Source organism: Coptis chinensis, chromosome 6 (assembly GCF_015680905.1).
Source record: "Coptis chinensis isolate HL-2020 chromosome 6, ASM1568090v1, whole genome shotgun sequence".
In the NCBI taxonomy this organism is placed as follows: Eukaryota; Viridiplantae; Streptophyta; class Magnoliopsida; order Ranunculales; family Ranunculaceae; genus Coptis; species Coptis chinensis.
Window position 1 is genome coordinate 92,754,528 of NC_141461.1, and position 70,972 is coordinate 92,825,499.

General features: G+C 40.6%; 5 protein-coding genes, 2 long non-coding RNA genes, 1 other non-coding gene and 3 pseudogenes across 10 annotated transcripts; 7 read left to right on the forward strand and 4 right to left on the reverse strand.

The window, feature by feature from the left end:
• Positions 1–2,587: 2,587 nt before the first annotated feature.
• Positions 2,588–3,510, forward strand: LOC147495497 (uncharacterized). Its single transcript, XR_015200409.1, has 3 exons — positions 2,588–3,172; positions 3,262–3,338; positions 3,455–3,510. It is a non-coding gene; the product is annotated as an uncharacterized LOC147495497 (long non-coding RNA).
• Positions 3,511–4,463: 953 nt separating this feature from the next.
• Positions 4,464–7,472, reverse strand: LOC147495498 (nudix hydrolase 8-like; annotated as a pseudogene). Its single transcript, XR_015199160.1, has 9 exons — positions 7,235–7,472; positions 6,287–6,564; positions 6,133–6,198; positions 5,780–5,917; positions 5,606–5,683; positions 5,445–5,494; positions 5,312–5,346; positions 4,928–5,036; positions 4,464–4,781 (listed from the first exon to the last, which is right to left on the reverse strand). The product of XR_015199160.1 is annotated as a nudix hydrolase 8-like (transcript).
• A 1,622-nt stretch (positions 7,473–9,094) lies between these two features.
• On the forward strand, positions 9,095–9,167 carry TRNAR-ACG (transfer RNA arginine (anticodon ACG)). Its single transcript has one exon. It is a non-coding gene; the product is annotated as a tRNA-Arg (tRNA).
• Positions 9,168–13,040: 3,873 nt separating this feature from the next.
• LOC147495500 (mitochondrial-processing peptidase subunit alpha-like) lies at positions 13,041–13,959 on the forward strand. The gene is made up of 4 exons (XM_086568386.1): positions 13,041–13,070; positions 13,216–13,443; positions 13,553–13,833; positions 13,947–13,959. The coding sequence occupies exons 1-4, from the start codon at positions 13,041–13,043 to the stop codon at positions 13,957–13,959; spliced, it is 552 nt and encodes a 183-aa protein (XP_086424512.1).
• Positions 13,553–17,496, forward strand: LOC147495501 (mitochondrial-processing peptidase subunit alpha-like). Its single transcript, XM_086564152.1, has 11 exons — positions 13,553–13,849; positions 13,947–14,114; positions 14,204–14,371; positions 14,483–14,563; positions 14,675–14,741; positions 14,871–14,968; positions 16,111–16,183; positions 16,274–16,344; positions 16,459–16,508; positions 16,898–17,010; positions 17,116–17,496. The coding sequence occupies exons 2-11, from the start codon at positions 14,004–14,006 to the stop codon at positions 17,166–17,168; spliced, it is 885 nt and encodes a 294-aa protein (XP_086420278.1). The 5' UTR covers positions 13,553–13,849; positions 13,947–14,003; the 3' UTR covers positions 17,169–17,496.
• Positions 17,497–18,820: 1,324 nt separating this feature from the next.
• Positions 18,821–19,215, reverse strand: LOC147495502 (65-kDa microtubule-associated protein 7 pseudogene; annotated as a pseudogene).
• Positions 19,216–20,052: 837 nt separating this feature from the next.
• Positions 20,053–22,117, reverse strand: LOC147495503 (uncharacterized). The gene is made up of 3 exons (XR_015197531.1): positions 21,884–22,117; positions 21,429–21,775; positions 20,053–21,041 (listed from the first exon to the last, which is right to left on the reverse strand). It is a non-coding gene; the product is annotated as an uncharacterized LOC147495503 (long non-coding RNA).
• A 505-nt stretch (positions 22,118–22,622) lies between these two features.
• Positions 22,623–25,534, reverse strand: LOC147495504 (uncharacterized; annotated as a pseudogene). Its single transcript, XR_015197532.1, has 2 exons — positions 25,136–25,534; positions 22,623–24,892 (listed from the first exon to the last, which is right to left on the reverse strand). The product of XR_015197532.1 is annotated as an uncharacterized LOC147495504 (transcript).
• LOC147495505 (putative phosphoribosylformylglycinamidine synthase, chloroplastic/mitochondrial) lies at positions 25,294–30,564 on the forward strand (the record flags this gene model as incomplete). The annotated part of the gene is given in 11 exon segments (XM_086568387.1): positions 25,294–25,404; positions 25,556–25,698; positions 25,700–26,508; positions 26,511–26,701; positions 26,703–26,940; positions 26,943–27,242; positions 27,245–27,982; positions 27,985–28,167; positions 28,412–29,691; positions 29,797–29,845; positions 30,140–30,564. Coding segments are annotated over 9 exon segments (3,981 nt in total), but the record flags the coding sequence as incomplete, so codon positions are not given.
• Positions 30,565–52,440: 21,876 nt separating this feature from the next.
• Positions 52,441–53,241, forward strand: LOC147495506 (uncharacterized). Its single transcript, XM_086568388.1, has one exon. The coding sequence runs from the start codon at positions 52,441–52,443 to the stop codon at positions 53,239–53,241; it is 801 nt and encodes a 266-aa protein (XP_086424514.1).
• A 1,975-nt stretch (positions 53,242–55,216) lies between these two features.
• On the forward strand, positions 55,217–56,155 carry LOC147495507 (uncharacterized). Its single transcript, XM_086568389.1, has one exon. It carries the CDS (start codon positions 55,217–55,219, stop codon positions 56,153–56,155), a length of 939 nt encoding a protein of 312 aa, XP_086424515.1.
• Positions 56,156–70,972: the final 14,817 nt, after the last annotated feature.

Here is a 70,972-nt window from a genome sequence, read left to right on the forward strand (position 1 = left end):
ACTCTACATCCTACCCCAAAATGGTAGTTGGTGTAGAGTTTAGTTAGAAATCAAGCAATGAGCTTAGAGATAAGTCATTGTTTGGTTTCACTTGCTAGCATGTATGAGCTCTTTAGTGAGCCATGCATGCTTCTGGATCAAATCTATTTTTCCGTTAGGGACTTGGTCTATGAGTCTAGGAAGAATCAAAACCTATTTCAAATCAACACTAATGATAGTTTCACATGAGGGAGGATTAACTCTCCAACTTCTCTTTCAAATTTCTATTTGGTTATTAAGTGCATGTTTTCATTTTAATGTTTTTATTAATGTTTGTGTAGAAAGGAAAAATCTAGCATTAATAATTACTCCTTACTCTTTAGTTCCCTTATTGTAAATTCCAATTTGTAGTTGTTCTAAGCTTTAGTTTAGTTCGAATATTTATTCCAACTCTACGAAACGAAGATCGTGAGTAAGGAACCTTGATTGCTTTTGCACCAATTTAGAGAGTTCAAAACTCTAAGTAGTGTTCTCCAAGCATATATCAGCCTCACTTGATTATGTCTCTGAAAGTGAGGGATTGAAGATACCCAAGTTAAATTGCATGTCCATTACAGATGGTGTTCATGTAGGTTCTTTCCATTTTTCATATATTTCCATGTCTTCTCTAATGGTGAATAATTTAACAAAGGTTCACCACATTATTAGGGATGTAGGGGTGTCTCTTTTTGCCGAATTTCCGATTTTTCCGAAAGCTTTATTTTTTTAAATGTCAGAACTACTTTTTAGTTTGTTTACCTGATAAATAAATAATCAAAACTAGTTTTCTTAATAAGCTAATAATACAACAATGTATAGCTCTAGTTTCTAGCTATTGTGAGGCCATGGGCCATGAGATGGACTCAAATCACCAACCAACCAATAGAATTGATTTCAACTATAATTATTAGTTCTATATAGTTCGAATAAGTACAATGATGTATCTTATGTTAGTTAACAATGATGTTCGGTGTTTGTTATAGAAGACATTGAATAAATTAAATGTTTAATTGTTTGAAATAATATATGCTTGTGTAGGTACATATGTCAGCCATGGGTGAGAACGATACTCCCGTAGCTAGTAGTGATGAAGTTATAAGTCAAAAGAAGCAAAACTCAGGTCCAGTAGCTAGTATTCCTAGTAGTGGAGTTATAAGTCGAGAAAAGCTGAAGAAGAGCGTCCAAAGTCTGGGTTAGTTGGACACCATGGACCTTCTGCTGTATGGAATCACTTTGCTAAGCAGCTATCAGAGGGAACCAACAAATATAGTGGCACAGGTATGTGCAACTATTGTCATAAACCGGTTATTGCACCTTCATCTCATGGAACCAACAAATTATGGAATCATCTTAAGAAATGTAGAGAGTTTCCTGGTTATGAAGGAGACAAAACTCAAACAACACTTACTTTTAAACAAGGTCAGCCTTCTAATTGGAGGTTTGACCAAGAAAAGTGTCATAAAGCCCTTGCGTAATGGTAATTGTCGATGAATTCCGTTTAGTTTTGTAGAAAATGAAGGTTTTAGGTTGTTTTGTGAAGAAGCTCACCTAAGTTTCATGTGGTTGGTAGAACAACCATAACTAAGGATTGCTTAAAAGTTGTTTTATGAAGAAGGAATTAAGTTGAAAGAGTGTATGAAGTTGGTGCCTTCTAGGGTATGCATCACAAATGATTTGTGGACTTCAATCCAAAATCTGGGGTATATGGTCTTAACCGCTCACTTTATCGACAAGGAGTGGAAGCTTCACAAAAGGATTATCAATTTCCGAGTGCTTCCACACCCACACACTGGTGAAGCCATTGCCAAGGCTATAGATGGGTGTCTATTAGAGTGGGGTATAAAAAATTTAATGACCATCACACTTGATAATGCAAAAATAATGATTCATGTGTTGAGGACTTGAAAAGAAGATTGAGCAGAGAAATGGGTTCTTTGTTTGGTGGTGAGTTCTTTAGGTGTGAGATGTTTTGCGCATGTTATTAATCTTGTTGTTGGTGATGGAATTGCGGAGGTTCAAGATACAATCATACGCCTTCGTCGAAGTGTCAAGTATGTGAGGAGTAGCCCTTCACACTTGCAAGTGTTTAAACAGTGTTGTGTGGAGGAGATGGTTACTTCTAAGAAGTCATTGTGTTTAGATGTCAAAACAAGATGGAATTCAACCTATTTAATGATAAATGCATAATGGATTTTGAGAAGGTCTTCGATAAGTTTGATGAGTGTGATCCAAATTATAGGTTTGATTGTAATGTAAATAAGCAGGGTGTAATGGGGGATATTGATTGGATGAAACTAAAGGCTTTGCATGCCTTCTTAGAAGAATTTTATGATCTAACGAAATGTATTTCCGGTTCCAAATATATTATTTCTAACACGTATTTTGATGAGTTAACACAAGTTAAAGATCTGATCATGGATCATTTAGCTAGTGATGATGTGTTTTTTTGTGATATGCCTAGGAAAATGAATTTAAAGTTTGATAAGTATTGCAAGTTTGAAACTTTAAATCAGATTTTGATTGTTGCAATAGTTTTGGATCCACGGTATAAAATGCAATGTGGAGTTTTGGTATGACACTTATTTAGTAAGAATTGGTCATGATGATGATGATGCAAGGAAGAAATTGGTGGAGACATTCCGTGATGAGTTAAAAGCTTTGATGGCTCGTTTTTATAACCATTATAAACTAGAATATGTTTCCAATGAAGAAATTGAATCATCTAGCATTTTAAATGATGAGGGGAGTAATCTGATTGGGAAGGTGAATAAGCGTCTCTTGTCTAAAGACGTGTTTAAGGGCAATTTGAAGAAGAAGGATGCTAATGTAGGTTTAAATGATTTGGATAAGTTCTTGGATGATAGTGTTGTAGAAGGGGATGAAAATGTTTTTAATGTATTAGTTTGGTGGAAATAGATGGTTCCAACTTATCATGCACTTGCTATGTTGGCACGTGATATTTTAACCATTCCTATAACATCGGTTGCTTCCGAATGTGTTTTTAGCACTGCCGGCCGAATTCTAGATCCATTTCGAAGCTTTTTGACTCCAAAAGTTGTGGAAAGTTTGGTGTGTGCTCAAGATTGGCTAAGAACCTCATTGTCATCAATTGAGGTTGAAGAAAATCTTACTGCACTTGAACAAATTGAGGAAGGTATATTGTGCTCAACCTGATTTTAGTTTTTGTTCTTGTTATATTATTGTTTACTAAAACTTATTATGTGTTTTGCTTTGTCATTATAGTTGTTTTGCATGAATTGGGATCTTTGTCAATTGGATCAACTACTTGATTATATTTTGGAAGGGCAGTAATCCTAATTGTAAGTTTTATAACTCGTTTCTTTAATCTCTATATTTACTTTGTATAGTTTTTTATTTTAAGTTCAACATCCAGATTTGTTTGGTTTGTAGATTCTTAAACAAATTGTGTGTTCAGGACTTCAGGTGCTACACTAATAGGAGTAATAGCTATGGAGGTCATTGGTGCTGCACCTGCAATGCTTGATAAATAGGAAGAGTAAATGAATTGGAGTATCATATATTGGCTAATGAAACATTGTAATTTTGTGATGGTTTCTTGGCCGTTGCATTGGCTTAATAGGTTTTAAATTTTTGTACAATATCATACTGCCATAGTAGATATTAAACTGATCCAAAATTGTTCAGGTGGATTTTGATATTGCTTTTGGTATTTTGAAGTTATGTAAAGGCTAGCATTTCTGAATGGGTTTTTTCTCTGAATGGTTAACTTCAACTTTAGGTGTAGCTCAAGACTAGGGGGTCTCTTATTATGAATTCTACACAGGACCCTTTATACTATATGCCCCTTTGTGTTTTTTCTCTTATTATGAATTATACACAACCATTTATACTATATGCCCCATTGTGTTTTTTCTATAGTTGGGCTTCTAGATCGAATTTGTCTTCAAAAAAGTGTTCTTGATTCCTTTTCTGGGGTAAGTTTGGATATTTTGTAACTATTTGCTGAGTGCCCACTTTGAGTATACATCATTTTGTTGTTTCTGGATTGAGAGCTGCAGTGACTCTTTGAAGACTTTATTATATGTCCCAAAAACGAATAGCACCATCACACCCACCACGTCTGTCATAACAACAATGATTCGAAAATTTATCAAGTATTCTGAAATTTCCGAGTTATTCTGAAATTTCTGAAAGTTTTGAAATTGGAAATATATTTTGAATCCGAAAAAAAATTGGATCGGATTTGGCTAGTATATTAGGTTCCGAAAAAAATTCGGAAAAATTCCGAAAGAGGTTAATCCGATCCGATCCGATCCGAAGTCACCCCTATAGGGATGTATAGACAATGGTGTGGTTGCACTGGTATCCTTAGAATTGAACTCCTTTCTAAGTAATGTGGGCAAAGCCTGGAGTCAAAGCATTTGAGCCTTTTGTTCTACTTTACACTATAAGCAAACCACACAGGAAGGATATGATTATGCATTCCTTGAATTGACTGAGATTCTGTAAAGCAGAATTACATTGAAATTCATTAAGAAACATTTTAGGCTTCTGTAACGGCTTTGATTTTAGTTGACTAGAGAGGAACTGCTGCCTTAAAATTTGATCCAATCATTGTAGTATAGACGAGAAAGTTGTCCATCAAGTTTCGAGATCAGTTGATTAGCATGAAATCCATGGTAATGGTTTTCGTATGTTGCTACAGAAATGTCAATTACCCTCTTCAACATATGGTCTTCTTGAAAGAACGGTTGGGTGACAAATTCTTTCAAAGGCATCCACTGAAGGCAAAAGAGATGGAAACAAGAACAACAGAGAATGGCTCATTATCAAATATCTTTCTGCAGCGGTGAGAAATCAACTACATCTGATTGATCTGCTAAACATATATATAAGGTGTATAAAATTCTTGAGCCACAAGGCTTACCTTTGCTGCTTGAATCTCCTTCTCGTCAATCTTAATGTCAGAAGACGAGGGCTTAAGCATGCACAGAAATAACAGATCGGATTTTTCAAAGGCCATACGATGTGCGTGCCTAAGAACAGCAGATCCATATTTGAGTAGTTTTCAAAATTTGAGAATATATACTATGTAGATCCATGGTCATTTTTTTTTCCAATATAGGCCGGTAAATGCCATGAATACATGATTAGTTGTTTGATTGCACACTGTGCATACATGCTATGCTAGATACCCTTATTGTCTTATGACTTGCAGGGAAAATTTTCATTGACATGTTTGTTTGGCTAATTGGATAGAAGTAACACTATATGTTCCAAGGCTGACTAGTTACGGAGACAATGCTGTTACCTGAACGCAATTACTTCTAGGAAGGCCGTGTCAATCTGTAAAATAAGAAGAAAACAATCATTCAAAATGATTAAAATGGCCGACACCTTTCTAATTAATGTAAGGAAAAAATGAGATATGAATTTCATCTTACACCAGTTTCTTCTTTCACTTCTCTTACAGCACCGAGAAAAGTTCTTCAGACTGAGAGGGAATAAAATGGTAGAATCAACTTTAACTATCTGAACTAATATATTTTTATCAGCAAGTTCATAGATGCTAATATTGTTGGAGTTCTCAGTAAAAGATCAACACCTTATTAATATAACCCGTTGGTAATTTCCATAAGCCGGCACAGTGACAGGGACACTGCTTTTCTTTAACAACTAGGACCTACACAATACATTGCAAGAACGAATGCATTACAGGACTATCTTTTGTAGAGTAAATGGATCTCATGTCTTTAATTCACGCGATTAAAGGTCATACCTCTCTGTTTTCATTAATAACAAACGCCCCGACACCAATGTGATGTGAAGGACTATCCGGGAGCAGGCAGGGCTCGTCAGGGATCCAGTATGTCAGCATAACATATCCAGGTTCTGCATGGTGGTAACTGAAACCTTCCTAAAGAATATGGAAAACAAATTACTTAATGGATACCTCAACATACTGATTAAAGCACATGAAAAGTTTATCTGTATATATACTGTCTACAATATGATCTTCTGTTACATGTTTGTGTTGCTGTTCTTAAACTCTTAGATATGTATTTTGTGACTGTCATATATTCTTCCAATCTCCAAGTACTAAAAAAGAAGGCAATTTAAAAACCAAATTACCTTAATTGCAATTGGAACAAGATCAGCTTGTTCAGTTAGTATCCTGAGCCACACTCCCTTCTTTCCCTGCAGTACACATCAAACAGAACACGTAATTTCTATTTAACCATATTTTTCTAATAAAAATTGTTTTCATAGTGAATGTTTAACTAACTTTTAGCCTCCACTCAAACAGTGAAGCCTGAAGTAGGGATGCAAATGCATTGGCACTTGACGGCAAGCACACTGGATCGATGATAACGCCCTCATATTCATCATCATAAGCATCAAGAAGTTCGAGTTTTGTGTGTGGTGATGAGATATTAGGAGAGACAACTAAAGCTTTTCCTCCCTTGCAAAGCTGTCGATCTTGAAACAATGACTTTGAGTTATTGAAGGACGAGTTCTGTCTACCAACTGAGATTGCTGACAGAAGTTGTTTACCTAGAACACCTGAAAAAAAAACATATATGAACTCTTGAGTTCAACCGGAGAATGATTCCCGGTGTTGTAGTTAATACAAAAAATTGAACAAAACTAGGCTGCCTGTATTCTATAAACATTTTGGCCATGGTCAACCATATGGAGCACTCCTTTAGTATTAAACCAGCCCTTGAAAGTTGAAATGGTTCTCTACACCAATCACCCTGCGAAGTAAATTGGCAATAGATACAGAGAGAGGCTGACTAATAATACTTGACCATGTGATCTTAAACGTTAGGTAGAACTCAACTTCCACACCACTCAGGCTACCTTTTCAGGTATAGACATGCATAAACTGTCAAATTGGTCAATGTGTCGTGCGCAAAGTGCCTAAGATCCATAACAATTTGTGTATAAGAACCTATAAGGAATTAGCCATTGCAATCCTCAATGTAGCTCAAATTCAATTTGAAAATGAATGTACTTATGGTACAGATTGTTTACCATTACAAAAGTGTCTGTCAATACCTGCTCAAAAGTTCAATGTAACGGTTTCAAAGGACTTGGTTACTAATGTCTGCTCTTAGTAACCACCTCTACGTAATTGACACATAATATAATTCCGCCAACAAAATAACACTGTTTAAAGTAAACTCTATAGTCAGAAAGTTAGAACACGCAGATCTCATGGAGAACTCACCCCTCTTCGGAACACTGAGATTTAGTGTCCTGGTCGAATAAGGGATAGGATATGATGACCAGCGGACGCTGTACGGACCTGGAAATAGTGACCCTTCATTCACAGTACTCATCGTCATATTGATTGTTAGTATGGTCACCATAAACTGAAATGGGATTGAGCATTACTACTCGATATATAACTATCGGAATGAGACGCATACGGGTCTGCAATTGGTGAGAAGCATAGATATGGAATCATGTTGGAGGACAAGTAGGATACAAGATGCAAATTCAGTTCAATTAGTGTTAGTGGGGCAATCCCTTTAATCTACATTATCCACATAAAACTGACAACTATAGTCTACGTCTCACGTCTGGTTCACGTAAAATATTTTTTTGTAGCAGTACGTAAGTCAGCATCAATCGTGTGTCACAGTGTCAGCAATAACAATAACATATTCCTTTCTTAATGCTAATGGATGAGAATGTTCTCTACACTTCATTGTTTAGATTTAAATGATTCGCATCCACCATTATTTATGTGGCTTACTTTGTTACTTACTTAGGCATGTCCTTTTGGGTTCCAGTTATTAGATGAGGCCATAGAAGATCGATAGATGATCAGCTGCGCAGTCGGGCATTTTATTGCAAAAGGAACTAGATTATTTTAGACAGCAGGCTCGTTCTGACAAAATCAAAAGATCAAGGGGCAGTGATGCGTTTGTTAATTCACAGTAGCGTTATACATGATTGAGGGTGGGAATCCAAGAATGTCTTTTAAATAATATGCCTCAGCTCGGCATAATTCCTATTCCCAAGTTGAGGCTGATCAGGAGTGAAGTTTGCTTTGAGGCACTTTTATGATTCTTAATACGAGTCTCCTGATACGTTCATTATCAAGCTCCCTATTATTTTATCTTGTGTCACTTATCCAAGACGAGTCCTTCTTTGTGGATATAATATTCCGACCTGATGTTTCTTAAAATGCTTATATATATTCTGCTCCAGACTCCAGTGAGATATATAGTTTCTAACATGACTTTTGATCTACACATCTTATCGTCAGCTGTCCCCGCTACAGACTAGACCACTCCATAAACAGGCCCAAATTGCAATATAAATACTTAATCGATCACTAGGTAAAACATCCCGAAAAGTGAGTCTGTACCATGGTGAGAAATGTTGGAATCTCTAATGAGTATTTCAAAATACTTGTGTGTTGTTTAGTGCCACATTGGTGAACCACCACTAGCAAGTGAGGTATATGAGGTGATCCTCTAGCATAAGGGCGTGCCTTTAGGGTACAAAGGTTTTTGTGTGCGGCGTGTTGGGCTTGGGCTTGGGCTGATTGTCTAGTGGGGTAGTGGATTACCAATTGCTGCCTAAACTTGGACTCTATCTCATAGCTGTTTTGGGAGACCACTTAAACGCATTAATCGCTCACCATTGGAGAAAGGGGCTTAAATCTTTCCTTAGGAACTGACCCTAATCCGCTTTGGTTATTACGCTATTCGTCCTTGTCTTATTGTTTTTCTTTTATCTGCATACAACAAGAAATTCCACTTATCGGTGGAAGCAACAACTTAAACATCACACTTCATGTATACGAAGGCTGGCAGTTTTGGTACTATCTCTGCAATTACCCTTCTACTGCATTACCCATTTAGAGCCATTTACTAAAGGCACATTCAGGCTAGAAGAAACTTTTAGGAACATATACTCATTTTACATTCAAATCATCACCTTCAAGATGACAAGGGAATGTGACCATATGCTGATATGCTTCAGTAGTTCAGTGGATGGATGCTTTATTTACGGTGTATTTTGCAATTTCTAAAAGAGGTGAATAAATGTTTACGTCTAATACTGACATGAAAAGGACTCCATGGCCCAATGGATAAGGCGCTGGTCTACGAAACCAGAGATTCTGGGTTCGATCCCCAGTGGAGTCGTAAATCGTAACGCATAATCAATTCGCATTTCTCTTTTTTCGGCCCATTACTCTTCAAGAAGGGCAAATTCATGTCATATCCCCAAGCCCATACGCCATCAGAAGCCAGTTTTTTTTCTTCAGAACAAACACATGCCAACTGAAGAGGCCAATACAGAACTTGTCTGAAAAAGTCAATTATTATACACATTTTCGTTGATGTGGTTGGTGCAAAGCAGGAACCAATACCAACTAATTAACTAGTTGGCAGTAGTGCTTTCCCGTGAGTATAATCTAAGGAATATGAAGAACAAAAGTGTCCAGTTAGCGGGTATTTTCATAGGCATATTGTGCGTGTAACGTGTGCCACAATTTTAGATGCATTTTCCACATCCTCAAACCTATAAGTATAGAGTTTATCGAAAAAAGAAAAAAACTATTAGTATAGAGGAGGAAATCATATCATTTCTTCCTACGCAATTATTTTAGCAATAAATAGTTCTTTTCTCAATTTTGTATTTCTTTATGTTGTTGTTTGTGTGTAAGTTTTAGGTCTGCCTTGGAGTGTTAAATAGTGGATTCGTGCCAAATATAGATGTTGCATCTTTTGATGGGAATTTGGGCAATAGAGTTTTTTTATTGGTTTATTGAGATCTTGGTTGAAATAAGTTTATTTGCGATGGATATATACTGATTTATGAAGACTTTTATTTGATTATCTAGATGTGAATGAGAGGTTTAATTTAAGGATTAAATCCCACTCTCTCCCCCCAATACACACAAAAAAAAAACACGGTCAACCCAATTGGTCGAAATAAAATTATTTAATATTATTTTTTGTGTGTATTGGGGATAATTTCTCATCTAGTGGGGAAATCCTAATTGGCTAATCTAGTGGGGGTAATACTAGTTCACCCTTAATTTAAACCATGAAGAAGATGAAAACAAACTTTGTATCCAACCTATCTTATTTAGGTTGAAATAACCATTTTTAAGTGCGGAGGGAGATTCATTAACTGCTGGTGAATATGTTACCAGTGTTTCTAGAAAAAAGCTAAAAATGTCACTTATTCCATATTATAATATTGTTATAGTGAAACTTGAAGATTTTTTTTATAAAATGAAAGAATTTACTTTAGGTGTTTTATTAGAATGAGAAAATGGCAAGAATTTTTTGGGTCCGGCTATTGTCAAGGGCTTTATTGCTTTTGCCAATGTTAAAATATCATGTTTGACCCATAGTTAGTAAGTTTGTAACCTAATTTATTTGGGACGTGAATTAATCGGGTATAATTCGGTTTCAATTTTAAAAAATTAGGGAAAAATTCAGTCAAACATTTGCAATATGAGAAACATTCGTCGATACGATAGTTCGTGAATAATTTCATATTCTATAATAAAAATCCAGTAAAAGATTCGTATATATAAATCACTTCTATCTCACAAAATATCAATCAAAACAATATAAAATCACTTATATTAAGTGTTTTCACTAAAATAAAACATCTTAACAATGAAATAAGTTTAAATTTATTTTGAACCACAAATCTCCTCCTCACAAATAGGAAATTTATTAAAAAAAAAATATTTATTTTTATTTTGAAAATATCCAATTTTTTGGGCCGAATTGTTCCCAATCCGAACTTTACTCGTTTAGAGGCCCAATCCGAACTTTACCCGTTTAGAACGTTTCATACCCAAACTATTGCCATTTTATTCGATTTCAATTATATTTTAAAAATTAATGTTTAAAATGTGAATTATTCACAAATTTACTAACAAGAGTCTGACCATATCACCCTTAAAGCTTAACAATGTAATTTCATTTATTTATGTTTTTGTGAAGCTCATACTTTAATCATATATCTATCATATATTGTCGGTCAGATTAATAAAGGCTTAGAGAACTCCATACATAATACAACATGAAGATTACTTTGATGCACCCAAAGTTTAACTTGTAACTACATTTGATAAACCAGTCCTAAAAACTATTGATTTGGAAGTGTTGGTATCTGCCGTGTTGTGAGTATCAAAAATGAAGATAAGAAATTCAAAATAAAATGAATTAAGAGAGGTTAGGGACATATATTACAAAAACACATAAACAAATTCATGGTTGTTACATCATTTCTAATTAGTTTTAGATGTGTCAATTTTTGTTTGTACATATGATCTTCCAACTGCTTTATACATTGTCACAAAAAAATTATTCTTGTTTATCGGGAAAAAAAAACAAAAATAAATAAATAAATTATTCAAATCCGAAACGTTTAACCCCATAAAATATAGTCGACAAATTAAGAAATTTGGCTAATTGTGGAACGTTTATTTTCACGATTTTTGATACTATATTTGGCAAGTTTATAAATTTTTTATTATTTTTAACAATGTTTAGAATAGGTAAGAGATCTTATTTACAAAAAATCAACCTAATCTAAAACACAAAAATGCCATAACAATTTTGAGTTTGTTTACGGTTTTTTTTTATAACATATGTCTCTAGAACCCCTCCCAAGTAATAATTAATTTAGATGAGAGATAGGAGGATTTGCATTGGGTATGAGTAGGGGTTCTTGAATAACTTGATCTTTATTCATTAATAAGTTTTCCAAAAAAAATTGAAGAGACAACAATTAAATATGGTAAATATGAGGGATGAGGTAGCATGGTAGTTCAAGGAGACCTATTTGAAAATTCAACAACAAATGATACTGGTTTAATTATCGTTGATATTTTGCATTTTGCGGGTTTTTGACATTTTTCCGTAAGTTTTTTGTAGTCATTTTTATTTGCATTGGACAACCCATGGTAGCGGGCTCATTTTTGTTGCAAGTTTGTTTTTGCCCTAATCATTAGATGCTACATGTACACAAACAAAACAAAAAACTAATGCAAAAATGTGTTATGTTATCAACTACTATTCTTCCTATTTTGCCCCTCCTTCTACCTCTACCTCTTTCTCTTTCTCTTCAATTATCAATCCAACCACCCATTCCCTAAACCTCTAACTTCGCTTACTATTGCTAAAATTCAAATGAGTTATTCACAATTTGACCGAGTACGTGGTGCAAATGAGGTTGCTTTGTTTAACTTGATAATTTGATTGATTGATAAACATAGATAACGAGAGATGAAGAATAAGAAGAATAGGAGGTGGTGATGGACTGGTGGGTCGCAGTTGAGGTGGAAGGAGAAGGCAAAATGAGGAGAAAATTAATACAAAACAATATCAGTTTTTATTTTAGTTTTTGTTTTGTTGGTGGTACATGTGACATTTATTGATTGGGCCGGAAGCAAATTAGGCATTACAAAAATTGCAGCAAAAATGAATTCTATGGTAGCTTACACCAAATAAGGGCAACTTATCCCAAGTGACGCCTATGTGGAGGTAACAAAAGTACCTTTGCATTGGGAATCTAAGAGCAAGTCCAATAGAGGGCTGCTAAAAAGAGTTGCTAAACCTTTATCACATAAGATTTTTAGGATTTTTATCTTTTGTTTTGAAGTGCTAAATGGATACAAACGACATAGTTTATGTTGAGAGATGGTAGAAACTGTGCGGTTTGTCTCCCAAAATTTATTATGACAACTGCTAGACAATGCCACAAGTTTATCACACAAGCCAAATACAGGAGCCTCATTGAAATCACATTTTGCTATATGGCTTTTAGCAGCCCATTATAACAGCCCTCCATTGGACTTGCTGTAAAGGCATCCCCAAATCTCCAAAGGCAGTGTCCTAATTAATCGACGGCCGAGAGAGATCTACTTACTACTACAAACAAACGGTTCTGATTGGGTCGTACACTGTTAAAAAACCTTAATAAAACCCGGGCCATTTCTAGGGTTCACTCTCATTTCGATCACTCAATCATTCAATAATCCATCAATCATGTACAGAACTGCAGCTTCACGACTCAAGGTTCGTTCCTTTCCTTTTAATCTGTCACTAATCTTATTATTAAACCATTAAACGTGTGTACATTTTTATTAGATCTAAGTTGTATCATAGTTACATTGTTTATGTCTCAAATCAATAAGTTTCAGCAAAAGTTATGTTTTTTTAGGGTCGAGCGGGTTGTAGGTATGCCACCTCAGCGGCTGCGTTGAAGCCAGCTAGTTCTGGGGGCTTCTTCAGTTGGCTAACTGGAGAACGTTCTACGGCCCCACCTCCATTGGAATATCCCATGCCAGGTGTACCCACTGCACCCGTGTTACCTGATTTTATCGAGCCTGGAAAAACTCAGATTACTAGGTTGCCCAATGGCATTACCATCGCTTCCGAACCATCAACGGTATATATATATATATATATATATATATATATATTTGCATTTTTTATAGTTCTTTTTGTAGTTATGGTGCTGGTGAATGAATGTTTTGTTTTGTGTGATGATTGGGCAGAATCCGGCTTCATCGATTGGTTTGTATGTTAATTGTGGTTCTATTTATGAGACACCAATTACATCTGGAGCTACTCATTTATTGGAGAGAATGGCATTTAAGAGTACGGCAAACAGGAGTCATTTGCGTACTGTGCGAGAGGTTGAAGCTATTGGAGGAAATGTTACTGCATCTGCTTCTAGGGAACAAATGGGGTACACATATGATGCTTTGAAGACTTACTTACCTCAGGTGTTAGAAGTGCTTATTGATAGTGTTAGAAACCCTGTTTTCTTAGATTGGTAAGTTAATGAACAGGTAATTTAAAGCTTACATTTGGGAATTCTCTTTCTTCTTAATACTTGAAATACTTGTTTTTTTGTTATGACTTGGTAATTTACATATTCTGATGCAGCTCGAGAAGGTGAAAGCGGAGATTGCAGAAATTAAGAACAACCCTCAGGGCTTGCTTATGGAGGCGCTTCACTCTGCTGGTTATTCTGGAGCATTGGCTAATCCACTTTTGGCCCCAGAATCTGCCTTGGGCGTACTAAATGGTTCTATCCTGGAGGAGGTTGTTGCAGTGAGACAAATAAGCTTTATGCTCACTTTTGCACAAGTCATACCTTAGTTGCTATGTAAACTCAGACTGACTGTCTTTGAAAATTATAGGAAAACTATACTGCTCCACGCATTGTACTTGCGGCTTCAGGGGTTGACCATGAGGAGTTTTTGGCTCTCGCAGAGCCTCTTCTGTCCGACATGCCTGCGGTTCCTAGGCCACAGGAGCCAGCTTCTGAATATGTTGGAGGTGATTTTCGTTATCCGTCTGATTCACCGGTACGTATTTATATTAATTTTCTTATGAACGTCTCTCATGCTACTTACCAGAATTGATCACGTTCAGTTTATTTGCTTCCTTCTTAAAGTTTGTCTTCCTATTAATGGCAGAGTACGCATGTTGCCCTGGCTTTTGAAGTCCCTGGTGGCTGGCACTCAGAGAAGGATGCCATGACATCGACTGTACTTCAGGTACTGCATATAATTTTTTTTCCAGAAATTTCATTGCTTATGAATGTGTTCCCATTCTATAAATTTCTTGCTATTCTGCTTGTCGTTTATACTCTGTTAATATTCCTTCAGATGCTCATGGGAGGAGGTGGCTCTTTCTCGGCTGGTGGGCCTGGTAAAGGGATGTACTCTCGTCTATGTAAGTTTCATCCTGTAGTGTAGGTGTCAATCACACTTTTTTTTTCCCCTTAATTACCGATCTTTTCTTTAATTTCGTTCATATCATTGAAATTCTGATGTTTCTTTCACTGATTGCTAATATGAACAGATATTCGAATCCTCAACCAGCATCAAGAAATTCAGTCATTTTCCGCATTCAACAACATGTACAATAACACTGGTCTTTTTGGGATTCATGCAACCACGGTAATCTTGTGGTCTCATTGTCCCTTTAACACGGCCACACATCTTTTCAAATAATCTGCCACTATTCCAGTTGGAGTAGAAAAGGAAAAGTTGCAATGGAAAAAAATATTATTTTTAAACACTATGTCGAGACTTGCACTTTGTTTGCAACTTATGCACATTATGGTATTCTGCTAAGAAGTTTCAGTTTAATATTGTTGGTACTTTTTTCTCGCCTCTGTGTGCCCCTGATTACTTTCTTCCACCAAAATATATAGCAGCATCTGTACCCAATATGGTCACATTATTTTATCGCTGTATGATACAATATAGTATGATATGATGAGGACACGTAACTATGCCATTTTTTTATTGATTACTATTTAAGTATTTATTATATATTTATATTAGACCTCCTCTTGTGTAAGATTTGTTTATACTTAATTATGACTAGAATGTGTTTTTTGCAATGGATGTCTGTGTAATGAAGAAAGGTTAAATTATAGCACAGAAATTTGGTTATCATGAAGTTCCTCAAGATTCTCATAATGAAATTATAATTTATTCTTATATATTGGTAAAATGGATATCTTTTGCTGTATCACTCTATGGTGAGATTTTTGGGGTCAGGATATGACGTCGCTAAAACTCGATGAGATTCCTGGTTGTTTCTTTAGTTGTAGTAGCTTAAGAATGTTGAAGTTGTGCTATTTCAAATACTCAAAATATAGGTTATCATGTCAAATACTCAAATTTAGGTTATGAGAGGTTGCTAGATTACCCAACCTCAGTTTATTCTTTTGCTCATAGATGTATGTCGAGGCACTGAATATATACTATGGAGCATCTTATTTGTAGATTGGAAGTGTTTTACTATTTTCTTGTACTAATCTCTATTCATTGTTTTCCCAGTTCTTTTAGACCTTACCAGTTGGAGGTCTCAACGTTCCACTCTAGGCTGGATATATTCAATAAACTATATGTACCAATAAAAAAGAAAGCCAGTATATTGCAACACGAAAGTTAATAATGTGTACCACAAAATTGTATATCGTTATTGTTTTCCTTAAATATGAGTAAATAATATCTTCCAGTCAATTAGTTCAGTCAGACAAATGCTTATGGTCATCGTAAGATGAAGATACTAATCTTTATTGCATTAGGGCTCTGATTATGTGGCAAAAGCTGTTGATTTGGCAGCTATCGAACTTCTTGAGGTTGCCACTCCTGGGAAAGGTTTGCTACTGCCGTTTTACTATATTGCTGGAATTCTCGTTTAAGATGCATATTACAACCACTAAATGTCTGTATTCTGTCTTCCTACAGTAACACAGCTAGAGCTAAACCGTGCAAAGGAAGCGACAAAATCTGCAGTTCTGATGAACCTGGAATCAAGAGTATGTAACCATTTATGTTGTAATTGGTCTTGGCTGTGACCTGTGAGTCTTGGTTCGCATCAAACACACTAAATTATTATTATTCTTATTTTTTGGTTGTTGTTGGTTATGCAGATGGTTGTTTCAGAAGATATAGGACGGCAAATTTTGACTTATAACGATAGGTATGTCCTTCTGGGTACCTTTTGTATAGCTTCTAGCATCATGGATTCAATTTAACTGTATCGGTTAAGAGTGCACTTTGTAGCAAGTTGAGGAAAAGAGACTTTTGTGTAACCTGCTTAATGAATCTTGCTTTAAGGTTGATCACCATGTGTTCTTTGTTTCAAGTATCAGCTCCCATGTCTTTTACTTTTCACTTGAATGACTCAAGTCACAGAACCTTCTGGTTAAGGTTCCAAAGTCTTAGGGATAGACTGCAGACTTTGATTACAATCATCGCAACGTGCATTTGACTTGGGGGTTATTACTGTTTTTACCTTCTTTACGCTATAGTCTCCCCTCGTCTCCCCGTTTGAAGGATTAACTGTGGATGAGTTTCTTTAATTTGCAGGAAACCTGTGGAGCACTTTCTAAGGGCAGTTGAAAGCATTACTCTGGAGGATTTAACCTCCATTGCCCATAAGATTGTGTGTTCTCCCCTCACCATGGCATCGTGGGGAGATGGTACGTTTTTCAGGACACTATTTTGATAATTTTATTTGCGTTTAAAAGGATTATTGATATGCTTAAATTTCTAAGCCATTCATTTGTTTGTGCTCCTTTTTACAGTTGTAAATGTTCCTAGTTACAAATCTGTCAGCAGCATGTTCCCTGCAAAATAAGGTGGTTATTGTGTTGCATGCTGGGCAAAGACTACTTACTTGCGGTCTTTTTCCTGCAATTTTCCTTTGTGATCCCCAGCTTGATTTTCAAGATACCTTATTTATCCATGACCTGAAGATTTTGAAAATAATAGAAAGAGCACATCGAAATTCGTAAGAATTGCTGATCATGTAAGGTGTCTTTTGGCACTCCATACTCGGCTTTCAATTTGCATAAAATATGCCCCCACATTTCTGGGTCGGTCCTTTAGTGGGATTTTTATGATCATGTTCACTGTGTAACTCCTATTAGGAATTTATTGATTGTTGAAATTTTCCTTCTTCCCAACGGCTGAAGCTCTCCTTGCAATAAGGGTTGTTAACTTTGCAACAGGGTAATTATTCCAGTATCAAGTGTAAGCCATCTTTTAATTGCCATTCAAACCAAATCTCAAAGCTATCTTAGATTTTGATACCTGAAATTCTTTTCAGGCGTGATTGTGTGACTTGAAAGATAGCTTTGAGATTTGGTTTGAATGGCAATTAAAAGATGGGAACAGGAAGATTATCAAACCAAATTCTTCCTGATACCAAATCTCAAGTGTAAGCCATCTTTTAATTGCCATTGCAAGTTAATACTTGAGCGAACAAAACATACTGTCTTCTCAATTTTGTTCTTTTGCTAGTTAGCCTTCTCACCTTTTTCTGTATCACTCCTTGAAGAATTTCCAATCTAAAAAGCGTAAATGTTTTAACCCTCATTTGTACTGTATCCACATAATGATACCTTGTAACTGCTTCAGCAAAAATCTTAACCACCATGGCACCATGATCTCTACCGGACTCGTAAAGATCATCAGTAAGATCACTAAAACCATAGATCATCAGTAAGATAACCTCAGCACAGCTTTAACACTATCTTAAAAACCAGAGATTAGTACATACTAAACTCCCCCAGAGGCAAAAGCTTAGCTCACCTTGAGCTACTCTAGTGAGATACATATACCTAGAGCCACAAATTCAATGATCTTATCTTCTAGCTAATTACATGTGTCATCTCCTCCAGACATGGACAAAATTACAGCATTGGACAAAATTATAGCATTCTTAAAATTTAAATAATATCCAAATAAAGTTTTATAAGAATCTACCCACTTACCTAGCATTTGAATAACGATATAATTTAGAAAAAAAATAGACAGCACAACTGAAAAGTGTGCTCATATAGGTTCTACTATAGGCACAATTTGGTTTGCCTACAAATGAAGCAACAAAATAACTAACAATTTAACAAAGTCAAATAATTACAACACCGTCGAATTGCATCATGAAAACTATATATTCAATTCAGATTTCGCAGTTCACATTTTCAAATGAGACAGTAAACTTGAACACATTTCTTGAGCAAATATGGTTGAATAACAATTTAGCTGCAATATGTGCATGAGATTTCCACTTAAATCCGTGATCTTGAACCTGTTCCCAATAAATAGACAGCATGAATAAGTTGGCAAATAAAAGAGATGAGCAAGCTAGGAAAGATCCAACTTAAGGGATTAAAAAATTATTCGAAAGGCAAAAGAATATACCATACCTTTTGAATGCGTGATCTCCTTTCCATTTTCAAATTTTGGATTGCTTGAGCTAGACATTCCAATGTGTTGTTACTGATATTAGCGGGACTGCTCTGGAGCCGCTTGCTGCAAACTTGGATGCACTTCACTCACAGTCTTCCCAAAATCAAGTCCAAGCACCCCACATAAACAGTGCACTTCATTCACATATTCAAGAACTTTATTAAGGTGATCAGACTGCAAGCGGAGGGAAAAATTACAATGGGAACAGGAAGAATGCAAGGAAGGAATCAAAATAACAGCAGGTAAAGATCCTCATACACACATACCTTTTCCTTCTGCAGTGAATGAAGATGTGTTTGATACTCATTAAGCTTTCTTAATGACAAATCATTCTCCTCCTTGCTGTTGCTACAGCTCATGTCATTATTGTATCCTGAAATCTCTCCTCTAATCTTTTCAATTTGTGTTCTTACATCTGCAAATTGTCTCATGCGTTCCTCCTTGTTTCTTAGATAGATTGTCTACCAGTGGTTTGATGGATGACAGCTGCTCTTTCAGTGTTGGTCTTTTCTTTGCTCGAATCTACAAAATTCAAGGCAAATGGCTGAGAAAAGGCTAATCACCAGATATTATCATATCATATGAGTTTGGGCCCATTCAAAAAGAATTTTATGTTATTGTGAAGTAAAAGGATGATGAACCTCATGCATGAAAGAGTGAATCGACAAAAAGGAAAGAACTCAAAGAAGTAGATATCATGTAAAAAACAATATAAATATATAAGAATGTGCTTTTCAAGATATGAAAATTGAAAATCAGAGGCTCAAATTGGTAACAAAACCAATTTCTTGACACTGTTTTTTATCAAGCGCATGGTTTTACTTGGGTACATTACTCACACGAAAAATGTCAGACAATTATGATGGACTGATGTTACGGATATTGCTATAACCTGTGGAAACTGAGTTTCAAATTTGCCATTTGCGTTCTTTTGGTATCATTTGTAACATGAAACACAAGTAAAACAAAAGGAACTGCAAGGATCCAAACTACCATCATCATAAAAATCAAAGGACACTTTTCCAATAGCAAACCCATGACTATTCTTATAGGATTACCATCTTGTAGCTAAGAAAACCAAAGAGTAGGAAACAACATAAGCATGGAAACCAGCACACTAATGCAAATGTTCTCTAGTGTGTCTTAGGTCTTTCAGTTCTTTTAGCAACACATCAAATAGCTTTGCTCCTCTACATAACTTGACAAGTCAATTGATTATCGACAGTGTATACGCAAATAGTTCACTTGTTTTTTTTTTTTTAGGGGAGGGATCATAATAATGAGAATTTCCATCTCGGAGGGGCCAAAAGGTTGGTAAATCAATATCCTGGATCTGATGGGCGATGGCGGTCACTTCTTTACTTTTTGTAAGTTTATAAGAGAATTGGTTTATACATTTAAAGCAGACTAAGCCTCATCTTTAATTAAAACAGTACTTATCTATATACCACTACTGACAATGATAGAAGTAAAGCCTGATTACAAACACCTAGGGGCAGAGAGTGAAGAGTAGTTCTCCACAAATATAGTCTTTACTCTATAATAATTCAAGACCTTAAATATTAGTCCCAGTTTAAACTTAGATTCAAATTTGGAACATTTATTATCCCTTAAAGAGCATTGATGGACAAACAAGCTAAAAATCATTAACTGCTTCCTAGATATATTATGGTGTACTGGGGAATAAAGACCAAGCTCCCCAAGAGAAGCCCTAAGTGTTGCAAGCTCAGCTTCTGTTGAAGCAACAGATTGATGGAGGCGTGCCTTTGCTTTGGTTGCCTCGTCAACCTTCCTCCGATACACTTCTAAACACTCCTTTCTCCATCAACATCCGGTCCTTCTCTGCAGGGCCGGCTCAAACCAAAGTGTGGCCTAAGGCGGATTTCATAATATTGTTATATTGAGGCCTTTTTTTCTCAACAATTTAATAAAGAAAAATGGTATATAAGTAGTAAGAAACAAAGAATTGAGGCCTATAAATTTTGGGAAGTTTTTTTCCCACGTATTCTGTGTGGAGGCCTAATTTTCAGGAAGGAATTTACATGTTAGATTCTTAGTTTTAGAAATTTCTTTTGGGTTTTATGATATAAGCGAAATTAAGGCCTATTTTTAAGGTGAACTTTGGGGATTTTCCAACAAACCATGCAACTTACGAGGCCTTTTTCAAAGTGAGGCCTTAGGCGGTCACCTTTTTTCTATAAAGGACGAGCCGGCACTGCTTCTCTGCTTCACTCTCCTCCATTTCATCCCACGCTTGCTGCAGTAACAATCCAGAAACATATTCAGAACCACAATTTAATAGACCTCCAATTTAGTCACAGCATCCAAACCTTAAACCCAGCTTGCTTTATTATTTATGAGACCAAAAATGGAACTTTCCAAACCCAAGTGGTTTGAGGACAATAAATATACACTTTACTGGTCCTAATTTCTTCTTCTTTCCCACAAAAACATATAAACCGAAAAATTGAAGGAAAACAAAACACTGAAATAACAACACAAGACTTGATGGTTTTGTTTTCTCTAACCATGTTTAACTAATAATTCACTTCTTGCTCAAGAATCCAGCTGCAATGAAATAAGAATCATCACCCAAACAATATAACCAGGAAAAACAAAACAGTAAATTAAGCCACAAGATTACCTGAAGCTCACTAAGTAAAGAACCACAACAGGAGTTCATCTTTCCTTAACAACAACTGGAACTAAGAGGGCTTCCAATTACTTGCATCATTTCTAAAAAAAACAACTAAACAAAACTAACCAAAGCAATTATGTGTAGAGACACAATTTTGTCCTCTGTATTTCAAGAAAAGAGTAACAATAAAACCCCACGATAGCAAAGGATGCTCCATTTTCCACACAAACTTCTATTTCACTTTCACTATCTGAGGATAATATATCCATAGGACCAGGATGTGCCATTAGACTTGAACAATTTTCCCCTTCCGCAACAAACTTAGAAAGTGTAATCTTATATGCTGTCTCAATCTGCATCAAACAAAAACGACAGAATTGATACAAGCATAATATTAACAGGTTCTTGCAAGCAAATACGAACGTGTCCCTCTTTGAAGCTGCGAAACAAGAGTAGCATACCTGACCATGGGTCCGATCTGAGAAGAGAAGAAAGAGAATCGAACCTAAAAGTTTTTACCCTATATTATAAGAAAATGATATTGTGGAACTGTATCTAAAGTTAGAGAATAGCACACCACTTACGATAGCTTCAAACAGTCCTGTCACAATTTCTAAAAGATAATGACAACCCTACACCATTGCTTTTTATTAGATAGATTGTTTAAAGGGTCTTTAAACCAAGGTTCTACTCTTTGGAAGCTCGCTTGCCAACATCCATATAACAAGTCAATCTTAAACTTTTCGCAGTTCTAACTTTGCTCCGCCTATTTGTCTATTTATGGAGTTGGAACACATTGCTTATTTGTATCAAGTTGAACTTTGGAAAATCAAGAATTGGAACTCTTAAAAACATAGAAATCTGTTAGAAACCACGATTCAATCCAATATGATCCTGAACGAAAATGAGCGTAACTTCCATACATTTAAACTTCTGATTACAAACAGGCCCTAAGTTTGTTTCATTTCTCATGTAGTATACTGACTTCAGGGCTCACCTGTTTTTTTTTTTTTTGTGCAAATGATCTTTAACATGGTAAGGCAGGGCTAATAAATATTGCCAAACATAGAGCACTTTCAGTCAAGAAATAAAAACTTTAACAAGCTATAATTGACAGTGTCAATTATGAAATGGGGCCTAAACACACTAATCATGATATATATCAATTATCCATGAGTTACCACTTCTAGGAGAAGAAAAGAATGGAATGATTTTATAACGTGGATTCGAAATAATAAGTATACAATTGAGTCCTTGAGGCTAGTGTACACGTACATCGAATGATAGAATCAGCTATTGCTATCTGAAAACTAAAAGAAACAAAGTAACACAAAAGTTAGACACCCTTCTTTTGTTAAATGACTTGAATCAATACCCGGAAAACTCCACATGACCCGCAATTTCCCTGCAAAGCAACTTTGCCTCTGCTGCCAACTTCAGATTCTTAGCAATCATCAACCCTGTTTGCCTGTGTGGACGCTGGCATATAGGCCTTTGCATCTTCTTTCCTTCCCAGAGATATACTAGTTCCCTTGCAGGAAGAACATTGTCCCACCAAAACTGGTGCAAAATCATATTCATCAGTTCCCAATATTCCCGTTCTCTACAGACATGAAATATACTGCTTTCATTTGGAGTCGAACAATATAGATCAACCCATTCTCTGTCCAAGATCTCATGCTGCGAACAGAAATTACACTTCTCCATCTGACCCTGTGCCTGAGGCATATAATAGAAAGGCATTGTTGCCCAGGGTAGACCAAGTTCAGCTTTTCCCTTGTTACATGGACACTTGACCTCTCATACCCCACCTCCCGGGCAGCCCATCTGGAGAGGCTCCAAGCCACTGAAATTTTTCTTCCGCATGGATGGCAAACCCTAAGAAGCTCACACCTCGACCAGTGATGCTTTTGAGCACTCCCCAATCCTTGGCAGCCCTGGCTGCAATAGCAATTGAATCACCTACTGACCGCAAATACCTTCTCCTGCCAAAGCTCATTGCGAAGATTTCCCTTCCAGAATCCCAAGGCGGTGCTAAAGGTGCTTGTGGTCAGCTTGTCTCGATGTGGCGCAAACAACTCCTCCGACTTTTGTGCGGCATTAGAATAGGTAAGCTGGCGCTTCACTACCAGAGATGATGGGGCACGAAGAACGAGTGGGCCTAATGAAGATGTCACTATTGAGGCAGCAGTAAAGCACGTTCTGACCATGAGAATTCCATAGCGTTTTTGGGAAGCTGGAGCTGCTGCTTTGTGGTGGACTAGTTGAATTTGACTGATGACAGCAGGATCTAATATGGAGATCATACCAAGGTCAGAAACCGGTAGACATTAAATGACACTTTCAGAACGCAAGAGTTATAAGATAACTAGTAAACATAAGAAGATTTTTCTTTCAATGATATTGTGTAGTACACATAAGAAGCCACACATAAATCATTTAAAATGCCTTAACATAGCACTTTGGTCATTGAGACCTGTGCAGTCCCTGACGTATACAAAAGAGAGTGAAGAGAAAATAATAACAGGTTCTGGAAATATCAAACTAGAAAAAGACAGGAGAAATACAACATTTCCCTTAATTACAGCAATGCAAGAGGTTCCCAGTACCAACAATTTTAAGAGAGAGTTGAAAGTATGATTTGGCTCACCGACTCTAACAATAGGTCAGAATGGTTAAACAACCAAGGTCATATAGGACAGCATATGCTGTTAATATAACAGCACAAAGGGATGAATATCTCGATATAATCAATTAAGATCTTTTAAAAGTAATGCTTTCACAACCAAGTAGTTCTTTTTACTTTTTACGCAGCTTCTAAGTTTCAACCTTCCTAAGTATCTCATTAGAGTTTGGCCATCATTTGTAAGACAATTTATTGTCTCCAAGAATACCATGCAGGAACTCAAGTTGATCTTTCCTTTTCAAAGATGGTTCATTGCCGAGATTCTTCCAAGGTAGCAGACCAAGAAAAGAATCAGATTCTGAAAGGGTATTGAGGTCTTTGGTTGTCATGGTAGATATTCCCACTAACGAAACATGATGCAAGCTAAATATTTTTCTTTTATTGCATTAGGCATCCACGGATTATTTAGTGAGATTGAAATGAGGAAACGGGTACATTCTTAACTCCTCAAGGATCGTTTCCAATAGAATCCAGTCACAGAGCAAACTATTGCTCTACAACAAACAAAGCCACAAAATGTATATATTGCCAATGCTACAGAAACATTTTGTTGAGAAAAAGGTCTGCCAAGCTTTGACAACCTACAAGTGGCCATATCATTGCGCTAGAAACGTATACTTAAATTCGTAACCAAAACAAGTGCAATGGGTCGTCTCCTGTTTCTGTTAAAATAAAACCTCATGCTAGAACAATCCAAAACTAAAACAAGGCAGAATAGTTCTCCTTAAACACATATTCACTAACCTTTAAGCTACGCAAATCTCCTCCCACCATCAAACCTCACCTAAAAATGGGGGACTTCTAGAATATACATGAAAAAAGCAGATATATCCAAATAAACACGCAAAAAGTAACAAGGTGAAAAAACCAATCAAGAAAGAAATCCTTACGAAATATTAGAATACAATATGAAGAATTGCATAACGAAACTACATGTAAATAGTTTGCTTAAAATCACTAAAAAAATAATACAAGAGGAAGATATAGCTTTGTGGATGAAAATTGAAAGTTGGAGAGGTTAACATACCTTGAGTGAAGTTGGAGTTGGTGCATGAAACTTAAGACTTATATATGTCTGGTCAGTGGTCACACATATAAATGAGTTCATCTTTTAAAGTTGTGAATATGTCCGAAATCAGGATGGAAACCAAAGATAGACTGATAAACAAAAACCGGTAAAAATATCAAACTAAAATTTCAATATCGAAAACCCCGCCGAACCAAAAAAAACCGTGTACTTCTTACTGTTTCATTTCGTATTATATATTGAATCTTCTGTTTGTTTTTTTACTACAGGTACAGGGTTCATGTAGGCAAAATTTGTTTTTTCCAAGGAATTCATGTGAAGTATTAAAGAGTCATATGCTGCTTCTTTACATAGAAATAACACTCCCAAGGCGGTTGTTTCAACAAGGTTATTCATTATTACCGTGTCCCTTTGATGCAGGAGAGTGCTACTGCTCAACTTCTCAAGTTGGTTCAGACAAAGGTTTCTAGTGCAGTAGTTGATTTGAAGACAGAACAGTGTTTTAATATTCGGGTTGATTCGCCTCTTTCGGATGAGAAGCTTCAAGTCCTTAAATGGCTTCTTGGAGAATTTAGGGACAGTTAGTTTTCTTCACAAGGAGAAGCGGAATGGTGCCTATGCTGTTGTTGTTGAGGTTGGGCCTCGTTTGTCTTTTACAACAGCCTGGTCAGCTAATGCCGTATCCATTTGTCGTGCTTGTGGGTTGACAGAGATTACTCGGTTAGAGAGGTCGAGACGTTACTTGTTGTATGTTAAGGCAGGAAGTGATTTTCTACAAGAATCTCAGCTTAATGAGTTTCTGACGATGGTTCATGATAGAATGACAGAGTGTGTTTATCCTCAGATGCTCACTTCATTCAAGACGAGTGTAGTTCCAGAGAAAGTGAGTTATGTGCCAGTCATGGAGAGGGGACGAGCAGCATTGGAGGAAATCAACAAGAAAATGGGGTTTGCATTTGATGAACAAGACATAGTGTATTACACATGGCTGTTTAAGGATGAAATCAAGCGGGACCCTACAACAGTGGAACTCTTCGATATTGCACAGTCTAACAGTGAGCATAGTAGGCATTGGTTCTTTACTGGAAAGATTGTTGTAGATGGACAGCCGATGAGTAGGACACTGATGCAAATTGTGAAGAGCACTCTGAAGGCCAACCCCAACAATTCAGTAATTGGCTTCAAGGACAATTCTAGTGCAATCAGGGGGTTCCAAGTGAATCAGTTGCGTCCGGTCCAACCTGGTTTGACATCTCCATTGAGCCCAACTACCCGGGACCTTGATATCTTATTTACAGCTGAGACTCATAACTTCCCATGTGCTGGCGCTGAGACAGGAGCTGGTGGTCGCATCAGGGATACCCATGCTACAGGAAGGGTTCATTTGTAGTGGCATCGACAGCTGGTTATTGCGTTGGGAACCTTCGTATGGAAGGCTCATATGCACCTTGGGAAGATTCAGCATTCAGTTATCCATCTAATTTGGCTTCTCCACTGCAGATTCTCATTGAGGCCAGCAATGGTGCTTCTGATTACGGGAATAAGTTCGGAGAACCCTTGATTCAAAGGGTACACTAGAACTTTTGGGATGAGGCTCCCAAATGGAGAAAGGCGGGAGTGGTTGAAGCCAATCATGTTCAGTGCTGGGATTGGGCAGATTGACCACTCCCACATAACAAAGGGAGAGCCTGAGGTTGGATATCTAGTGGTGAAGATAGGTGGTCCAGCATATCGGATTGGAATGGGAGGTGGAGCTGCATCTAGCATGGTTAGTGGTCAGAATGATGCGGATCTGGATTTTAATGCCGCATGCGAGGTGATGCAGAGATGGCGCAGAAGTTGTATCGGGTTGTCCGTGCTTGTGTGGAAATGGGGGAGAACAACCCAATCATTAGCATTCATGATCAGGGTGCTGGTGATAACTGTAATGTTGTGAAGGAAATAATTTATCCCAAGGGTGCTGAGATTGATATTCGAGCAGTGGTAGTTGGTGACCATACTATGTCAGTTTTGGAGATATGGGGTGCTGAGTATCAAGAGCAAGATGCAATATTGGTGAAGCCTGAAAGCCGTCAACTGTTACAGAGTATTTGTCAAAGAGAAAGGTTGTCATGGCTGTTGTTGGAACTATAAATGGTAAAGGACGAGTAGTATTAGTTGACAGCTTAGATGTGGAACAGTGTAGATCTAGCGGCCTTCCTCCTCCCCGTCCTGTAGTTGATTTTGAGCTTGAGAAAGTACTTGGGGACATGCCTCAGAAAACATTTGAGTTTACTCGGGTAGACCAACCCTTAGAAGCACTTGATGTTGCCCCAGCGACCACCTTAAAGGACGCATTAAAAAGGGTATTGAGACTTCCTTCTATCGGTTCTAAACGCTTTTTGACAACAAAAGTTGACAGGTGTGTAACGGGTCTTGTGGCACAACAGCAAACAGTGGGACCCTTGCAGATTACTCTTTCTGATGTTGCTGTTATTGCTCAGTCATATAATGAGCTCACTGGGGGTGCGTGTGCTATTGGGGAGCAACCTTTGAAGGGCTTGCTAGATCCAAAAGCCATGGCGAGACTGGCTGTCGGGGAAGCACTTACAAACCTTGTTTGGGCCAGGGTTTCATGTCTTTCTGATGTAAAGGCTAGTGTAAATTGGATGTATGCTGCCAAGCTTGATGGGGAAGGAGCAGTAATGTATGATGCTGCTGTGGCACTATCAGAAGCAATGATCGAGCTGGGTATTGCAGTTGATGGGGGAAAGGACAGTCTTTCAATGGCAGCCCGTGCATCAGGTGAAGTCGTCAAGGCTCCTGGAAATCTCGTCGTTAGTGCATACGTCACTTGCCCAGATATAACATTGACAGTGGGATCCTACTTCACATTGATTTGGGAAAAGGAAAGCGACGTTTAGGTGGATCTGCTTTTGCTCAGGTGTTTGACCAAATTGGAGATGAGTGCCCCGATCTTGACGATGTTCCTTATCTCAAAAGAGTCTTTGAAGCTACACAGGATTTGCTTGCAGATGGCTTAATCTCTGCAGGTCATTTTCTTTTTTGGCTAGTTAAGTTTCTGTTATATTAATAAATAAGAAAAAGTACAAGGTGATAGTTGATCCAAGGATTTCTAGGTTTACAGATCCTAGAATCCAAAGAAAATGCACCTATTAAGAATTTACAAATCTGAAATAGATAGAAACAGGGTCCTCCCATTTATAGATTAATGGTAGTCTCCCATCATACAACACTCTACAGTTAACTTGGATACTGATATATTAATCTCTGCAGGTCATGATATTAGTGATGGTGGATTGATTGTAAGCATTCTGGAGATGGCATTTGCTGGAAACTGTGGGGTCTGCTTGGATCTAAACTCACAAGGTGGGAGCCTCTTCCATGTACTTTTCTCGGAAGAACTTGGCCTTATTCTCGAGGTTAGCAAGAAGAACTTGGATATTGTCAAGGGGAAGCTTCACGCTGTTGGCATTTCTACTGAGGTTATTGGAAAGGTGACCAAGTCTCCCACAATAGAACTCCAGGTTAATGGTGCAGTTCAAATGAAAGAGGAAACTTTTGACCTTAGAGACATGTGGGAGGATACAAGTTTCCAACTCGAGGGGTTTCAGAGGCTGGCATCCTGTGTGGAGTTAGAAAAAGAGGGACTGAAGAACAGGCGTGCACCTTCTTGGGATTTGTCTTTCACTCCAGCATACACAGATGATAAATGGTTTGCAGTTGCTGCTAAACCGAAAGTAGCTGTAATTCGAGAAGAAGGAAGCAATGGTGATAGGGAAATGTCTGCTGCATTCTATGCTACTGGTTTTGAACCATGGGATGTCACAATGTCAGACCTTCTTCAGGGGGCGATCTCTCTCGATGAGTTCCGTGGAATTGCATTTGTAGGAGGTTTCAGTTATGCTGATGTATTGGATTCAGCTAAAGGTTGGTCGGCCTCTATCCGCTTCAATGAGCCTCTCCTAAAACAATTTCAAGAGTTCTACAACCGTCCGGATACGTTCAGCATTGGGGTTTGCAATGGATGCCAGCTCATGGCTCTGCTGGGATGGGTGCCAGGAGCCGAGGTTGGGGGCGTCCATGGAGTGGGGGCGGATCCATCGCAGCCAAGGTTCATCCACAATGAGTCGGGCCGATTTGAGTGTCGCTTCACAAGTGTGACGATTGGGGATTCTCCTGCAATAATGTTTAAGGGAATGGCAGGTAGTACATTGGGTGTGTGGGCTGCTCATGGTGAGGGAAGGGCATATTTTCCTGATGATGGCATACTTGATCGGGTCCTTGAGTCAAACTTAGCACCACTTAGATACTGTGATGATGGGAAAACAACCGAGGTTTATCCTTTTAATCGGAATGGATCTCCGTTGGGAGTGGCTGCACTTTGTTCGCCTGATGGTAGACATTTGGCTATGATGCCTCATCCTGAGCGATGCTTCCTAATGTGGCAGTTCCCATGGTACCCCAAGCATTGGAATGTTGACAAGAAAGGTCCCAGCCCATGGCTGCGGCTATTTCAAAATGCAAGAGAGTGGTGCTCTTAAAAGTTGAGACAGGTATACTATTATTTTTCTGTTTCGTTCTTAAAATTTATTTTTCTTTAATCTTCGCTGATTCTTTTGGTCATTTTTTATGTTGCTTATACTTGTGATCTTTTGCAGATGGTTGGTTTGGGAGATATAGGCGGTCAAATTTTGACACATAATAGAGGCACATACTGCATTAAGTGTGCTAGAAAGTAGAAACCTTTTATGTTGTTATTCCAGTTCTGTATCCTCAAAGCTTAATCTTTATGCTCTGTCACGACTTCTCGCATATAAATGACCTCCCTTTACTTTGTAACCATTTTCATGTTGTTTCTTTTAGTATTTTCCATGAAAATGACCAACCTTTTTGGTTGTGACAAATTGTCAAAAAAGTTAATGTCGTCTGCATTTTTTTATTTTCCTCTACCCCATGCATTTTTTGATCATTTCATGCTCATATTCAGTGTTGTATTCACAGGTTTGCTTTTTTGGACCCTAATAATTCGTTACCACAACGATAAAGGTATTTAACCTTATGCTAAATGTAACACCATCCCATGGCAAACAGTTGAATAGATCTGCACAAACTTGGTCTAAACAGTAAAAGTTAATTTTTGAACTCATATTCAATGTCTTATAGGCTCGATCCTGTGTTCAAATTCCCTTCTGTGACAATAACATTGTACACCACCATAAGGTTTGTCACCTTTGACATTGCTGATTCATTATAATTATGGGATTTATTGTGAATATTGTGATTGAGTATGTCTCTGTGAAGTCAGTATGCAGTAGTTCTCCTCATCTATCTTAGGCCTTTGTATAACCCAATTATGAAAAAAATAAAAGAAAGTCACCGGTTGTATCATTTTTCTGAAGAGATTAATATATTTCACCTTATGGTTAGAAGTTTGTGTCCACTGTGTTAGTGATTCTTCTGAAGAGATTAATATATTTAAGCTTATGGTTAGAAGTTTGTGTTCTCTGTGTTAGTGTGTTGATCTCATATTTGCTTAAACTATACTAACTGTGCTTATGATAAATAAGATTGCTTTAAGTCCTCACGGTTTGGGATCTCCTGTGCGGAGAAGATATACTGTATAAACTAAGAGTTTCTGAAGAATGAATTTATTTATATTATCTCAAAATAGAAAGTTACAAGTATTTATACAAGCTTCTCTAATCAATCTAACTAACCTAACTTTATACAGTTGTCACAACTGAACTCTAACTTACTATAGACAGGTCAGCATATAAACTTATACTCTTTTACCCTCTCTCAAACTTACTATAGACAGGTTCCTCAAATAATTCACCAGAAGTAGAGTCTAATTCAGTTCCAGTAGGACAAGGTGTGGAAATAGTTTTGGCTCCCTCCATGTTTGCCTTTTGTAACAATTCAAGCGCATATTTAGATTGACACAGGAAGAGTTGCTTTGATGATCTGTGAACTTCAAGACCCAGGAAAAAGTGAAGATCACCAAGGTCTTTCATAGGAAACTTTTGACTACATTGAGAAATGACATTTTGAATGAGGGAAGATGAATTTTCTGTGATGATCATCACCATAGACAAGTATAATGACAATGTGAGAGCCAGTTGTCATTAAAATCAAAAGTATCAGCCTTGGATGTTTCAAAGTTGAGATCAACTAGAACTTGAACTAACTCGGGATACTAAGCCCTAGGAGCTTGCTTCAAACCATATAAAGATTTTTGAAGTTTACAAACATGATTTGGTGTAGTAGGATCAACGAAACCAGGTGTTTGAACCATATAAACAGTTTCTTTTAGATGACCATGAAGAAAGGCATTACTCACATCAAGACTGATGACTCATCGTTGAGTGAGACAGCATCGGTTGCAGATGTTGAGCCACTCGGGAAGAGATACTTCTACACCTTAAGCAGCCTTTACCTCCTGAACCAAATCTGATCGATCAGCTAGCTCTCGACCTCCAGCTGCGCTAGACTAGAAGAGAGTGATTCCCCTTTTCCACAATAGAGACATTCCTTGATAGTGGTTAGCCTAGCCTCAAGCCTCTTAGATCTATCCTTTCCCGATATTTCTCTTCGTGTTTTCATGCTCCCTCTTCCCTGCGTATAACTTGGAGGTATGGCTGAGAGAAAGGCTCCACGCTCTCCAAGTGGTTGATCTTAGCGTGCTAGCCGTTGCTTTAAGATGACTTTCGATAACGGGTCGTACTTATCTACCTACCGGTTTTCCCCAAACTAGTTATGGAACCCCCTTCTGTGGATATATGTTCTATCTTGATCTCTTGTTTTCAACCCTCTGGCCTGGGCTGTGGTGCTTATAGGTAGTCAGTCTTTAAGAAATCCCAGCTTTCTGTTGCTTTTCTTCCAAAAGGTTTCGGTTATGTCTAGTTCTAGGAGAAGACTGTGTTGGTTGTAAGTATGGTGCTCCCCATATGAGTGTAAGCTTCGTTGACAAAAAAACCTAGCGCTGGTTGAGATGACTGTACTCGCTTACCTTAACCATTGATTGGGAGACGGCTTTACTTTCCGGAAGGAACGACTCTATCGCCGGCAGCCAAAAGGATTACAAGCAATGATCTCAAAAGTGAAAGAGGAGTCAGTTCACTTACTTTGTTTGATTCAAAAGGACTCGATCTCATTATTCTCGTATATAAGGTGCTCTTTGGCTCGGCAGCACAATCTACCGAGTTCCTTTCTTTCCCGGAGTCTCCTTAGCTTAACAGCTAAGCCTTCATCATTCCAGTGCAACTATTTCAAGCTATCTTTGCTAAACGGGCAATATTAAGCGGCTTCGCTACTTTGCTTATTTCATTACCTTTGCTTGGTGAAAACCACTGGTGAGATAGGGTTGAAACTTCCAGGAAAAAAGTGCTTGTTGCTGGTTGACTTGTCTACTCAAATAGGGGGGCTGTATTGGTATCCAACGGTAAATTAGCAGAGAATCAGGAGGACCCGATGTTGGGAGATTTCACTAGAAGGTCACACCTCAATCTAGCTACTTTCTATCCCAAATGATTTCAACTTGGAGATCACACCAAGGAAATCACCCACCCAAGACTTTGGTAGTTATCACAACAACCTCAACCAAGCAAAACCACTACAATATCATCACAATTCATAGCAACAATAATAATGGAAGTAACAATGCAAAGAGACACAAAGATTTAGGTGGTTCGGTAAATGTTACCTACATCCACACACAAGAGCCGAGTTTCCTTTATAACAAAGATTGGAGAGTTTACAAGAGATCAAGAATCAATAAGAAGAGGCCTCACTCAAACCCTAGCTCAACAGAGCTCCCACAATACCCTAAAATGAATCTCTCAAAGTTGTACTTCAAAACCCCTAATCTATTTCCTTTATATAGGTGTACATAGACAAAGGGAAGTAAAATGGGCTTGGGCCGCAATTGAGCTTTGGCGCTTCATAGGTGGCCATAGGTAGCCCTTCATTAAAGCCGGAGTCGCGAGCTGGGCGCTTAGTGAGGCCTGGCGCCCTTTCAATAAAATTTGGAGCGAAAGTCGCTTAGGTGAAGCTTTCTTTAGGCATCATCCGGCCCCTTGTTGCCCGCGGCATGGACGAAATGGTCGCCTTCTTCATCAGTACCAGGGTGAGTGTGGTATACGGACAACCGGAGCAAAGCTCGACGGTTCCACCAACCCAACAATCTCCCACTTGGAACCTTCGAGATTCTTCATGCACATCACATCTCAATTGTAACAACTCAATCCAAATCCAAAAAACTAAAGAAACACTCGGCTCATTCATCATGGTCTTCAAGCAAGAAGACCCACCGAAGTTGAACACAACTTCAACTTCTCAGTAGGCACGGCCTTGGTCAACATATCCGCCGGATTCTCACTCCCTTGGATCTTCTCAAGTGCCAAAACCTCATCCTCCAACAGAGATCGGATAAAATGATACCGGAGACCAATGTGCTTGGTCCTAGAATGAAAAGCGGAATTCTTGGCAAGATGTATAGCACTCTGACTATCACTGTGTAACACACTTCTCTCTTGCTTCATCCCAAGCTCTTCCATCAATCCCTGTAACCAGATCATCTCTTTGCTTGCCTCTGTAACGGCCACATACTCTGCTTCTGTGGTAGACAAAGCAACAATCTTCTGTAACTGAGAAATCCAACTCACTGCAGTAGCACCTACTGTAAAGACATAACCAGTAGTGCTTCTTCTGCGATCTACCTCACCTGCAAAGTCGGCATCCACATACCCTTGCAGGTTCACAACACCCCTTCCATAACATAGGCATTTCTCTGTAGTACCTCTCAGATATCTCAATATCCACTTCACGGCTTCCCAATGTTGCTTGCCAGGATTAGACATAAATCTACTGACAGCTCCCACTGCTTGGGCTATATCCGGACGTGTGCAAACCATGGCATACATAAGACTTCCAATGGCAGAGGCGTATGGTACCTTAGCCATGAAGTTTCTTTCCTCAACAGTCTTGGGAGAGTGTTCCTTGGACAACTTGAAGTGGACTGCCAAAGGTGTGCAAACCGGTTTCGCGACTACCCATAATCGAACCTCTTCAATACCTTCTCAATATACTTTTCGGCTGAGACAACTCCGAATACCTTTCGCTTTTATCTCTTCCGATCCTCATCCCTAGAATCTGTTTTCACGCACCCAAATCCTTCATAGAGAACTCACTTGCTAACTTCTTTTCAATCTCCCAATTTAGGACATATCGAAACTCGCTACTAACATATCATCAACATATAGCAACAGGATGATGTAGGCGAGTTGAACCTCTTGAAGTAGCAACAATGGTCACGGCGTTGCACTTATAGTAGCCATTTCCTTGCATGAAGTTATCAAACTTCCTGTACCCGCTTCTGGGGGCTTGTTTCAAACCATACAAGCTCTTCTCGAGCCTGCATACCATATTCTCTTTACCCTTCTTGATGAAACCCTCCCGTCTTTGCATATAAATTTCCTCAACTAGGTCACCATGGAGGAAGGCGGTTTTAACATCCAACCTGCCAAGATACAAATCTTCCACTGCAACAATACTCAACACCTCAACCGAATAGTATTCGGGCCACCATTTAGGGAGAATATCTCTGTGAAGTCAATGCCTGGCTTTCTGCTGAAAACCCTTGACTACTAGCCTTGCCTTGTATCTCTGGAACCATCATGTTCCTCTTTGACTCTATACACCCATTTGTTCTGTAGAGCCTTCTTGCCCATGGGTAGTTTGGCTAACTCCCACGTGCCACAGGAGATGAGGGACTTCATCTCATCTTGCATAGCAAGCTCCCACTTGCTTGCATCACTCACCTCCAATGCTTCATCATAGCATTGAGGCTCGCCACCATCAGTAAGTAGCAAGTAATTCACATAGGTGGAGGGCGGATATCTAGAACTCCGGTACATGTGGCTGGATGTCTTCCTTGGGGCACGAGGTGGAGATGGACTCCGGTGTAGTATCCTCATTATTCTCCTCGAAATACTTACTTGTCATCCTCCGACTGTGGGGCTCCCCACTATACCACGACTTACATCAAAGTCTTCCAACTCAACATACTGCGGCCGCTCTGCATCCCGATTCCTTGGTTTGTGCTTCATCTCGTCGCCCTTGTACATCACCTTTTCATTAAACACAACATCTCTACTACGAATGATTTTCCCATTTTGATCATCCCAAAAGCGATACCCAAAATCATCACCGCCATAGCCGATGAAGGGTGCACTTTAGTGACTTAGCATCAAGCTTGCTTCTAGCTTGGTCACTAATGTGAACATAGGACACACAACCAAACACCTTCAAATGGGAAAGGTTCACATCCTTCCCGCCCACACTTCCTCCTGAATCTTAAAATCCAAAGGCACCGATGGTCCTCTATTGATCGTAAGCTGCGTTGCTAACACTTTCTTTCTCGCCGTAATCGCTTGGGCAAGCCTGCTAGTGTGCGATACACCTAGCTCTCTCTCATCGTTGTTCTATTCATCCGCTCTGCAACCCCATTCTCACTGAGGTGTCCCCGGCAAAGTCTTTTCCATCTTGATGCCATTGTCAAGACAAGATTTTAAAACCCTGAATCCTCATACTCTCCACCGCTGTCGGATCTCAAACTTCTTTACTTTCAAGCTTGTCTCATTCTCAACCATGGCCTTCCAAGTCTTGAACACTTCAAATACTTCGACTTGTGTCTCAAGAAATAGACCCACACCTTCCTAGTATGGTCATCAATGAAAGTCACAAAAATATGACTTTCCGCCAAGTGAAGACATTAGTCATTAGGCCCCCGACATCTGATGTATCAACTCGCCTTCTAGCTTTTGAGTCGACCCATTCTCAAAAACTCACCCGCTTCGCTTTCCAAATACACAGCTCCACGTAAGTCAATTTCACCGATCAGAACTTTGGGAGTTTACCGTAAGAGTGAAGGATTTTCATTCCTTTCTCACTCATGTGACCAAGTCATGCGGTGCCAAACATTCGATCCTCTTTGCCATGTGCCCACGGCAATCGACTCACAACCATGTGCGGTCATGTAGAGAGAGTACCATCTTTCTTACCATTTGCAACAATCAATGAACCCTTCGAGACCTTCCAAGTATCACCAAGAAAGATTGTAACAAATCCTTCACTTGCCAATTGCCCCACGTAAAATCAAATTCTTCCTCAACCGAACATGTCCGGACGTCCCCTCAATAACCATGACGAGCCATTCATCTTGATATGCACATCACCCTTGCCGACAATGTCACAAGGTTGGTCATCACCGAAAAGACCGTTCAAGGTCACCTTCGTGTAGTTCTCAAGGAACTCTCGATGTGAGGTAGCATGGAAAGATGCTACCGAATCAAGTACCCAAGACTCCTTCAGTGCTCCATCGAACATATCAAAGCCATCTACCATCTCAACAACATTAGCTTCTTGATTCTTTTTTCTTGTTCTTATTAATGTTGTTGTTGTTTCTTGGTGCCGCAATTGGGGCTATAGTGGCGCCTACCACAATTATAGCACACCACTTTCACTTATGTCTCGAGGTTTGTGTTCAACGCTTTGCAATTGGGAGGCTTGAGATTTCGATCTCCCTCCACTTTTCTTACTACGACTTTGCTTTGACTTTCTTCCCCTACTTTCGGCTTTCAATGCCGACCCCTCGGTTGATCCCGAAGATGACGGACAATCCTGTCTCCGGATTTCCTCAGTCAGTACCATACTAACAACGTGCTCAAACTTCAACTTGGTCATTCCCGCAGAGCCACTAATAGCCGCCATAGTCGCACTCCAACTTGGAGGCAATTGTCCAAGTATCGCCAAAGCTAGCACCTCATCACTAAATGTAATCTCAACCGACTCCAATTGGTCCTTAGTTTGGTTGAATTCATTTAGGTGATCCTCGAAGGAGGTCCCCTCCAACATTTTCATACTAAAATGTACTTTGGTGATCAAATAGACTTTGTTTGCGGCCGAGGGTTGTTCATACATCGTAGTAAGTGCCTCCATGAGAGACTTCGCCGTCTTCTCAGGTTTAATATTGAAGGCTACCGACTTCGAAAGACTCAATCGGATTGTGGCCAAGGCCTTTCTATCTTGCAAATCCCATTTATCTTGTGGAATCTCCTCAGGCTTCTCACTTATCAATGTTTCCATCAAATCCTTCTGATAGAGAACATCCTCAATTTGCATCTTCCAATAGCCGAAGTTTGTTCCACAAACTTCTATCTTTGTAGCTTTCCTTTTTGGTCGTCCATAACTCTCTACATCAATCAAAACCTACGGTGGAGAACCTCTCGGAGGAATTTCCTCAAACACCACAGTAGCTCGACACGCCACCTATGCTCGATACCACTTGTCGAGATTTCACTAGAAGGTCACACCTCAATCTAGCTACTTTCTATCCCAAATGATTTCAACTTGGAGATCACACCAAGGAAATCACCCACCCAAGACTTTGGTAGTTATCACAACAACCTCAACCAAGCAAAACCACTACAATATCATCACAATTCATAGCAACAATAATAATGGAAGTAACAATGCAAAGAGACACAAAGATTTAGGTGGTTCGGTAAATGTTACCTACATCCACACACAAGAGCCGAGTTTCCTTTATAACAAAGATTGGAGAGTTTACAAGAGATCAAGAATCAATAAGAAGAGGCCTCACTCAAACCCTAGCTCAACAGAGCTCCCACAATACCCTAGAAATGAATCTCTCAAAGTTGTACTTCAAAACCCTAATCTATTTCCTTTATATAGGTGTACATAGACAAAGGGGAAGTAAAATGGGCTTGGGCCGCAATTCTGGAGCTTGAGCGCGGGCGCCATAGGTGATATTGTGGCTTACTTCATTAAAGCCGGAGTCGAAAAGCGCTGCTTAGGTGAGCGCGAACGCCCTCTTCAATAAAGCTGGAGCGCGGCGCTAGGCTTTTAAATGTGCCGCTTCTTCTTTAGGCATCAGCTTTGTTGTTCGAAAGCTGAAGCGCTTCATGGACGGCGGTCGCGCCCTCTTCATCAGTACCAGGGTGAGTGTGGTATACGGACAACCGGAGCAAAGCTCGACGGTTCCACCAACCCAACACCCGAAAGAGTAGGCTTTGAATTGCACGCAACGATTCCAGTTCAAAAAACGCACTGGCTCTATTGTGGATCTTTAATCCAAGGGAAAGGCTAGGGCGTGTGGTCGACGCCTTGGGAAATGTTCCCACAGGTGCCCCTTCAAAAAAAGGCAGTCAGTGGTGGCATCTCCTGCTTATGCCTGCCCTTTTCCTTTGAGGATCTTTTCCCCCCTTTCACAGAGGTACCCCGGAAAGCAGGGATAGAGGAGGCAATTTCTTGTTATCGATCCTTTTGATTAGGAGGAAAGCGAACATTGTTATTTTCAATCTTTTTTTACACCTGGGACATTGGGTTGATCACTCTTATCAACAACTTCTGATTCTGTGTGAGAAGGAATTTTGAAAGACTTAGCGCTATAGCTTTAGATAGCATGGATAGTTGCATTGGTCTTTTATTTCAGTCATTTTTTACTATGGACGATACGTCTCCAGTTTTTTATTATTTAGTGGTATTTTGGTTGCTTTTGGAGAATGGATTCCTCGTCTGGAGGCTTTCCATTGCTTGACGTTAGGGGACTGACCCTTGCCTTGCTGCTGTAGAGCAAAAAACTCTTGTGTTCTGTGTGCAGCTTTAAGCGAAGTGAAACCTTTGGAAGATTCTTGGGTTTTGGATAATCTCCTCTTCCCTATTTCCCCCCCTTTCTTTTTGCCTTTCTCTACGGCAGGAGAATCCATTTCTTTTCTTGTATAAAGAGCAGGTTTAAGAATCCTCGGTTCTTGTTTTTGTTTTGTGGTACCGATATGGTAATAACTACTTTCACTTTCCATAACATACACGCACTTTGGTTCCTGGACGTGTAAAAGTACTCCCGACTGCTGAACGGTCTCTTTTTTCATTTCTCGGGTAACAGCTTCTGGATATGCTTCTGCTTTTACCTTCTGATTAGGAAAGCGGCTGTGTTCGAAATAGAATCTAATCTTATATGCACTCAAATAGAAATGAGATCGATCTCAATCAGCCTCCTTCTCCTTTCGATCTTAATCTTCCGCCTGCGGAGACCTAAACTGATCGGAATCCAGAACCTGAGGTTCAGCAAGTCCCTTCTGGTGGGGGTCAGATCATCGCGGAAGCACCTGATCCGGATCTGCTTAAGCCTCCTGATGAACAAAAATCCCACTTGGAGGAACTTCTTAAGCCTATCATTCAACGAGAGGCAAAGAAAAAAAAAACTTTTCAAAGAAAGAGAGACCATAATTGACGAACAAGCCATCTGAAAACAAAAATTATAATAGAGATGAAAAGAGTTCTCCTACTACGCTACGAAAATAACTCCCAGTAGACTGCCCTTTACTCAAAGTGAATCGTATAAGTGCTCTCCCCACCCTCCTAAAAAAACTTCTGCCGAATGGCATAATTGTCCGATTGATTCCTTGGTCTTCAACCATAACACTTTATTTTGTTTTTAGCCGTTGGTCCTATCACTCACTTATGGATTCACTTATCCATGCACGGACTCTACTAGACTATACAAGGCAGACTAGAAGTTTACGTTTTTTTGTACGGACGTTTTTCCTAAACTGCCCCTACGAGACTTGGACTCGAGGCGGAAGCAGGATTCACAGATAGAAAGAATTGGTTGGATAGAAGCGCTGTTAGAGGCTATGAAGTCGAAGTCTATCTGTCTATTCATAACTACCGGCTTGAAGCAACGCATTGAGGCGAGGGACGCAGTGACTAGTTACTTCTTTTTGGAGCTGGTGACTGACAAGCACTGGAGTTGGCTCCGGTTCGTCCCTCAAAAGCAAGAATGAAAGATAGCTTTACTTTACGAATAGAGGCTTGCATGGGAGAAAGTTCCCTTTCTATTTAAGGATACAGCATATCAATCTGCTCCGAAGTTTCGCTTTCTTTTTTTGTTCAGGAGAGCTAACAAAAGGAGTTAAGGCGCAGTGATGTCTTTATTGATTGCCTTGGCTTCGCACCCAAGTGGAAAGATAGCGAACCAGAAGGAACCTAACTGCTAGCGCCTTAAGCTTTAGGGGGGCCGCCCGCCCGCCTACTTTAAAAACAAAGGCTGTCTCTTATATATGTATTTAGAAATTGAGGGATGGGAACGAATGAAAGCTAAGGCCTTTCTTATCAGGGGAACCTCACTCAAAGGAAATATAAGATTGATTGCCAAGATTGGTACAACTGGGACATACATGCATCCATTAGTCCCTAGGGTTGTCAATGGGTTTTGATAACCCGATAACTAATTCGAACCAAACCGATAAAAAATGGGTTGGGTTTTGATAATTAAGTTTGCCCTCTACTGACTCGAAACTGAACCGAACCGATAAGATATTGGTTTGGTTTTGGGTTTGCCCTCCACCGAACCGATATGAACCCGAACCGATAAGATAGCATTTTAATAATATTTATGATTAATTTTGTATATGTTTATCAATTGTGTAGTTAAAATTAATTAATTTAATTTAAAATTTAATTGATTTTATAGTTTTCGGTTCGGGTCGGTTCAGGGTCGGTTTGCAATATATCTTATCGGTTCGGTTTCAGATTAAATGTAATATTATCAGTTTGGTTCGGTTTCGGGTTCCCAATTTTCTTATCGGTTTGGGTTCGGATTTTCCAAAACCCGATCCAAACCAATCCATTGATCCAAACCAATCCATTGACAGCCCTATCCCCACCCATCTTATTCCTTGCCCCTTATCCCCCCATGCCTTTATGGAAGTGAAGTCGCAGAAAGAAACATCATAAGCTATAGACCCAGCTAAGGCAACCCACTCTTAGTTGAGTGGGCGTAATAGGAGCAAAACCAAGGTACGTAAAAAGACCTGTGCAGGAGGTAGAATGAAGGAGGTTTCTACAAAGAATCCGCCCAACGGAGAGGGATGAACTCAAGGAAATAAGTACTCCATCCTACGGAGCCAATAGAAGGGGAAGCGGTTAGAGCCTGAGCCAAGTAGACAGATAACGGAGTAGGGACCAATCTACCTATGGGAACCAAATAACCGGCCTCAAGAAAAGGTATCGAATCGTGGAAAATCCTTAGGTAAAGCATGATTGTAGGTAAATCCTTTTAATGCTAACTAATAAGTCGCCGGTATGGTATTCAATCTACCGGCGCAAGAGGCACTTTTTATCTAAAGCCTACAAAGCGCCAATCATCCTTTGAAGTCCGTCGGTGAAGTTGTGAACAAGTCATTGGGGAACAAGCAACGGATGAGCCGCATTTCACACGAAAGTCGTTGCTTGTTCGTCCCCTTCTCAAGTTCCGATGGCATCTTTCACTTGGTGTTCCCTATTCTAAGACATCAACACCGCTTAGGCATCGACTTAAGCTTCACTTAGGCACCGCTTTTAGCTTGAACTTCGACTTAGGTTTCGACTTCAGCCACCGGCATCGTTCTCTCTTTCTTATTCTTCATCGACTACCGATGAACTAATCAACAACCTAACGAGATCAATCCAAGCGAAAGTGAATGAACGAGTCGGGGGTTTGTAAAGAGCAAAGGACTATAAAAACACTACCCGAATAGGAGTCTTGGCTAGTTTGAGCTGGAAGATGAGTCTAAGAAGTAAAAAGAGCATAATAGACATCAACCGAAGCAAAGGCTGAAATAGGAGGATAGCTTGCCTCGCAAGTGATTGGGATTGTCGACGAGGAAAGAGTTGCCTAACCGCGAGGAAGGCCCTAGACGAAAGTGATTGACCGACCATCGCCTCCTTAAACCTTGACCCATCTTCCTAACCCGTTGTCATAGGCTTTGCTTCCCTCTGTTTGTTCTTTCTTTCTTTCCTTCGCCACTAGTAGTAGTCTCATTCATTCGACCTTACATTGTAATGGCAAGCCAAAATCGGCTAGCGGTGAAATGGATAAGTCGTGTAACGCATAATCCTTGTTCCTTTTGCTTTGTTTGCCTTCGCCTTTTCGGCTTTAGGACTAACTTCGGTCTTCTTTAATAAATAGGTATTCAGTGAGTGACTATTTCCATCTTTAATTTAGGTTCATTACAGAGTTGTTAGTTCTCGCTCTTTTATCGCTTAATTCGCATCGTTTATTAATTGCTTATATGTAGTCCTTCCCCGGGTGCCCTAAAGTCTTATGATGATCCCTTTCAAAGCCCTAGGGTGGGTTAAACCATCGCTCGACTAAGAAATCCATGCCCGAGACTCCTCCTAGTAACCATCCCCGAAATCCGTGGAGGTGTTCTTGAAGACATGGCGGGCTCCAAGCTACACTCTTCTCTCGCTACCAAATCATAGATCTTCCGAGAAGCTAGACCAAAGCGAAATGAGCTCACTCAATTCAAGCGTCGATCCTCCATTCTTTCTCATAGACCGATGCAGAAAAGAAGTCACTTAAGGAATCATCCGGTGAATTCGTGACACTCCAGCATACCAATGGATGTACCGGCCAATCCTTCATCCATTCCCGAGCAAAGACCACTCAAGGGAGTCCCGGACTCTTTTTGTTGGAAATAATTCATCGAGCCACCAAAAATCCGAAGGTTTCATCTCTTTAAGAAGGAAGGAGATAATGAAACCTCAAGATAAGGAAGCTTAAAGCTCACTCGCCAAGCCACAATTCTAATGGATAGTCATTGTGACCCCGACCGAGGGCTTGGTGTACATAGCAAGAACCCGCCAAAGTGACGAGATCTTGTATGACTGAGTTTGGCAAGGACCCTATAACCTCCACCACCTATCCTTACTAAGGTAGAGAACCTTCGTAATGAATGGATATTTTTACATATAGCCATCGACCATATGGATGATGGTAAGCAAGCAAACAACAACGGCGGATATGGCAGATAAATCAACCCGTCCACCCTTGACGCAAAAAGCGCTTTAGCAAACTCAAATGCACCAAAGGTCGAAATCGATATTTTTGTGTTGAAATTGAACTCCTAATTTCTGAAGACACCGAAAATAAACTTCAAAGAACTTTATGCATCGGTGATGACAACATCATTACCGAACACATTGATTGGGAGACATCAACTAAAATGGCTTTTGAACGAGACCTACCGGGCTTAGGGGCGCTTGCTACTAAAATGGGTGTACCTTAACGGGTTCTCGATCTCTAAATGGATCTGCTATAGCTACTTTCGATCTCGATCAAATGGCTTAGGATCCGCTCTCTACATCTGGAATATCTGTAACATGCTATGGAACTCAATATCGATTTGAAACTGGAAGGGGTGCTCTATAGCTTCAACTGATACTGCTTCTAGCCTACATCGGCAATGGATCACGCCCATCATCATAAGGGCTTCTCGGTATGAGGTTGGATCATCGGCCTGGTGATGGCTCCCCTTACTAGTAAAGGGAACTGGAAGGGATGCTATTGGTGCTATCGGAACTGTTCTCGTTATCATCGGCAGATATGCCTCTTTTTCTATTAGCGGGAGTCTTTCTTGCTATTGGTATCGGCTTCTGGATATGCTTATGCTTTTACTGATGCTTATGGAGTTACTACTGGGGTGGTAATACGGATGCTTATGGGTCTTTCGGCGGTTTGTCCTTGGGCTGGAAACAATCAACGAATCGCCGAGGCCGTTAACCTACAGATTCGCCCCGGCCGAAATTTTGCCTTCTCCGTTTTTTCAATAAATAAATAAGAAAAACAACAACGAGGTTGGAGAGACCTATCGAAGAGCACTTTCTCACTTATTTAGTTAGAGAAGTGCGGAATAAGCCTCCAACTGAGTAAATAACGGCAGACAGGTGGAAGGCAAGGAGCGAGAGATGTAATCTCTTTCCCTTGCTTTCGAAGGGGAGGAAGAAGAGAGGAGACAACCAACCCATTTTTATTCCAGCCGAAAACTAGTAAAAGGAAGGATCCGTAATGTCATATATCTCGAGCTAGATCAGTTCTTGATAAACAACTAAGAATTGCCTCAACCAAAATTGATGGAATTGGACCTTAAAAAGCCATTCGTGTTCAGTTATCGATTAGGTATCGATTGGGAACATCAAGATAAAAGAGTTAACTAAGTATCGATCTATCAAATGGAACAAATGATAGGTCAAGATCATGTTGTTCATTGGGAATTGAAGAGGGGAGAACAAGCGGACATCGAATGATTCATTTCTATTTCTCGTTATTGTGGAATTCGCCATCAAGATGGATCGCCCTTACGTGGTCAACTAACTCATACTAATGCACGGACTAGTCGCAAACAAATTAGGAAATGAAAGAAGGCTCTGAGAAAGCCCTTGGTACTTGTCCGATCAATCACACCGATAGCTTCAATAGTTCACTTAAATTCGGTTGTAGTGTTTTTTATTGGTCTTTCACCAAGAACTAATCAAGTATAATGATAGTAGGCCTCCTTCGCCCATTTTAGAATTCGCTCAGTCAGCTCGGCTTGGTCTCTCGCCCTTCCTTCCCGCTATCGTATCGGGCTCACTTCATCCTAGAAGTGATCGCTTCCGCCTCTCTAGGGCTTTCGCTATATCGCTCATGACCGGTATATGGATCTCTATGTAGTGGTCGGCCTTCCGTTTGGCGGCGACTAAGTCGCTTCCTCGAATGCCTCCTTCCTTGCCTTGCCGCCAACGTACGCTACTAGGAGAGTAGGCAAGCTACCTTGCTTGCATTCTAGAAACGGTAGCTTCCTTCGCCGCTTCTTTCGGATAAGGCCTCTCACTTTGCATATTAGATGATTCTCTTTTTCTAGTCTTTGCTTACTTCGATCTAGTGTTCAGAATGGGCGGGTGTTCTTGAGTTCACTACCTGCCATGAAGGAAGGAATTGGGTAAAGAGATTCTGGAGGGTTTCAAGTTACAAGAGTCTATATCAATCGATTTGATCCCTTACACAGAGAAGTAGGATAAACCGATACCCTATTTCTATTCCAGCCTAGAAGAAAATAAAGTAGAGTGAATTATGATAAACATTTTTCTTAAAGTTATCAAAGAAGTGAAATTACTTCTTTGGATATATGGATATCTGAAAACAGCTATTGGGCACTATGGTAATAGCACCAATACTCTTTTTAGATTGAAGTATTATAAGAAAGCATTCAAAGCCGCTTTTCACCTTTATCTCTTTCTTAAGAAAATGCAATAGTGCAGATGGAAGCTTCTTAGTATCGCTGCTCACCAAACCTAAGTAGTTCAGTTTAAAAAGTCGAATTAGTCTCTAATAGAGAATCCAATATAGCTGAAGTTTGGTTCCGGGAATCAATAGAATTGGGTTAGTGTTCAAGTCCAACGATGTGAGTCTTAGAAATTCTTCCTAAAACAAATCAATAGTTTAAAACAAATAGTGAGTCCTTCAAAGGAGAGGAGTGGCACCAGTATATGGATTTCACCAATAAGATCGGGCTGAGGAGAGAAAAGAAAGATTAGGTTTACTTCTTGAAATTGATATTCCCAAATTCTTTATCGGGAAAACCCCGATCATTCTTCTAATAGTGCTATTTGTTGACTTAGTTCTTAATAAGCCGGTTCATCCTATTCATTATCAGAATCTATTGTCATGTCTCTTTCTTTATTCAAAGCTCGTATGTCTCCACTGCTAGGTTCGCGTCGTCCACAGTCTCCATCTTCCGTCTCATATCCCACCTCTCTTTCTTACAACCCACAAAGGTCTACATAGACCAACCCTGTTATTGCTTGGTTAAAAACTAATAAGACTCAGCCAATAGATGCTGCGGCACCCCAACTACCTTTCGGCTTGCAAGGTATCAAGCTTGACGTGGGGCATCCAACCCTACAACCACCAGCCCATCGGCAAAGCCCTATTGATGCACCTATCAGATCCCATCACTTAAGTGAGATGACAAATGTGTTGTTTAATCAAATAAAACAAGAAGGTTATAAGGAATTTGATCCTCTAAATAGACCGAGTTATAGCAGTTCCGTAGTCCATGGATCCACCACAATCCCTCTTATTCATTATACCACCTTTCAACAGGCTCTTTTACTATCTTTGTTAACTGGGTTTTCAGTATGGTGGATGTTAGTACTAGAGATACAACTTGCAATTCCTAGGAATTCATTAAATCCGGAGTATGCACTCCTGTTCAAGGACGCTGCAGAGGGAAGGGTGAGAACCTTCGGGTTTCCTTATAACAATGGTCGGTTTCACGACAGACTTCAACAAACCTTTGACAGAGAGAAGCATCTAATGGAGCTGAACCGCGAGTTGACTATAATAATGAACGAAGCTCGCGATCGCAATGGGGGAAGAAACAGATCCTGTTCCTCCTACAGTCAGAACTCTCGCATTGGCTACTATGGTCGGTGCCTTCATTATTGCTGTTTTATTGAATGAGACCGCTATACCTGATGTTAATCATATTCTAGAAAAGTTTAGAGACCGATAGTTACACATTTTTAGGAGATATAAGATAATGGAAAGTGATAATTTGAAGAGTGAAATAAGCCTTATCCTATCATATCTTGATTTTCGTATCTTATCCTTTTTTCTTGCTCTATTAGCTCATTTCGGATTGGATTTAGTTTGGGCTTATAGATAAAGAGATAATGGCCCTAGAATGAGCCCCCGGTAGCCACTATGGTACTGGGGGAGAGGAAAGTGGGTATGTGGGTTCCTCTCGCTATTTGAGAGAATCTATTATTTACGCTGGTTAGAGTGATTAGTTGAAATCTTTTACTAAAAGTTCTTTGTTCCAGTTTATTTGACGGCTTAGCTTAGAGAAAAGGTGACTTCTAGTTCTACGAAACAAATTCGAGGGTTCAATGTGACTATTGTCACTTCGGCCAACACACAAGATGAGACTTTACCACCGTGGATTGGGTTTTCGTGTGCTAGGGTGTGGTCATCGGGCACCTGCGTGCTATTACATATCTCCCTAACTGTGTCATGTATTGCATTATGAGGACAACAGCTATAGTTCTCCGTAATAGGGCACAATCTCTCTGCGGTAGTGACTCCCCATCCAAAGCTAGGATTCAAAATGTGTTCTGGCCATAGAAGGACCTGTTGATCGATATAGCCATACCATAGAATCATTCCAAAGACGGTGCAGCTAAAAGTCATTCCTATGATTTGAAGTTTTTGCTCGTAACCTTCCTCGAAGAGCTGCTGGAAGGGCTGTAGCTCTCGTAATCTCCGGTTTCGCTCCTTCCATCTCCGGGTAGCCACTTTAATGCCTTCTACAGCCGCAAACATGCGTGCCGTACGACACCCTTTGTTAAGGAACATATCCCTTTCTGGATGCCAAAAGGTAACCTTTAGGCATCCCTGAACTCCAATGCTATTCCCTTTCTTTGCTTTGGCTCTTTAGCGTTCGGTCCCCTTATTCGCAAGGGTACCTCACTAGATTATGCAAGGTCAAGTTCTCCCATAGCCGGAGACGCAGGCCGCTACTCTTTCCTTTAGGTCTTCCTCCCGAGGTTGACCAGATTGGTGGAAGATTTAATAGCCTTTGACCATTTTTGAATTCATATAAAACAGTAGAATAGAACAAGATCAAGCGCCTTTTAAGGATATGGGAATCAACTTTGCCTTCATAAACCAAATTGGAATCAAGGTGAGAGCCGTGGCTGGGTACAAACGATGGGGCACTTCCTTCCATCAGTCTCATGTTCAGAACGTGGGAGAGCTCGGCTTGGGGCATCAGAAATGAATATAAGCTTGGATTAACCAACACGTAGCATGCGTTGGAAGGATAGCGTCAACATACTATGCCTAATCGAGATTCCGTGGGCCGGCGGGATTATGTACGTGATATTCATCTTAGTCCGTTTGCTTTCTACCCTCCTGTTGCCTTTGATTGTGCCGGAAAGGCTGCCTCTTGCTTGTGGTGAGCGGGCAGGTTGGCTTGGTCCAGTTGCTAGTGAGCGGGCTTACTTTCCTCGGTTACAGGGAGTATAGAAGCCCACGGAGCAGGTTGTCTGTTCAAATCTCAATCTTCCTAGCTGCAGTTGTTTTTCTTTCGCTATTTGATATACATCTTTAAACAAGGTTATTTCCATTTGTCCTTTTCAAGAAATAGATCCCAAGGTAAGCTAACCGCAAGCTTATTCTCCTTTACCTAGCCCGTAGTGGAAGCAAGCAATGCCGGCTGCAATCAAAGAGGGCTTTTTCCCTAATTAGCGTGGCTAAAGGGAAAGAAATCCATATTTGGACGATTGCAGGGGGAGCACTTAAAAAAGGGAAATCCCCATTCAAATAAAAGAAAAAGGGTATGAACTTGAACCGCAAACGCTGTTTGCGTAGGATGCGTTAACCCTTTCCCATATCAAACCGGGAAAGGTAGGAGGGCTAGTTATCTCTACCTTCTTACCTTGCTATCCCTAATAATCGACCAAAGCAACTTGGGGTGATGAAATACCATTTCGACATGGCATTGGCGGTGGAAAGGAAAGCTCAAAGAGCGAGGAGAAACAAGAGTCAATCTTTATTAGGGAATCTTTTGTATTGGCTAATCTGTTTTTCTGGTTTCTAGTTGATTCACAAGCTCATCTCCTTCCACAAAGAAAGAAGGTGGTTTACCCAATTCCGTACATTGCCAGCGGCCGGCCCCTACCTCTCTCGATTGAGTCGCTCTTTACATACCCGACCCCGTGAGAAAACTGCGTATGTTCCGGAGGTCAACAAGTATTAGTGTTAGTTATAGTGCTGCATTGAGGCTACTTTATTGTGCTTAGGGTTAAGGTTATGAAAGGCGCCGACAAAACAGCCAAGAACAACGCCAAGCGGACAAAAGCTTTTAAACCCAGATGATTCCACCAAATCCAATCGGGGGTGCTTATCGAATTGTTGCTTTGTCCCCTCTCCTACCTTCAATCGTTTGGCTAGAGGTATTAGACAGGGTGTAAGCGGAGGAACAGACGAAATAGCTTTGGGATACCTAACTACAAGAATAGGACATCCGGGACTTCAAAGCGCGGAAGCGTCTACGGTAAGATCTTCAGCATCTGTAGAAAGGGTAGGAAAGGAGACTGCGGAATAAGCGTTAGCAAGAGACATGGAGATTTGAAATATGCATTTGCTTAAACACATCGATATTGACTCTCTAAGTATACCATTACTCCTACTGTTTTATGCCTAATAGTGAATTACCTAAGTCAAGTACAACAGAATTAGGAAAGCTGAAGGCAAATCGAACTCATGCATAGGAAGTCAACAAATATTGTTCCCACGCCTATTCTTCTGGCAAAGAACACGTTTTTGACCTTCCATGCCCCATCTATCATTAGAGTCTTCAAACGAGAGATTTCTCTAAGTAGAAATGGGCTTCTAGCTCATTTAGGGCTTTTCTCTTCCTGTCGTCGGTCTCCGACAGCTTGGGCAGCAACCCCGGTGCAGTTTTCCCTAAAGCTTCTATTCAGACAGGAAAGCTAGCTCTCTCACCCGCCTATCTGCTGTTTCGATATCTATTGTCTCCGTTTACTCAGGACTCTTGCAGGGGCGAGTCCCTTGCTTCACCCACTTTTGACTTTCAAACAAACTAATTAGATCTTAACCCGGATCAGAGTTGATAGCTGCAAGCCTTAAAGGAAACTGCTACTCATGTACAAACAAGAGTTCCCTTTCTTTCTTTGCTTTAGCCATTCATTCTTTGCTCGAGAGCGTTCCGTCCCTAACTCAAAGGATACCTCTTATGATTATGCAAGGTCAAGTAATTTCGTAAAAGAATCACTGAAAACAGTTGATCATTGAGGAGAAAGAGCAAAGATCTTTGAGATTTCCATGTCATAGCCCCGTAAGGGTGGGGCGAAGTCTCACGAAGTCTAGACGCTTGCTAGATAGCAGCAGCCTACTTCCTCTCTAAAACCGTGCTGCTAGTGTTGGAGGTTTTCCTAACTAGATGTGCTTTTTCCACCTGGTTCTACCGTACAAGACGGCAGTGATTGTTTCCGCCCAAGGACATGGGGAAATAACTGGATTCGCTTCACTTTGAATGAAATGGCAATAGCCTCATGGAAAATGGTGGCACTCCTCGACGAGCTTCGATGCCTCTAAGTGAACTGGGCTGTGGTAATTGTGACGTTAAACCCGACCCCTAGACACCGGCAAGTTAAGATAGAATATCCCTTAGGGGTTGACTTATCCTTTTCTTGCCCTAACCTAGGCTTGTGTGGAACCATGTACTCAAAGTAAACCTATTTGTCCGGACAGACGCATACAACCGAGAGAAACAAGAACAATCCGAGCTACATACATTTTACTTTCCATCGACTCTCATGGATTACTCCCTTTGCCTTTTTAAAAAGGCTATGGGAGGAATCCTTGGAGTCCGTTCACTCATTAGCGAGAATCGATGTGTCAATGCTCCCCGTTCGGTACCCTTTTTGAAGGGTACCTCACTAGATTAAGCAAGGTCAAGTAATTTCGTAGAAGAATCACTGAAAACAGTTGATCATTGAGGAGAAAGAGCAGCATGTTGAGATTTCCATGTCATAGCCCCGTAAGGGCGGGGGTAAATACTTTCGATAAGCATCAAGATACCTGTATGGACGGTCAACCCAAGTTGACTTTTTTTTTTGTGTGTTTTTAGGGGGGAGACCCTAATTTCTCCATTTAGTAAAGGGGGAAATCTAATTGGCTCATCTAGGGGTGTAATACTAGTTAACCCTATATATAAAAGACTCAAACACCAAAAACATTATTTTGTTCTCTTAGAGGTCTTGATTCAATTTTGATCACTTGAATTTTGATAAGTCACATATCACGGCCAATTTCTAAATTTTGTTTGAACAATTAGTTTGGTAATAATAGTGACCATATATATTGCATGGTACAAATTATTGCATAGCAATGAGTTAGTGGTGCGTATATTTGTCTTGCATATGCTTGCCTCTATATTATAATTGTTTATTCTCTAAGTTGGTTTTTCTTTAACAAATCTATCCTTTTTCCTTGGAGGAGCGCGAGTAATATTTTTAAAAATGCTTTTCTTCCAATCTTCTAGGTCTAGCCTTTGTCTCTCATAGGTGTTGCTGCATTACATTTGGAGTTTTGGACCCATGAGAGGAAGAATTCAATGAGAATATATAGGTGAATAAGACCGTTTTTGTCTTTGTTTCATTTCTTCTAAATATTCAATTTCTTATTCTTTTCAATAATTATTGCCCTTGGTACTAACTGTCTTTAACGGTCTTAAAACAACATTTACATACTTCTTCAATTAAGTTTCTTCAAGGAATGAGATTTACAAGGATGGCGCTGACATTGGAAGTGAGATTAGGGTCTTCTTTTATACTGGAAAAGTTATTGATCTAAACGATGTTGTGTACTCTTGCTATTGTCTTTTTTTATACTGTATTAAGGACATACTTTTGTGGTTGCTCATACAATGCGACCCCTTTTCCAGACTGTTTTCCGATGTACTTGTATAGGATGTACACATGACCTAGGAGGCTAGTGGTGACCAAGGGACCGGATGCGGTATAGCGTGGGAAGACAGGTTGCATAGGATCAGATCCGCGGTATCCCAACCGCTCTGGAACTGCTGCGAGACGTGGAGAGAGGGAGAGCGGAACCAGAACCGCAAGATAACCGCTGCAGTACGTGGAAGGAGAGGAAGAGATATATAAGAGAGAGAGAGAGAGAGAGAGAGAGAGAGAGAGAGAGAGAGAGAGAGAGAGAGAGAGAGAGAGAGAGAGAGAGAAAAAAAAAAAAAAGAGGAGAGCAAGAACTTGGGACTAGTAATATTATAGGTTGTAATCACAGTTTATACATTTGGCGCCGTCTGTGGGGACCGAGAGAAAATGGCTACGGTAGTGAAAAGAGGAGTAGGGAGACCTAAGAAAGCAATGGTGAGAGAAAATATCAAAGAAAGAGAGATCACTGGAGAAGAAAGGGTAGGAGAGGAAGAGGGGATAGGAGAAGAAGAGGTATCAAATGCGGCAACGGATGCTACCAGACTTCTTCAGGAGGAGATTGTTAGGCTACGAACGGAAAATGATGAGTTAAGGAAGGGAAGAGAGGTTACGCAGGGCGCAACGGGTCGGGATGATCATCGGAGCAGCGAAGTAGAGGGGGAGAACGAGGGGTATCCGCCACAGGACATTGAGCAAACGGTAGGTATCACCTTGGAGGTAGTGAAGGCAATGATTGAGAAGGAGAGAGAGATGAATCGCACTGTAGAAAAAGCGAACCAAAGCGCTGCGCAGAAGGAGGTTGCAAGCCTCAACAAAAATCCACTGGCAGATTCGGTATGGAATTCAGAAGTGCCAAAACGATTCTCTCAGCCAAGATTTGAGAGGTATGATGGAAAGGGGGACCCGACGGATCATTTGCACCATTTCAGCAAATGATGCCGTTATGGCGTGAGAGTAAATATGATGGGCTTCGGGTGTATGATGTTCCCGCTAGTCCGAAAGGGGAGCCTCGATTGGTATTACGTGTTAGCTTCATGAGTATCCAAAGGTTTGAAGAATTGGAGCGCGCGTTTGTTGATCACTTCATACACCAGAAAAGAAGGGTGGTTGACATCGCGACACTATTCAACATAAAACAAAGGTCAGCGGAGTCCTTGAGAGAGTTTCTGTGCAGATTCAAGGAGGAGACATTGAGGGTGGAAAATTTGGAGGAACATGCAGCGGTCATAGCCTTCCAGCACGGCTTGAGGGCGGGAACTAGAGTTCATGAGTCGGTTTCCAAAATCGAAATCACTTCTTTGCACGCTCTGTATCCCAAGGTAGAAAAATATATACGCTACGAGGACATAATGCAGAGAAATGCAAAGGAACATAAGAGAGCGAGGAAAGGCAAAGTCAGTCCGCTTGACGCGATGATCGCAAGGGAAAAGGAAGAGAAGAGGAAAGAGGGAAAGGAACGTATAGAGGAGAAAGCCGTCGTGGTCCGGATAGGACGGGAGATCGCGGCCGAAGGGATATCCGAGAGAGGAAGCCGTCTGAGGAAATCGAAAGCGGACTCGCTAAATCGGCCGCTTGATGAAATCTTGCCGCTGATTAAGGGATTACAGTACTTTGAGTGTCCGCGGAGTACGCTAGTGGAGATAGATGGGAAGCCATTCTGTGCCTACCATAAAATCAGGAATCACGCTACCAATGAATGCTACGCCTTTGAAGTGGTTGGTGGAGAGAATGATTGAAAGAGGGATGCCTCGTGGAGTTTGTCGCAGAGGTTCGCCAAGCCGATAGAGGGCCAGTTCCGCAAGGATTTTAGGTACCATCAATGTCATCTTCAAGGGGAAACCCCGGAAGAAATGCACACCGAGAAAAGATGAGAAAGACGGACCCGGTTTAAACAAGTGAATGAAGTGGTGAGCATACCGCAACTAGTTCGAGGAGTCGTAATGGGCGATGAAAGCATAAGGTTCACACCGAAAGACTTAGAGTCAGTAATTTCCCCACATGAGGATGCTCTGGTGATTACTATAGCGATGGGCAATTATCTGGTAAAGAGGGTGCTAATAGATCTACTGCGCTGATTCGACTTGTTGTTGTTTAAAAAGGGCGGTGGAGGAGATGAATATTGGAAAAGACCAGTTGCAAGCCCCCCAAACTAATCTTTATGGGTTCAACGACAACATGACAGAGCCCTTGGGTGAATTGATGCTACCGGTTACAGCCGGCCCGACCATGGTATTCACCAGATTTATGGTGGTGGATGCAAGTTCCCAGTATAATGCCATCCTCGGGAGGAAATGGATCCACAAAATGAAAGCCGTCCCATCGACATTATACCAAGTGATCCGCTTCCCCACTAATGGGGGAACATATGAAATAAAGGGTGACCAAGCATCCAGCAGCGCAGAGTATCCATCAAGTGACTATAAAAAGTATGGTCCGCGGTACCAAGGGAGAGGAGTCATCGCACGATCCTGGACCTACATAGCAATTACAGAAGGAAGCGGAAATAGAGGGGTATGGGCCTCCACTGGGACCGAAAACGCTGGATGAGTTGGAGGTAGTGAACCTCGGGGTGGGAGAGGAGGAAAAGTTTACATCGGTGGGAGCGGACTTGCCGGAGGAATGGAAATGCAAGTTGGTACATTTTCTTGCAGACAACACCGATATATTTGCATGGGTAATTGAGGATATCAGAGGTTTGGATCCGAGTATGCTTGTCATCACTTGCATATGAATGAGGGTGCTAAGCCAGTGCGACAAAAGATGAGAAGTATAAGGCAAAAATACGCGGAAGGGATCCGCAAAGAGGTTACACGGTTAAAAGGGGCAGGAATAATAAGGGAAGTGGAGTTTACAGAATGGTTATCTAATGTAGTCGCGGTACCAAAAAAGAACGGCAAAGTTCGAATGTGTGTCGACTTCACAGACGTTAATAAAGAATGCCCGAAGGACTGTTACCCGATGCCCCGGGTGGATGAGCTAGTTGATAGAACGGCAGGTTACAAAGTGTTTTCCTTCATGGACGCGTCGATGGGATACAATCAGGTCGCGATGTTCGAGCGGTCGAGAAAACCACCTTTGTGGTGGAAGGTGGTACTTATTGTTACACCAGAATGCCGTTTGGCTTAAAAAACGCGGGTGCTACTTTTCAGCGGTTGGGAGAAAAGATGTTCAAAGGCAAGATTCGAAAGGGGATAGAAATATACATTGACGATATGGTGGAAAAGAGCATGTCGGAAAGAGAGCACTTGGAAGGCCTCCAGGAAACTTTTGACATACTTCGGAAGCATAAGCTAAAACTAAATCCCGAGAAATGCTCATTCGGGGTAACTTCAGGAAAGTTTCTGGGCTACATAGTCACTTATCGCGGAATTGAAGCAAATCCAGATCAAATCCGGTCACTGATTGAGATGCCATCTCCGCAGAATGTGAAGGAAGTACAAAGACTGGCTGGGAGAGTCGCCACACTTAACAGATTCATCTCCAAATCGTCGGACAAGTGCCGGCCTTTATACCGATTGCTGCGGAAATCGCCTGATTTCCATTGGACCGCGAGAGTGCGAAACAGCCTTTCAAGAGTTGAAAAGATACCTTGGACAGACACCATTGCTGTCGCGGCCTGAACAGGGAGAGAAATTGCATTTGTATCTGGGGGTTAGTGAGTACGCAATCAGTTTAGTTCTGGTGAGGGTGGTCAACAGGATAGAAAAGCCAATGTATTTTCAAAGCAAAACCTTACTGCAGGCAGAGACCCGATATAGCAGGATTGAGAAGTATGCTTTGGCGTTGATATTTTCAGCACTTAAATTGAAACCGTACTTCGAATCTCATTCTGTGGTTGTGGTAACAAATTTGCCTCTGAGAGAAGCGTTGAAGGCCAAGAAGTCAGGTAGGATGCTTAAGTGGGCGGTCTTACTCAGTTCTTATGAGATTACTTACCAAGTCAGAACAGCAGAAACAGCACAAGCCGTGGCGGAGTTTCTGGCTGAATTTTCGGCAGAGGATCCCACTTGGGGAGATGAAATGGTAATGGAATTTGAAACGGAGGTCAGCTGCGATCCGTTGGATCCGTGGGATGTGCGTAATGGGTGGAGAGTTTTCACGGATGGCTCGACTACGGACACAGGAAATGGCATAGGGGTCGTGTTAGTTACTCCTGAGAACAATCGCCTTGAGTTATCCATGAAATTGGGGTTCGCATCCTCAAATAATGAGTCTGAATATGAAGCAGTGATAGCTGGGTTAGACTTAGCGAAAGATCTAGGGGTGAAGGAGTTGTCTGTTTTCTCAGATTCCAACTTGGTAGTGAGTCAGGTGAATGGAGGGTTTGCAGCTCGCTGTCCCCAGATGGCAAGATACCTTGAGGTCCTACAGCGAAGGGCAAGTAAGTTCGACAAAATACAGTTTGCACATCTGGGCCGCGAAGAGAATAGACACGCCGATGCTTTGGCTTATGTGGCTGCAGTTTTGCCTGGATCAGAGGGTCGGTCTATTGATATAAGGGTGTTAAGCAAGCCGAGTACATCAGATGAAAGTGATATTTGCCTCGCTACCGAAGGGGATCAGAGTTGGATGGAACCAATCAAGGCTTTTTTGAGTGGGGTAGAGGTGGAGAGTAAACAAGACAGGCGAAGAATGGAACAGTTGAGTTAGCGATACACATTACTGAATGATGACCTGTACCGAGAAAACTTCAAGGCGTTGCTAAAAAATGTATAGGTCCGGCAAGCAAGCTCAGGAACTTCTAGCCGAGGTTCACGAAGGAGATTGCGGCAGTCATTCCGCGGGGCGAACTACAACTCATAGATTGATGGGGCAAGGGTATTTTTGGCCCCATATGAAAAGAGACGCCACCGAGTACGCCAAGAAATGTGGGAAATGCCAACGATTTGCTTCATTCATACATTCACCAGCTGAGCCACTGCACAATGTGTTCAGCCCATGGCCGTTCGCTATGTGGGGACTAGATATTGTAGGACCTCTACCACTGGCAAGTGGAAAAAGGAGATTTATGTTAGCCGCTATTGACTATTTTACCAAATGGGTGGAAGGAGTAGCTTTGCAACAAGTTAAAGAAGAGAATGTGAAAAAGTTTTTGTGGGAGAATATAATATGCAGGTTCGGCTGCCGATAATCCGCCATCGCAGATGACAACGAAACTCAATTCTGAGGGGAAAAAGTCACGAGAATTTCTTCAAGCATTTAGAGTCAAACAAGGGTTTTCTGCCCCATACAACCCTGAAGGAAATGGACAAGCAGAGGCATCTAACAAAATAATAATGGACAATCTAAAGCGAAAGTTGGAAGAGAGAAAGGGTGCATGGGCGCATCTAATTAAGTCATGTGCTATGGGCGATCGGACCACACCAAGAACTTCCACTAATGAATTGCCGCTCGCGAATGGCGCACGGAGTAGAGCCGCCATCCCAGTGGAAATGATAGAATCCACGACACCGTAACGCAAGCCGTGGAACATGGACTGAATGAGAAAATATTGGCCGCGGACTTGAATCTTGTTGAGGAGAGAAGAGAGATAGCCCGATTCGTTGGAGGAATACCATCGAACTCTGCGAGACAATATGATAAACGAGTGAAGCCACGGAGTTTCCAGTGGGGGACTATGTGCTGCGACGAAGTTACTCCAACCACCAAGAAAGATAACGACGGAAGTCCAAACCAAACCGGGAAGGCCCATATGTCATCGAGAAGAAGGGTATCTCCGAACTTATGGTTTAGAGACTACGATCGAGATAAAATAGATAAGCCGTGGAACATCGAGAATGTTGAAAAAGTTCCATGTCTAAGATTTTTGTTCGGGTCTTTTTTCATATTTGATAACGCACTCTTTGTATTGTTTATTATTATGACTATGAAATAAACATGCATTCCTTCCAACAAAATTAGCAACGCATAATAGAAATCAAACAGGGACGAGTATGTTATCCGAGCAAGCTGGGGGCAACCCTGACTAGCTTCACAGCTATACAAAGCGAAGCGCGGGGACGAAGCTTCCTTCGATCTGACCGGGCAAATCGGGGCAACCCCGACTAGCTTCACAACTATACAAAGCGAAAAAGTCCGAATCAAACTGGGGCAACCCTGACTAGCTTCACAACTATACAAAGCGAGCGCGGGGGTGACGAGCCCTTCGCGGACTGTAAGTCCGAATCAAAAAGGGGGCAAGCCTGACTAGCTTCACAACTATACAAAGCCAGCGCGGGGGGACGAGCCCTTCGTGGACTGTAAGTCTGAATCAAACTGGGGCAACCCGACTAGCTTCACAAAATATACAAAGCGAGAGCTGGGGACGAGCCCTTCGCTGGACCGTGAGTCCGAATCAAAAAGGGCAACCCGACTAGCTTCACAGATATACAAAGCCAGCGCGGGGGGGACGAGCCCTTCGCGGAAACGGTAAAGTCCGAATCAAACTGGGCAACCCCGACTAGCTTCACAGCCTATACAAAGAGAGCTGGGGACGAAGCCCTTCGCGGATCGTGAAGTCCGAATCAAACCGGGGCAACCCCGACTAGCTTCACAGCCTATACAAAGCGAAGCTGGGACGAGCCAATCAAACCGGGGCAACCCTAACTTGCTTCACAGCTACCAAAGTGAGCGTGGGGGGGACGAGCCCTTCGCGGACTGTAAGTCCGAATCAAACTGGGGGCAACCCTGACTAGCTTCACAGCTATACAAAGCCAGCGCGGGGGGGACGAGCCCTTCGCGGACTGTTGTCCGAATCAAACTGGGGGCAACCCTAACTTGCTTCACAGCTACCAAAGTGAGAGCGGGGGGAAAGAGTCCTTCGCGGACTGTTTGTCCGAATCGAACTGGGGGCAACCCTAACTTGTTTAAAAACTATACAAATAGTAAATGCAGGAGGAAGAGAGCCCTTCGCCAACAGTGCGTCCAAATAACAAGGGACAATCATAGCTAGTGTCCAGCTAACGGAGTTTGGAGATGCAAATGAAAAGGGATTAAGTCAAAGTAACATATTGATCAATGGCTCCATGCATAACGAAGTTAAAATACGTCGTAATCGAAACACGACGGATAGTGAATTACAATGCAAAAAGAGCACAAAAGTACTAGCTACAAAAGCCATTGTTCCTCACAAACACAAAGATAATTGTTCAACTATTACAAAACCAAGGCCATCTGCAAAGAAAGTAAGCCGACATGTGTTACTACTGAGGATCGATGAGTCGGTTCTTCAGAGAAGTATTTTCATCTTCACCGACCGATGCTTTGGCATCTTCATTCGCTTTATCTTGAAGGGACCGCGCTGGTGATGGGAGTCATAACACCAGTGGTAGGCGTCTCAACGGCGTCAGACTGCACAATTGGTTCTACCAGGGATGATGTCTCTACAACAAGAGAGGCGGTGGAAGCAAATCGGCCCGCCAGCCGCTAAAAGGCGATCAAGTTGTTGTTGCAGTTCGCGTGCGATCTTTTTCGTAGCAAGCCCCCGGAATCGATCCGCGGACTCTTGGACAGCCTTATCCACAGCAGCTTGAGTGGCAAGCCTCTCCGTCTCTCTGAGGCTTTCCATTTTTGAATTGACACCCGCTACGTAGTCGCGGTGTCTGTCCTCAGCTACCTGGAGCTCCTTATGGAGCTTGACTGCCTTGCTCCGCACCTCGTCCCTATCCTTCTCCAGCTTGGCGTACCTTGCTTTCCAGCCATCAGGGCCGTGTATCTCCTGCTTCGCCGCGTCCAAGTTCTCCACGGTGCTGGTCAGGCCACGCAGCACATAGCCGATGTCTAGACTCAGCTGCAGAGACATATGGGGTATAAGAGTAGCACAAAGGATGGAGAGATATTATAGTCAATAAGACATACCTTTTCCCATCCAGTGTAAATGGAGGCCCCGGAAGCAAATCGGTACCAAAGATCTCCATAAGCTTGATCCCGGGCGGTGAGAGCTGAAAAATAAGGAGGCGGCAACGGCTGGATTTTCCAAAGCCGAGTCTCGTGTAGTCACATCGCGGTCCCTAGCCTTGAACTTGGGATGCCACACCTCAACAGGCCCAGAGGTTAAAGGACCAGCCGAAGAAGAATCCTGTCTAGGGCGGCGTGAAGATATCACAAACCGCGGAGGTTCATTGCGGCCAGTAGTTGGGGGAGGAATAGCGGCAGAAGTTTTAGCCCTTTTGGTGGGATGGCTTTTGTTTGACACGTCAACAGGAGCATCCCCATCAGAGTCGCTGTCCCAAAGCTTGTACTTGTTCACATCCATTGCGGTGGCAGAAGGGGGAGCGGTAGTAGGAGCAAAATCGTCCTCCCACTCTGCCACACGAGAGTAGGAATGGGGAAGGGTGTCCGCGGTAGTAGTCTTGTTTTTAGCAGCAGCGGCACGCTGAGCAACAGCTCGTGAATGGGAGATTTTGGTGGTATAGTTGAAAGACTTGTAAGACGGGCGTTTTCTTTTTTGAGGTGGGGATGGTTTGGGCTTTCTTTCTTTGGGGGGCGGCAGACGATAGAGAGGGCCTTGGTATTTGCCAATGTCTTTTAGAGAAGGGTCAAAACGAGGGAGTGACTTTTTCCTGATCAATGCCAAGGACTTCCTGCTTAATCGAACTCCCCGAAGTTCGCTGGAGGGATTGGAAAATGTCTGAGTAAACACCGTTGTATATCTGGGATCGCGAATCGGGTCTCCAACCTACATCACCAAGAACAAAGACAAATTAAAGACAGGTGAGAGATAAATACCGCGACTCAAAACGGCTTACTTACCACTTGTTAGGAAATGGAGATGCCTTAGAGAAACTTCCGGAGGGAGGTCCGCGGATAAAAAATTACCGGACACATACAACGGGTACTGATGCCACACCTTGTCAGAAGTGGTAATGTGAAGAAGGAAAGACTTCTTTTGAGGACGAGTGCAGAAGGATTGATATCCCACACTCCCCAGTTTAGTGCTTTTTTTTATATAGAAGTGGGCAAGGATATCACGGAGTTGTATTTTGGGGGAGTGAGTCTCATTGTAGTGGTTGGCGGGATACATAACACGCCAGAAGTTACCTATGCCCTGGCACGGAGGAATGTTGAAATGGTTACAGACCTCGACGTCAAGGGGAGTCAAAGGGAAACGTAAACCGGCCGCTATCTGTCCTACAGTAGCTACGAGATAACTAGGGCGCGGTGATACTAAGTGAGGAAAGTGGGTGACGCCAGACACATGTTCGAGAATAATGTCACCAGGAATGCCGTAAGCGGCTTTAACGACATCTAGATTGGGTCTGCGGTAGTAGGACGGCGGTGATGGCAGAGAAGGTGTCCTACCCGAAGTAGATGGAACAGCTGTGGGATCGGTAGAGTTTGAAGCCGGGGATTCAGATCTGTCCGCGGATTGCTGACTAGATCTAGGGGTAGAGGATCCAGATTTACCTGATGTGGTGGTGGAGGATTGGGTGGAGGAGATGACCTCACATTCCGATGAAGGCATAATGGAAACAGTGCAAGGAGGGAAATTCAGAAAAAGATAGATGCGCAATCTAGGAAAAGAAGATAATGAGGAAGCAACCCCCAAAATAAACAATGAATGCACAAATAACAAGAGGAAAGGAAAGGAAAACAATTTAAGACAAACCTGTAGCAAGAGGGCCAAAGCAATGGAGGGCGTAACCAAAACGTGCCGGAGGTTGCGCGAAGAAATTGACGACAGGAAAACGGGGGAAGAGGTTGAAGAAGGTGAAGTTGAAAAGAAAAATGGTGAGGGTTTACTGTTTTGAGAGTTTTGAGGGTTGTGAGAGAGAGAGATTTTGAGCGAATTTGAGGGGCAGGGACAAAATGGTAACTGACCAACAAAGAACCAAAGGAATAGGGACGCGTGTAATCTCGATTTTCGAAGGGGCAGCATATGAGGCGCGTGCGCCGTATTTCGCCGTATTTCCAGGTGGCAAGATAGAGGAAGCCGCGTGGAACACGCGTCTTTGGAAAGAGATAAGGGGACAGAGTGGGAGGGTCAGACAAGAAGTATTCAGCAGAGGGTGTATGGAAAGAGAAAGGGTAGTTCTCGGCACTATTGCCAGTCGCGGACCATCAATAGGGCCGAGAGAGGGCATCTGTATAGGACGTACACATGACCTAGGAGGCTAGTGGTGACCAAGGGACCGGATGCGGTATAACGTGGGAAGACAGGTTGCACAGGATCAGATCCACGGTATCCCAACCGCTCTGGAACTGCTGCGAGACGTGGAGAGAGGGAGAGCGGAACCAGAACCGCAAGATAACCGCTGCAGTACGTGGAAGGAGAGGAAGAGATATATAAGAGAGAGAGAGAGAGAGAAAGAAGAGAGGAAAAAAGAAAAAAGAGGAGAGCAAGAACTTGGGACTAGTAATATTATAGGTTGTAATCACAGTTTATACAGTAATTCTCCTCACTTTTGAAACATGGAAAAACTGTTTATGTATTTTCTTTCTCATATATTGTTTTTATTTCGTTTGGTTGTATTGATGTTGTTCTGTGTTTAAGTCTATTAAGATGATGTCATGGTTTTGGCATTTTGAATTACCATTGGACACACTTGTGCTACTACAGTGCCGGATTCAGTGAATACCGTTTGTCTCTGCACTTCTGCAGCCTTCTGACAAGATCCAAAACATTGTAAAGTGAAAAATAGTGGAAAGGTCCATTCCAGATTTCCTACTTATAATGATTTCTGTGTATGGTGGTTATACTTAGTGCCGAAGGCGTTGAGTTTATCTATGCAGGATGGCACACCCACACCCTAGTATCCCGATATTGAGTGAGTTGCTTTATTGCTGTGAGGTCAACTGCCCATTAAAGCAGAGAAAGCCAAGTCACCTGTTTATTTAATTAATTAATGTCTAGCATATTTACATTGATCAATATTCTTTTTTGACTCATCAGTTTGGTAAGTTGCAACTGCTTTGCTACGTATTGATGTTCCCAAATAGGGCAGGGAATCGGGTCAGGTAGACCCGAATCGACCTGACCCGATTACCGAATACATCGGGTTTGGGTCGCTTTTCATATCAGTTTATGTATTGGTTGGATTCGGATTCGGTATGTCGGGTTGGATATAATTTTTAGATTTTTTTTGAATTTTTAGTGTTATCCGATCGCGTTAGTCGGGTTCGGTTGGGTTTGAGTCTGGTTCAGATATTAAATTTCGGATATAATTGGGTTTGGATTCGAATACTGTGAAATTATTCATATTCGGATTCAGATATAGTCATATCCGACCGGAACCCGACCCGATCCCTGCCCTATTCCCAAGTCCGTAGGGGAAAGGGAATCAATAAAACATTGGAAGGTTAATTAAAGCAGAGTCTCTGTCATCACTAACCAACAAGGCCAATGTTCACCACCACTACCATCAGAATCACCATCAGAATCTCTTTCTACTTATTTGGTTTTAAATTGTTTTGTTAGTTACTTTCCAAGTTGGGTTTGGGTTTGAGCTTGGTCTTGGGCTTTGTTTTGAAGACTCTGGATTGTACATGTTCTCATTTGCACATCAAATATTCTTTTCCGACCCACTTCCAAGTTTGATCCAATTCAGATAACCAAACGAAATCCAAGTCCAACTTGGACATCAACTGATAACCCAAATTGGAAATGACATGGTTGCTATTATATATACACAATTGCACACATTACCACCTACATATTACACCATTCTCAACACCTTGCTTAGTACTGATATTCAAATTTCCAAGTAGTCAAGTAGAGCTACTAGTCTGCTAGTTCAACTTCATGTTTTCTACAAAGAAGATAGATGAATACCTTTCACCACGTCAAAATCACTATCGTTCCTCCCCCTCATGGAACAGAACGTGATAGTGCAATAATTCATACATTCTGTAAAAGAGCTTTTTGGTTTTCCTTAGTGTTTGCGAAGGGAGAGGGAAGAGAGTTGAGATTTTCTGGAGGGACCGAGTTCGCTTATGAGCAAGCTGCCTACGTATCCTCTTTTGGTTTTTCTTTTTTCCCAGGGGAGAGAGGAATAAGGTCCGACGTAGTTCAAATAAGTGGTATTTATAGGCTTGAGGAAATGTCAATCCGGTAGACACGTGTGTCTCTTGCACACGTGTAAGGTGGAGATCGTGAATGAGTGTTGGGCTGGTTATATTATAAATCATGTGCTGATTGGAAGTTGGCGCGGTCGCCCCTATTTCCCGGTGGTGGGAAGTACAAGTAAGATTTTGGTAATGATTACCCCTGGTGGTGACCTTATCCGAGGTGTTTTGTCTCTGGCCATGCGTTCGTACCGAGACATCTTTGTTCGCATCTACACCCACCCGAAAAGGAGCCGCTCACGATCGGTCTTGGAGGTCGGTGTCCTGAGTTCGCTTATGCTACGCACATGTGTGTTCACAAGGGAGCTGCTCACAGGTCGGTCTTGGAGGTCGATGTCCTGAGTTCGCTTATGCTCCACGCGTGCATGATAACTTTATGAGGATATCACTCCCCTACACAGCCCCCTCTCAGTAGAGTGTTTATGTCACGGGAAACGTTCTGCTAAGAGAAAAATGGAAGAACGTGTGGAACATGAGCGAACTGTGGTGGACGATCCGATTGGGATTGTCACAGCCCGATTTTCTAAACAATTAAAATAATGAATATTTGAAATATAAATATCTCAAACATCACTATATGCAATTGTCTAAAAACCCAGACTATGACGGGGTGGATCCAACACATGTCAAAACCTAAAACCCACATCACAACAGATCAACTTAACAACAAAAATCTCCAAAATTCTCTTTATTACTTTATGAAAGTCTATCTTCCATCCAAAACCATCAATATAACATTCTAAGAATAACAGTCCTCGACATCGTGATTCTCATTCCATATGAAAAGGAAACTACGCTTATTACATACTTCCAAAAAAAAAAACACCTAATAGAATAAACTCCCTGACCGCCTCCGGGCAAGAATCCAAATCACACGCCAGCTTCCATCGCCTTCCACCTATGTTCCTAAGAACACACCCACGTTGCCAAAACAAAGCAAACATGGGTCAAGAAAATGGAATTTGTTGGTATGAGTAGACTAACCACATATACACATTATCATACTTTGATTATCCAAACCATCACTTTATATCTATCATAACCTAATCATTCTCAAATTGAAGACAGGTAGTTCCAGTCATCTCAACCGCATAGTTCTTCCCAAGCAAAACTTATATTATCTTAACTCATTCTAATACCTCGCTTCAATATCTAAATACCGAATTAAAACGCACTGATATCCATTGTCAGATAAAGGTAGGACCGCGATCCCCAAGACAAAATGTTATTAAGTCCTACCCTCCCAAGCAAAAGAAAGTTAGAACTTGCATATAACATATGTAGATATCCTATGTATTCAAAAGTAACCCAAACACTCGCGATAATCAAAGAATACAACTAACCCCAAGGCGCTTAATACCTTAGTTCCTCTCTAGGGCGCTCTTAAACAATCTGGGTCATTCATGGCACATTCAATGAATATCCGGGTCATTCATGGCACATTCAATAAATACCCCTATATAACGCTAACGGGCCATTTATGGCACATTCAATAAATGCCCACCTAACATATGACATCAATAAATATAAAACTCAATTTTCAAAACTTGAGGCGTAGAGTTCTAAAAAGGGTGCGGTACATTTTGTTTACGCGATATTGAAATTTATTTTATATATCATTTCGGAGAATCCTAATGAGTATCTTGATTAAATTAATTTTGGTTTACGCGTTATTAGTTTTATGGATGTCTATGTCATAGCATTAAGATCATAAAATAATCCGCGAAAATCACATAGTAGTTAATACCCAAACACACGATATATAGAGGTCTTAGCCTAAAGTCAAGTATGCTAATAGCCCTAGACTTATCTTAATAACCCAAATCATAATCCGAAAGTTAAAAGGTCAAATTGGGTCAACTGGTCAAAGTCAACCATAGTCAAAAGTCAACTCGGGTCAAAGTCAACTCGGTCAAAGTCAAAGTCAACTCCAAGCCAAGGGTCAACAAAGCAGATCAACCAACCCCAAACTCCTCTAACCCAAAAAGCCCAAAGTCAAAGGCCCAAAGTCTAACTTAAAAGTCAAATTTAAAAAAAAAAAAAAAGAAAGATATAAGCCCACGATTTTGGCCCAAGCCCAAAATCGTTTTTGGCTACTGTTCATCTCCTTCACTCCTTCCTTCTCTAGCCACCACCGACCACCACAACGGCCACCACCGACCACCATGACAGAAAAAAAACCCAGCGGTTTTGATCCTCACTAAAACCCAATCCACCGATACCACCAAAACGCGATTTTGTTATAATCGACAAAATCGAGGTCGACTCCATTACAACCCTTTTAAAGCTTCAACATCGCCATTTTCAATACTCACACACACCTAACTACCTCCAACCACCCATAACCAATCAATAACCAACCAATAATAACCAAAATAGTTCAAACAATGCAATAGGATTTCGCTCATGGTCAAGATTCTCTCCGCCGCCATTAATGTACCATGACCAACCTTCAAAGCTCTCACAACACCCAATCTCCAAATCCCACATCACCCACCTCACACCAATTAGAACACTCACAGTTCCAACATCACCACAAATCAAAAAAGAATATACTTCAAACACAAAACAGGAAGTACGGTTTGGGGCTTTGTGCCGATGGCGACCATCATCAACCACCACGTCGTGACCGACGCTTTAAACTCTCAACTTGTCGAAATGGATTTCTTCAGAGTACTTAACAATGGTAATGGTATCTAATAGAGATGGCACCATTAACGAGTTTTTTTTTTCATATTGTTATCGACATTCGTGATAAATCACCGACAATATTAAAGGGGTTTACACTATACGATTATATCGTATTGGCAAGAAAAAACATCATGTGAACAAGATCTCAGTATCACAAAATCGATGGTAAACAAAAAAATAAAATGTGAAATATCCACTCACCTGCAGCTCTCCGATTATCACCCTACAAGAAAAAACTTCCTTTTCTTCTTTCGGAAAAATCCCCGTTTTTCCTAAAAACTCTCATGTGTGTTTTTCCCCGAAACTCTTGAGAAAACTCTATTATGTTTTCTTTTCTTTTAAAAACAAACCCCCTCGAATAGGGAAGGAGGTTTATCCCATAAACCCACGTCTCCTATTTCCACTAACACTTATCCTATTTTTATTTTTTTCTATTATACATTATTATTATTATTAGGAAAATAAACGAAATAAAACACGGGGTGTTATAATATACACACCTTAAAAGGATCTCGTCCCGAGATTCAAGGTAGAGTGTAGATTAACCAAACAACAGTACGTCAAACAATAAAAATGAGACATACGTGTATACGCAAGTATACACACCTTAAAAGGAATACCCATATACAATATCATATAGATAGACATACTAATATTCAAATCACATACTTTGAAAGTGTGTCTATATACGTATTGAACACAAAAATATGTGTATATACTAGCATACACAACTCAAAAGAAATAAACATAATTAGTCTCTTTAATTGCCAACACTTAATTAAAATCATTCTTTCTCAGTTCAACAAATTCATATCATCAACGACTTATACTATGTCCACTATCACATAGGATCAAACACCTACAATGTGATGCATGCACACTGGCTCACACACCAACGATATGCAAGTATACACTGGTTCACACACCAACGATGCATACTAACTCTCTACCATCACATAGGATCAAACACCAACAATGTGTGGTATGCACACTGGATCACACTCCAACGGTGTACCTGTATACACTGGATCAAACTCCAACGATGCATACAGAGAGATGTTATGTATATTGGATCACACACCAACGATATACATAACTTGGACAATATATAAAAAAACTTTCAGATCCAACCTTTATCAAAAGGGTTTTCCTTATTCCTTGGGTAAATTCCAAATTACTCAAATATGAAATTTTAAAATAACAATTTCTTCTTTAACCAATACTTACTTAAAAATAGAAAACTCTGTTAGGAAAACAACACTATAACATGTTGAACAATTTCGATTATAAATTTCATAAGAGCTAACCGTTAAAACAACCAGCATTTTATTTTCATAATCATACGATAAATTCTTACATGCTAAGAACCAATAAAGGAACTAGTAAACAACAAATTCAAACATACCTAACATTAACCAGGTTTCTTAGCATAATGTCCCAACCGGCCCACATTTATAACACTTGCCTACTAGTTCATTTGGTTTATAACATCTTCGGAATAGTATGTCCAACTTCCCTGCAGCTTCAAACAATTACCATCAAATCTCTTTAGCGAAGCACTCAAGGCCCTTATCCACATGCTTACTTGTTTGCCTATTATATGGGTGATCTTCGACTTTTTCTCTGCCTCTTGACGTGCCGACTAGAAATAAGGTGTAAGCTGGCTTGTTTTGGGGCATTCTCTTTAATCTTCTCATCTCCGGTTTTATTATCCAATTGTTCATATCTTAATGCCAAATCTAACACGCGATCGAAAGTTTCTGAATCAAAGGGTATCAAATAACTCGATAGATATGGCTCTAGTCCACGGATGAACTTCTGGTTCTTCTTTACTTGGGTGTCCACTAGATAAGGAGCATACCTCGATAGTTCATTAAACTTAGTCACGTACTCCGTAACAGTTTTCCCTCCTTGGGTCAGATTAAAGAATTCCTTAGTTAATTGCTCCTTAACATCATTAGGAACAAACCTTCCCTCAAATCTTACCTGGAAATCCTCCCAAGTCATAGTTTCCACATCCACATTATCCTTGATAGACCTCCACCAAAATAAAGCTGACCCCTCCAACTGGTGAGAAGCCAACTCTGCATCTCAGTGAGTTCCATCTTAGCAAACACGGACTCACACATAGTAACCCATTTCTCAGCATCAATGGCCCCTTTCTCTCCCTTGAACTTCTGGCCTCCTAAAGTTATAAAATCCTTGTTTCTCCTAGCAAAAGGATCCCCTAGATTAGCATGTTGACCCCTCTGAATAGTTTCCACCAACTGAGTTAATATAGCTCCCAAATCAGCAGATATAGTATTACTTCCAGTACTAGTAACGTCATTGTCATCTCCAGCCATCACCTTAAAACAAAACGGACTTCTATTAGTACTCTAAACATCTTAAACTCAAACACACCCAATCAATCACCACATTCCGAGGATCACCTAGACCTTCCAAATCTAGGCTAACCTAAGCTCCGATACCAAAAATGTCACAGCCCGATTTTCTAAACAATTAAAATAATGAATATTTGAAATATAAATATCTCAAACATCACTATATGCAATTGTCTAAAAACCCAGACTATGACGGGGTGGATCCAACACATGTCAAAACCTAAAACCCACATCACAACAGGATCAACTTAACAACAAAAATCTCCAAAATTCTCTTTATTACTTTATGAAAGTCTATCTTCCATTCAAAAACCATCAATATAACATTTTAAGAATAACAGGTCCTCAACATCGTATTCTCATTCCATATGAAAAGGAAACTACGTTATTACATACTTCCAAAAAAAACAGACCTAATAGAATAAACTCCCTTGACCGCCTCCGTGCAAGAATCCAAATCACACGCCCGGTTCCATCGCTTCCACTTATGTTCCCAAGAACACACCCACGTTGCCAAAACAAAGCAAACATGGGTCAGCAAAATGGAATTTGCTGGTATGAGTAGACTAACCACATATACACATTATCATACTTTGATTATCCAAACCATCACTTTATATCTATCATAACCTAATCATTCTCAAATGGAAGACAGTGTAGTTCCGTCATCTCAACCGCATAGTTCTTCCCAAGCAAAACTTATATTATCTTAACTCATTCTAATACCTCGCTTTAATATCTAAATACCGAATTAAAACGCACCGATATCCATTCTTTGTAGATAAGGGTAGGATCAAGTCCCCTCAAGACAAAATGTTATTAAGTCCTACCCTCCCCGCAAAAGAAAGTTAGAACTTGCATATAACATATGTAGATATCCTATGTATTCAAAAGTAACCCAAACACTCGCATTATCAAAGAATACAACTAACCCCAAGCTTAATACCTTAGTTCCTCTCTAGTGGCGATCTAAACAACTGGTCATTCATGACACATTCAATGAATATCCGGGTCATTCATGGCACATTCAATAAATACCCCTATATAACGCTTAATCGGCCATTTATGGCACATTCAATAAATGCCCACCTAACATATGACATCAATAAATATAAAACTCAATTTCCAAAACTTGAGGCGTAGAGTTCTAAAAGGGTCGCGGTACATTTTGTTTACGCATTATTGAAATTTATTTTATATATCATTTCAGAGAACGAATGAGTATCTTGATTAAATTAATTTTGGTTTACGCGTTATTAGTTTTATGGATGTCTAAGTGTCATAGCATTGCATATCATAAAATACTGCAAAATCATATAGTAGTTAATACCCAAACACACGTATATATAGAGGTCTTAGCCTAAAGTCAAGTATGCTAATAGGCCTAGACTTATCTTAATAACCCAAATCATAATCCGAGTTAAAAGGTCAAATTGGGTTAACTGGTCAAAGTCAACCATAGTCAAAAGTCAACTCTAGTCAAAGTCAAAGTCAACCTGCCAAGGGTCAACAGCAGTCAACCAACCCCAAACTCCTCTAACCCAAAAGCCCAAAGTCAAAGGCCCAAAGTCTAACTTAAAAGTCAAATTTAAAAAAAAACAAAAAAAAGAAAGATATAAGCCCACGATTTTGGCTACTGTTCATCTCCTTCACTCCTTCCTTCTCCAGCCACCACCGACCACCACAACGGCCACCACCGGCCACCATGACAGAAAAAAAACCCAGCGGTTTTGATCCACACTAAAACCCAATCCACCGATACCAAAAACGCGATTTTGTTATAATCGACAAAATCGAGGTCGACGCCATTACAATTTTTTAAGCTTCAATAAATATTTTTCAATACTCACACACACCTAACTACCTCCAACCACCCATAACCAATCAATAACCAACCAATAATAACCAAAATAGTTCAAACAATGCAATAGGATTTCGCTCATGGTCAATTCTCCGTCGCCATTATTAATGTACCATGACCAACCTTCAAAGCTCTCCTAACACCCAATCTCCAGGTCCACCATCACCCATCTCACACCAATTAGAACACTCCACAGTTTCAACATCACCACAAATAAAAAAAAAATATACTTCAAACACAAAACAGAAGTACGGTTTGGGGCTTTGGTGCCGATGGCGACGCCATCAACCACACCGTCTCGTGACTTCGACAGTTTAAACTCTCAACTTGTCGAATGGATTTACTGTAGTACTTAACAATGGTAATGGTATCTAATAGAGACGGCACCATTAACAGAGTTTTTTTCATATTATATCTGCGACATTCGTGATAAATCACCGACAATATTAAAGGGGTTTACACTATATAGTATATCGTATTGGCAAGAAA

Excerpts from the sequence above, each read along its gene's own strand:
- LOC147495501 (XM_086564152.1), top strand. The coding sequence starts at position 14,004 with ATGGAGGCGCTTCACTCTGCTGGTTATTCTGGAGCATTGGCTAATCCA. Across the intron at positions 16,184-16,273 it reads GGTTGCCACTCCTGGGAAAG|TAACACAGCTAGAGCTAAAC; the intron begins GTTTGCTACTGC and ends GTCTTCCTACAG. Across the intron at positions 16,509-16,897 it reads ATTTTGACTTATAACGATAG|GAAACCTGTGGAGCACTTTC; the intron begins GTATGTCCTTCT and ends TTTAATTTGCAG.
- LOC147495506 (XM_086568388.1), top strand. The coding sequence starts at position 52,441 with ATGCCGTTATGGCGTGAGAGTAAATATGATGGGCTTCGGGTGTATGAT.
- LOC147495507 (XM_086568389.1), top strand. The coding sequence starts at position 55,217 with ATGTATTTTCAAAGCAAAACCTTACTGCAGGCAGAGACCCGATATAGC.
- LOC147495500 (XM_086568386.1), top strand. The coding sequence starts at position 13,041 with ATGTACAGAACTGCAGCTTCACGACTCAAG. Across the intron at positions 13,071-13,215 it reads CTGCAGCTTCACGACTCAAG|GGTCGAGCGGGTTGTAGGTA; the intron begins GTTCGTTCCTTT and ends ATGTTTTTTTAG. Across the intron at positions 13,444-13,552 it reads TCGCTTCCGAACCATCAACG|AATCCGGCTTCATCGATTGG; the intron begins GTATATATATAT and ends ATGATTGGGCAG.